Source organism: Bufo bufo, chromosome 4, assembly GCF_905171765.1.
Source record: "Bufo bufo chromosome 4, aBufBuf1.1, whole genome shotgun sequence".
Classification (NCBI taxonomy): Eukaryota; Metazoa; Chordata; class Amphibia; order Anura; family Bufonidae; genus Bufo; species Bufo bufo.
Window position 1 is genome coordinate 576,149,429 of NC_053392.1, and position 72,089 is coordinate 576,221,517.

A 72,089-nucleotide genomic window follows, 5' to 3' on the forward strand; every position below is an offset into this window, starting at 1 on the left:
CTTTGTTTTTTATCTTTACTTTTCTCAGTGATTTTAGATTTTTCCTACCTTAACAACTATGTAAATATGTACCGTATTTTTCGCTTTATAAGACGCACCTGATGATAAGACGCACCTTTTGAACCAAAAGGTGTGCTTTTGGTAGGTTTTGAACTAATGGTGGTCTGTGGATGACGCACTGTTATGGGGGATCTGTGGATGACGCACTGTTATGGGGGGGATCTGTGGATGATGCACTGTTATGGGTTATCTGTGGAGGACGCACTGTTATTAGGGGGATCTGTGGATGACGCACTGTTATGGGGGGATCTCTGTGGATGACGTACTGTTATGGGGGGGATCTGTGGATGACGTACTGTTATGGGGGGGATCTGTGGATGACACTGATGGGGGATCTGTGGATGACACTGATGGGGGATCTGTGGATGACACTGATGGGGGATCTGTGGATGACACTGATGGGGGATTTGTGGATGACACTGATGAGGGATCTGTGGATGACACTGATGAGGGATCTGTGGATGACACTGATGAGGGATCTGTGGATGACACTGATGGGGGATCTGTGAATGACACTGATGTGGGATCTGTGGATGACACTTATGTCATCCACAGATCCCCAAAAGTGTCATCTACAGATCCCCCATCAGATGCATCAGTGTGGAGGGAGGAGGCGGAGACACTCATGGCAACTGTTAAATACATTCAATCCGATTTATATCTAAATGTATACGCTCTGTTCGGTACTTACTGTAGTACCATAAGTATAGCATTAAGACGGCGCAGACCGGCAGCTCCCTCGGTCATGCGCCGCCTGCCCCAGCTCCCTCGGTCATGCGCCGCCTGCCCCAGCTCCCTCGGTCATGCGCCGCCTGCCCCAGCTCCCTCCTCATGCGCCGCCTGCCTGCTTTTCTCACTTTATGAATGAACAGGCAGGCGGCGCATGACAGAGGGAGCTGGGGCAGGCAGCGCATGACAGAAGGAACTGGGGCAGGCGGCGCATGAGGAGGGAGCTGGGGCAGGCGGCGCATGACCGAGGGAGATGCCGCTCTGCGCCGTCTTAATGCTATACTTACGGTACTACAGTAAGTACCGAACAGAGCGTATACATTTAGATATAGATCAGATTGAATGTATTTAACAGTTGCGGGGCCCGGTGTATTAGAGTAGAGTCACTGCCATGAGTGTCCCCGCCTCCTCCCTCCACACTGATACTTCGCTGGCCGCGCTGTGCAGCATAGCGGCCAGCGAAGTATCCGCTTTATAAGACGCACAGCCATTTCCCCCCCACTTTTGGGGGGAAAAAAGTGTGTCTTATAAAGCGAAAAATACGGTAATTATGTAATACTAATGGGCCAGTGTGAATGAAGACGAAGATCAAAGATAAATGGTAAAACTATCAATTATCATTAAAAGAGTTTTCCTAGACCTAGATATTGAGGATTTACCCTCAGGATAGGTCATGAGTATCAGATTAGAGGAGGTGTAACGAAAAGCACCCACACCGATCAGCTGTTTCAAGCAGCCACTGAAAGGAAGCCCTTGTCCACTGTGTAGATTCCGCTTCCAGAAGACTGCAACTCGGCTCCCAAATCTACAGTAGTACCTTGGCACGGTTTCCGATATTGCTGACTGCCTGAGACATCTGATCACTGTAGGTGCCTATTGTCAGATCCTCACCAATGTGATATTGATGACCTAACCTGAGGATAGGTCAGACATCAGTATTTAAGTACAGGGACACCCCTTTAATCTTTATCAATAGTGTCGTGTAATAATGACTGTTATTGGCGGCAGCTCATAGAGACAAATCTACTGCGCACTCAGCTCTCATGGGAACCGTCTGTAGGCAGCAAAAATGCTCCATGTGTATTTTCCGGGGGAAACAATTGAGGATTGTCTTGTTCATCAGATCCTTGCTCTGCAATTTTTTAAACCACTGATGACTTAAAAGGTTTTCATTTAAAAATGAGTTAAGGAGACAATTAATCAATAACAAAATTAATGGCACTATGTGAAAAATGTATGCCTTTTCCAATAGGGGGGAGCACCTTTTTATAATTGGCTTCTATTCTTATGCAATACAGTTATTGAAACATTTCTTCAGGACAAAACACAAATATCAAATCCAAATGACTCACCTTTGTATACAATTAATTTAGTCTAAATACCTCCTCTGGTGGCAAAAGAGACCACGGATTGTTTTGCACAAATGCTGTTAAACATTTATAATAATTCCTAATTGCAACTGGCAGATTCATTAACAAGACCATCTGTGTCCGTAAAATTTTTTTGATCCAAGCTCCAAGAAAGTACAAATCCAAAATGAAATGAACTAAATCATTTCCCATTGTTACAAAACAAACAAACTTGGACCAAATGCTCTCTGAATTTGTTAATTGTACATAATGTTATGTACTTGGCTGCTTTTTCAAATTGTAATCTATAACCAGTTATATAAAAAAATGCAAACATTGATCAAGTTAATTATAGGAACCAAAATGATAGATCTTAACCATTTGAAGCCAAGGTCATCCTTGGCTTTTCAAAAATATGGACCTGGTTTTCCTAAAATGTATTCTTCTGTTATATTTTTATAGTCAGTCATGTTTACTCTAAAAGCACTGGTTGTTCTATCAATTGGTCACCCAGAGTGTGTCACTATACAAAAGTGCTATGCCTGTAGAGGGTGGACCGTGTTTTTTCCGTGCTCATCAGCTATCTGTGATAAAGATAAAAGATAAAAATCCTTCACCCTATTTTCGAACTTTTTTATGACTGATAATAACATTGAGATGTTCACATCAATAAATGATCAGCAAAGGAGGACAAATCTCCTACTGTAACTTCTCTTTAGGGCTCATGCTCCGGAAAAATGCATCCGCCAAAAAAAACGGATGACGTCCATGTGCATTCCATATTTAGTGGAACGGGACAGCTGACCCATAATATAACAGTACTATCCTTGTCAGTAATGCGGACAATAATAGGACATGTTCTATGTTTTTGCGTAACGGACATACGGAAACTGAATGCTCATAGGGTAACTTCAATTTTTTTTGTGGACCCATTGAAATGAATGTTTCCGCATACGGAACAGACAAGGAAAAAAAATATGTTCGTGTGCATGAGCCCTTTTAGGTAGAATGTCTTTTAAAGGACCTAAGGGCTTATTTGGTATTCTTTTTTTTTTTTCCTGTCGATATAGTCTTGTTTTTTCTTTATCCAAGATAAGTTGTATTCTTTAATGTCACCAATTTAGGGCAATGACAATTTTAAAGTGGTCACACACTGTGCTGTCCCAGCATTTATTTCTTCCATTTAGATATATGGCTGTTTGTGTTATTATATCATTACCATGTTATGTAATGCTGCCACCCTGTGGTCACTCTTGTTATAGGTTTCCTGAAATGTATTACGTCAATTGCATTGCCTTTGCTCTCTGTTCTACTCCTCCCTTTCTGTGACATCACTCTGTTCCTGTGTCTTCCTTTCCTGCAGCAGACTCAGAGCTGTTGAGAGCCTTTCGTTTTGACCTCTAATATCCTCTAGTATACTCTAATTTCCTCTATGTGTTTTACTCAAGGTAAACTCAATAAATTACCAAAGCATCTCCATTGTATTCTCCTCACTAGATTTTCGCATACAAATAGTAGCACAAATTAGGATATTAGTGAGATATTAGTGAGTTCAGCTATCTACCATTGCTTGTACAGAGATTACCACAACCAGTCAGAGACTTCTCTAACGTACATCTGTGGCAGAATACACACCTCAGTTCCTCAAAAATGATGTGTTCATGAAACCAGTGGGTCTCCCCTTAGGCGGGTTCCGCGGCCGAGATACACTATACGAGTGTATTACTGTACAGCAGCGGCGGCATGAAGCGCACGGCGTCATAGCAACCAATGACGCCGTGCGCTCCTGCTGTCAGCAGGAATACCGGCCGGGTTACCACGGACCGCTCTCGGCCGCGGAACACGGCCGTGTGCATGAGGCCTTATACTGTAATACATGAACATACAGAGCTGCCCTTTGAAGGGTCTCTTTGCTGTGGGCTAGTACAGAGGGATCTCAAGCTGGCGGTCACCTTTTATTAAATTCATATTTACTAATACATTATTCACAGTTTGAACATAATCCTGTTCAGGGGAATAGATTGTAGAATGAGGTTGTATAACGACAAATTCACAGAACTACCACCATTCTAAAATATAACCTTTATTATCTATTATATAAAAGTAGTAACACCCTTTTTTATATATAGATACAAAATATTAAATAACAAATGAAAGAAGGAAATGGTAAAGACAAAAAGGTATAGGTCTGGTAGTAAGATCTTACTAAGATTATTTGATAGGGGTAGACGTAGATTAATAGGGGCCTAATGGGATATGTGTCCCTATATCTAGCCCTAATGTAAGATGCCCTACCTAAGTACGGAATAGCCGCCCCGATAGGGGCGATCCCGTTTCTCGTTCCTCCTGGTGACCCTGGAGGACCCTGTAGGGGAGGAGGAGCTGCCCTAATCGACGACCTATACTAAAGTACAAAAATAATAAATAAATAGCAATATAAGTACCCAACAATAGTGACGGTGAATATCCAAGTGAAAAATAACCAAAAAATAGAAAGAGATGCTCAAAACCCGTCCCTACGCGTTTCGCCTGGTTGTTATCAGGCTCATCAGGGGACAAAATTGATCATGGAAAACCCAACACCAGAGTACCTAATAAATTATTATAATATATACACTTTAATTCATTTATTTTTGATTTTCAATTAATTTTTGATAATTCATAAAATCATGATAAAGAGCCACTGATTTTAATAAACAAAGATGTGTATCAGCCTCATAATTAGTAGGCAAGTCCCAAAGAAATTTATATCATGCCTATTAAGGGTTTGAGAGATGGGGTCAAAAAGATGTATAGTCCAATCGGGACTGACTCTTCTATCTCACAATCCAAAATATGGCTAAATACCGATATATCAGTTGTTCAGATGCACACTTATATCCCATATAGACTATTAGTTTATAGTAAAACCAAAGAATTTAAGGCAATTATAAAACCTAAGTGGTATAGAGGTATAGCCATCTGCTGTGGCATGAAGATCACCAATATTAGGCCAGTTACACAGTATATAGGGGATCACACATCTAATATCAATGCATAATACAGCATTGACAATGGTCAGATAGCGCTATCATGATGAGCGATACTTGCGTTCCCCAGAGAGAGCTGATGGGCCAGTGGCGATAACCATGGATGAGGATGCCAGTGCCTGCTGATGGATTCGAGTGGCACTAAGATGTGCTGGCGTCCGGTCGATAGGATAGCAGCGAGGAGACGGCGGTATTCCTTTTTAAATAGTGCCACTAGATACCTGATAGGATTGAAGGCCCATGTGATCTGTGTAGCGCGTGACGTGTTACGTCAAGCGTCACAACGTAACTGGATAAGTGCCGTGGCCGCTCATGTGACCAGAGTGAGGTCACAATGTCGGGGGCGTGAGGTACAGGACCGCAACGTAGTAGCCACAGGATCCCCATGTGACCGGGAGTGCCGATCACATGACATGTGAGGTCACAGCACCGGACACATGACTGGGTGGAGCTACAGGTCCTCAATATGGTGACTAGATGGTATATGATAACCACCGCTCCCGCATAGTTATAAATGCCTATGACGCAACAATAATTCAGGGACAAAAATAGATAAATGTTATGCAGATAATACTTCAGTCATTAATTTATCAGGAAAAATTTTGTCTGAAGACGAGTTATCAGTATTAAGAAAGGGTCTTACATATGTTCCAACCACTAGATTTGATTGTTTTGAGTGGATTAAGGACATACAATTATTCACCAGAAAATTACGCTGGCATAAAATCTTTGTAACATCTGATCAAAAAAGATGCCAGGAACTAGGCCTAGATATGGGGGATCTAGAGGGTATGGATACCCTTATACACCTTTTAGAAGAAAATGAACGACCAAGGGGGCAGGGTCCCTTCACCACCTTGAAAAACAAAAGCGTAAAAATGCCGCCAAAAACTTTGAATGACGCCAATATTGATATCTTCCTCAAATCAGTAACACGGGACTTGGAAAAAATAAAATATACTACTCCCGAAAAAAACTACACTAGGGTAGAAATATTAGCATTACAAAATCTTAATGCTAATAAGGACATCGTAGTTAAACCCTCTGACAAAGGGGGGAACATCGTCGTTCTCTCGGTACAACAATATAGAGATATGTGTTACTCCCTAGTCTCTGATAAGAACAGTTACGCAGTTTTGAAGGGGGATCCGACTGAGAGATTCCTGGCCGAACTCTCTCAGATCCTTAAAGAGGGCCTAGAAAACAAATGCATAGATCGGAAGGAATATGAATACCTTTTAACCGCTACACCAAAAACAGCGACATTGTACGGACTCCCAAAAATACATAAAGGGACGTCTCCCCTAAAAGGATGTCCCATAGTATCGGGAATAGAGAGTTTGACACATCACTCTGGTGTCTATATTGATAAAGTTTTACGATCTTTTGTTTCAACACTCCCTTCATATTTGCGGGACACGACAGACTTATTACAAAGAGTGGAGGGTGTCACTATAGAGCCTGATAGTTGGTTTGCATCAATAGACGTAGAAGCTCTCTATACTTCTATCCCCCACAACAAGGGTTTATCAGCGGTCAAATATTATCTAGACTCAAGGTCGATGGATCTATATCAACATAATCAGTTCACCCTCCAACTACTTAATTTTGTGTTGACACATAATTATTTTATTTTTGAGGACCGCTTCTACCACCAGCTCAGGGGCACGGCGATGGGTAGCCCATGTGCGCCCACCTACGCCAATTTGCTCCTGGGCTGGTGGGAGGACACGGTCGTCTTTTCCGAAGCTATGTTATCTTGGACCAGATTTATCACCTTATGGTCCAGATACATAGATGATATTCTATTACTTTGGTCAGGTACAGCCAGTCAATTTCAACAGTTTATGCATGTCCTCAACTCGAATCATATTGGCCTTTTTTTCACCTCAGAAATACATCGCAACACCATTAATTTTCTGGATGTTTGCCTCATAAGGGATGAACATAACTATATCAAGACGACTTTGTTCAGGAAGAAAACTTCTACCAACAGTCTATTACGTTGGGACAGTTTTCACCCTATTCCCCTTAAGAGAGGCATCCCCAAAGGCCAATTTTTAAGAGTTCGGAGGAACTGCTCTGACGACCACAACTTCACACATGAAGCATCTAAACTGTTTGGACGTTTTAAACAGAGGGGCTACCCAGATCCATGCCTCTATAAGGCATGGGACTGGGCTATGTCTAAGGATCGTACTACTTTACTCCAACCGCAACCTAAGAAATCAAATTCCCAAGATCTAATTAGAATAGTCGGTACCTTCGACTCTGAGTCTGGACAGGTCCGAGATATTCTAAATCGGTATTGGTCCCTTCTCAAGACAGATCCCGACCTGATGCAAGTTTTGCCTGAAAACCCGGCGATCACCTATAGACGAGGACGCAATATAGGTGATACATTAGTCCACAGTCACTTTGAGCCCCCAGAAAAGAGCACATGGCTGTCTAACAGACAGGTGGGCACATTTAAGTGCGGGAAATGCAAGGCATGCGCATTTATAGCCCCAGGTAAAACGTTTATGAACAGCCAGGCAAGCCGGACTTTCTATCCTCGTAACTTTGCCAATTGTAACACTTCTGGGATTGTTTATCTGGCTGAATGTGACTGTGGACTCAAATATGTTGGTAAAACCAAAAGAATTTTTAAAAAACGCATTCTTGAACACATCGGGGACATTCGTAATAAACGAGACAAACCGATATCAAGACATGTGTGGATGAGTCATGCGGGGTCTAATAAATGTATCCATTTTTTCATGATCGAGGTTTTAAAAATGTCCAAGCGAGGTGGTGATCTAGATAAACTATTAAAACAGAAAGAATCTAGATGGATCTTTAGATTAAATACCGTCACACCAGCAGGATTAAACGAAAATATAGACTATGCATACTTTATTTGAGGCCGTATCTTTTTGGGATCAACTCATCACTTGTATAATACAACACATGTTGACTGGGTCATTAACCGCCCGGATTTTGATCCCTATATATAAATAAGTAGCTAATCACCCTTGTTAAATCTTATCATCCACTGATAATTTATTATATAAGAATATAGCCATGGATTTAATTAAACATCTGTACCTGGCGTATTCTTATACCCGTATATTGTCACACTATATCTCATTTTTACTACACTATAGTCCCCTTGGGGTTAACAACATTTTCCCTTGGCAATAATTACTGGCTATTTTTGCTCTATATCTCCCATTCCCTGTTTGTCCCTGAATTATTGTTGCGTCATAGGCATTTATAACTATGCGGGAGCGGTGGTTATCATATACCATCTAGTCACCATATTGAGGACCTGTAGCTCCACCCAGTCATGTGTCCGGTGCTGTGACCTCACATGTCATGTGATCGGCACTCCCGGTCACATGGGGATCCTGTGGCTACTACGTTGCGGTCCTGTACCTCACGCCCCCGACATTGTGACCTCACTCTGGTCACATGAGCGGCCACGGCACTTATCCAGTTACGTTGTGACGCTTGACGTAACACGTCACGCGCTACACAGATCACATGGGCCTTCAATCCTATCAGGTATCTAGTGGCACTATTTAAAAAGGAATACCGCCGTCTCCTCGCTGCTATCCTATCGACCGGACGCCAGCACATCTTAGTGCCACTCGAATCCATCAGCAGGCACTGGCATCCTCATCCATGGTTATCGCCACTGGCCCATCAGCTCTCTCTGGGGAACGCAAGTATCGCTCATCATGATAGCGCTATCTGACCATTGTCAATGCTGTATTATGCATTGATATTAGATGTGTGATCCCCTATATACTGTGTAACTGGCCTAATATTGGTGATCTTCATGCCACAGCAGATGGCTATACCTCTATACCACTTAGGTTTTATAATTGCCTTAAATTCTTTGGTTTTACTATAAACTAATAGTCTATATGGGATATAAGTGTGCATCTGAACAACTGATATATCGGTATTTAGCCATATTTTGGATTGTGAGATAGAAGAGTCAGTCCCGATTGGACTATACATCTTTTTGACCCCATCTCTCAAACCCTTAATAGGCATGATATAAATTTCTTTGGGACTTGCCTACTAATTATGAGGCTGATACACATCTTTGTTTATTAAAATCAGTGGCTCTTTATCATGATTTTATGAATTATCAAAAATTAATTGAAAATCAAAAATAAATGAATTAAAGTGTATATATTATAATAATTTATTAGGTACTCTGGTGTTGGGTTTTCCATGATCAATTTTGTCCCCTGATGAGCCTGATAACAACCAGGCGAAACGCGTAGGGACGGTTTTGAGCATCTCTTTCTATTTTTTGGTTATTTTTCACTTGGATATTCACCGTCACTATTGTTGGGTACTTATATTGCTATTTATTTATTATTTTTGTACTTTAGTATAGGTCGTCGATTAGGGCAGCTCCTCCTCCCCTACAGGGTCCTCCAGGGTCACCAGGAGGAACGAGAAACGGGATCGCCCCTATCGGGGCGGCTATTCCGTACTTAGGTAGGGCATCTTACATTAGGGCTAGATATAGGGACACATATCCCATTAGGCCCCTATTAATCTACGTCTACCCCTATCAAATAATCTTAGTAAGATCTTACTACCAGACCTATACCTTTTTGTCTTTACCATTTCCTTCTTTCTTTTGTTATTTAATATTTTGTATCTATATATAAAAAAGGGTGTTACTACTTTTATATAATAAATAATAAAGGTTATATTTTAGAATGGTGGTAGTACTGTGAATTTATTTACTAATACAGAAATGTTTGATTACCCATTTAAATATTAAAGGAATTGTCCAGAATTAGTAGACCATTGCTGCTTTCCACCAAAAACACCCCCACGCCTGTCTACAGGTTGCGCCTCCTCATTCACCTCAATGGAGCCAAACTGCAATACCCTTCGCAACATATTGATGCTGTTTTTGGAAGGAAGCCGTCATTGTTTTCTAATCCTGTACAACCCCTTTAACATTTTTTAATTAAATAAATTAGCTTTTATTTGCTCTTCTTATATCCTACAATCCTGTATTCATTACTCTATTTAAAGGCAGTCATATTTGGCAGAAAAGTGAATTGGAGCTGTATTCTGAGAAATTCATCAGAGTGATTGTGGCATCCTACTGCCGAAGCTGTTCCAAGCAAAGAAATTTACAATATATGTAGAAATAGCATTGTGAAGCATAGTAAGAAATTCAGAAAAACTGACAACAAAAATCAGTGGACCGTAATTCTGTAATATCATAGAAAGTTGGGTTAGGATGGACACTTTTACGCCTGTGGACATAATATAATCTTCACACTATAGAATATGCACAGCAATGCGAATACACAGCATACTGTCTCCTTCCATCGCATCATTTCAAATATGTTTAAATTAAGAAAAAAATCGGAAAAAAAAAAATCTTTTCGCACTTCACACTCAGAAAGTTTAGATCTGAAGTTTCTTAGTGAATGATTTCTCTGTTTTCCAAAAGTGTATAGCAGATACTAAGATTTACACACTGATCATGAATTATTTTTATAAATTTTTTATGGAATTTTTGCTATATTTACTATTAAGAGATAAGCAAATTGATTGCAGACTCATCGGATCTGACCCCAATAAAAAAAAAGGTAAATTGCATCTGAATCCAAATTTTTTTATGATTCAATTTGGGCAAAGTTTGGGAGAGAAAGAGAAAATATGAGTCCTAAGAGACCTCAGAGCGCCATACCTAAATTTTCAGGCTAGTTGGAGCACTTTCGACTCCAGAATCAATTCTGAGCTGAATCAAACTGGTCGACCATTTCACCCACATTACACCCAATTTGAATTTTGAATAATTCACTCATTTTAACGCACATTTGGTCAAATTTTGTAAGTCTTCTTTCACACTAGCGTTTTTTGCTAATCCGTCATGGATCTGCAAAAATGCTTCCGTTACAATCATACAACCGCATGCATCCGTCATGAACGGATCCGGTTGTATTTTGTCTTCTATAGCCATGACGGTTCCGTCTTGAACACCATTGAAAGTCAATGGGGGATGGATACGTTTTCTATTGTGCCAGATTGTGTCAGAGAAAACGGATCCGTCCCCATTGACTTACATTGTGTGTCAGGACGGATCCGTCTTGCTCCGCACCACATCGTGGACAGAAAAAAGCTGCAGGCAGCGTTTTGGTGTCTGCCTCCAGAGCAGAATGGAGACTGAACGGAGGCAAACTGATGAATTCTGAGCGGATCCTTTTCCATTCAGAATGCATTAGAATACAAACTGATCCGTTTTTGACAGCTTTTGAGAGCCCTGAACGGATCTCACAAACGGAAAGCCAAAACAGTAGTGTGAAAGTAGCCTAAGGCTACATTTACATCCATGTTTTCCTTTCTGGTTTTGAGATCTGGCAGAGGATCTCAAAACCAGAGGAAGACACTTCAGTTTTGTCCCCATTCATTGTCAAAGGGGACAAAACTGAACAAACCAGAACAGAATGCATTCTGTTCCGGGTTTGTTGTGTTCCCATGCTGGACACAAAACCTCTGCAAGCAGTGCTTTTGTGTGCAGCATGGGAAACTGAACAAGCCAGATCTGGAACCAAAAAACATGTAAGCCAATGGTGCCGAATCAGTTTTTTCGGCATGTTCATTTCCAATATAATATAACCGGATCCATTCTGAACGGATGCAGCCGGCTGTATTATTCAAACGGATGCATTTTGCTATGGTTTTGAGATCTGTGCTGGATCTCAAGACCGGACAGCAATAATGCAGATGTAAAAGTAGTCTAAGTCAACCTGTAACAACAAGAAGACCTCATACAGATGGGTCCTTGGACCTGTACAATAGGGAAATTGTGCCCAGGCCTTCAAAGTGGGAACTAGCTTCACTTTATGCTAATTCTGTATATATTGATCAAGATGTGCCACAAATTATAGAACATGTATTATACTTGTTCATTTGTGAACAAGAATAGGCATTCTAACAGTAGAGCCCATGAAAAATGGACCTCATCCGTATTTTGCAGATCCGTGATTTGTGGACTGCAAAACGGATATGATCGTGTGAATGTAGTCTGCTTTATATACAAGAAATTTCACCAACTCCACCAACACCAATAATGCAAGACACTATAAAGGAGATTTTTAAAAATTTCAGGTCAAAATAATTGTGAAATAACTGTTGCATTTTTCTAAGGTAATTTTGCAAGAATCAAAACGCATCTTCCCAACAAACAATTTTTCTTGGATGAAGAGCATAAAGCTTGATATATTCACCATCTGCAGAAAATAAAGAGTGATAGGGATATCTGCCAAGCCAAAGAGGGAATGATGAAGATAACATGCTGCAGAAACTGAGAATAAAGTAAGATGTCTTGTTGTGAGATATCAACCAGGATCGGAGACTGGCAGGTTGTTATGTTAATTACCAGCAAGAATTATGGAAAATTACCAGAAATTATTTCTAAACATCAACTTTACCTAAAATAGCAAGTACTAAATCAAAAACTACTAATATCAAAACTCGTATTTCTTATCATTAATATGTCTTAATGTGTCCTCCATTCAGCAGATTACTTTTAAAGGAACACTGTGGGCAAAAGTGATGCCATGTCAAAAGTAAATTAGGGGCTTCAGAAAAATATGGGCTAGAACCTGCTTGGTTGCAAAGAGCAATGGCTCCACGTTTTCTTTTCCCAAAAATTTCGCTAAATTTCTCCTATTGTGTATTTGCCTCTAAACACCATTTTACTGACCTCAGTCAGCACAGTGCCTCAGATTTACTAATGTGTCTGCTTCTTGAATTAGTCTAAAAAGAGGAGCAATTTGGCTCAGTTTTGGTGCAACTTTGCAGAACTGAGGTTTCTACACTTTTTCCCAACTTGCTCGTCAAGTCTTATACACCTAGGACAGTGATGGCTAACCTCCGACACTCGAGCTGTGGTAAAACTACAACTCCCAAGATGTACACTTGGCTGGTCTCAGAACTCCATAGAAATAAATGGAGCATGCTGAGAGTCTTAGTTTCACCACAGCTGGAGTGCCGGAGGTTATGGTATGCAATGTATAGAAGGATTTGTCACTTAAGAGTCCACAATAATTTATATTCAGTATTTATTGTATTGTTGCTTTGATCTGATGGCAGCACCATTACAATAAAATCTAAACGTACTGGGTGTCAAATCCTCATAAAATCCTGACGTAGAAAGAAAACTAGGTGGTTCATGCAGTTATCTTTAGAGACATAACTTGAACCTTTTGGGCTCCAAAAATCAAAATCTGGAACAGACTCTCAGGCTACCATGAGCCATTTATGATACCTTTGTCCTATTATGTTTCAGAAGGGCCTTGGGACCCCCTCAGGCCTAGATGTCACTGTTACTTTTGCATACCCTGTATTTTCCATCCTGGTTACTTTATATTTAAAGTTGAGTGAACCCGAACTGTAAAGTTCGGGTTCATACCGAACTTTAGGTTTTTCGACACCCGGACCCGAACATTTAAGTAAAAGTTCGGGTTCGGTGTTTGGTGCTTTCTTGGCGCTTTTTGGCATGGCATGGCTGTGATTGGCCAACTGCAGCATGTGACCCAGCCTCTATTTAAGCTGGAGTCACGTAGCACCGCCCGTCACTCTGCTCGGATTAGTGTAGGGAGAGGCTGCAGCTGCTGCGAGGGAGAGATCAGGGAGAAATCTTATCAAGAACAGTTTTTTGAAACTTTTTTTTCTTCAGTTAGTCAATATCAATACATGATTGGCAGCCATTTTATGCAACGATAGTGCACCAGCACAGGCTATCTGCATGTCTGCAAGTCCAGAAATACAGCTTTTTGCTTACTGGGGTTAAAAAAATACATCTGTTAAATATAGTGCACATCTGGGATTACACGTGCATAAGTGATTGTCACATGTAGGACAGAATTACAGCTTTTTGGTTACTGGGGTGAAAAAACCCTCTAATATACTGCACATCTGGGATTAGACGTGCATAAGTGACTGTCACATTTAGGCCAGAAATACATTTTTTTGGTTACTGGGGTGAAAAAACCCTCTAATATACTGCACATCTGGAATTAGACGTGCATAAGTGACTTTCACATTTAGGCCAGAATTAAGTTTTTTTGGTTACTGGGGTGAAAAAAGCCTCTCATATACTGCACATCTGGGATTAGACAAGCATAAGTGACTGTCAGATTTAGGCCAGAAATACGGCTTTTTGGTTACTGGGGTGAAAAAAAACTCTAATATACTGCAAATCTGGGATTAGACGTGCATAAGTGACTGTCACATTTAGGCCATAAATACGGCTTTGTGCTTATAGGGTACTGGGGTGAAAAAACCCTCTGATATACTGCGCATCTGGGATTACACGTGCATAAGTGACTGTCACATTTAGGCCAGAAATACGTTTTTTTGGTTACTGGGGTGAAAAAACCCTCTAATATACTGCACATCTGGAATTAGACGTGGATAAGTGACTGTCACATTTAGGCCAGAGTAACATTTTTTGGGTTACTGGGGTGAAAAAAGCCTCTCATATACTGCACATCTGGGATTAGACAAGCATAAGTGACTGTCACATTTAGGCCAGAAATACGGCTTTTTGGTTACTGGGGTGAAAAAACCCTCTAATATACTGCACATCTGGGATTAGACAAGCATAAGTGACTGTCACATTTAGGCCAGAAATACGGCTTTTTGGTTACTGGGGTGAAAAAAGCCTCTGATATACTGCACATCTGGGATTACACGTGCATAAGTGACTGTCACATTTAGGCCAGAAATACGGCTTTTTTGTTACTGGGGTGAAAAAACCCTCTAATATACTGCACATCTGGGATTAGACAAGCATAAGTGACTATCACATTTAGGCCAGAAATACAGCTTTTTGGTTACTGGGGTGAAAAAAGCCTCTGATATACTGCACATCTGGGATTACACGTGCATAAGTGAGTGTCACATTTAGGCCACAAATACGGCTGTCATATAAAGTTTAAAAAAAAATAATTGAGTGCAATACCCTACATCAGGGTTTTTATTGGCAGTTAATTATTTTTAACAGACTTAACCACTTTTTACTTTGCTTTGTAAACGCTAACTATGAGGCAAAAATCTAATAAGGGACGCGGTCATGTTCGTGGTGGTGGTGTTGGTGGAGCCTCTGGTGCAGGGAGAGGATGTGGCCGTTCTGCCACAGCTACACGTCCTACTGAACCTACTACCTCAGGTCCCAGTAGCCGCCAGAATCTACAGCGATATTTGGTCGGGCCTAGTCAATTGGGTGGCCGACAGTGGATCCAGCACGTTCACATTATCTCCCACCCAGTCTTCTGCAGAAAGCGCACAGGTGGCGCCTGAAACCCATGGCCATCAGTCTGTCACATCACCCCCGTGCATATCGGGGAACCTGTCTGAGCCTCAAGTCATGCAGCAGTCTCTTATGCTGTTTGAAGACTCTGCTGGCAGGGTTTCCCAAGGGCATCCACCTAGCCCTTCCCCAGGGGTGGAAGACATAGAATGCACTGACGCACAACCACTTATGTTTCCTGATGAGGACATGGGAAACCTACCTCAGAACGTCTCTGATGATGAAGAAACAAAGGTGCCAACTGCTGCATCTTTCTGCAGTGTGCAGACCAAAAAGGAGGTCAGGGAGGAAGACTGGGTGGAAGACGATGCAGGGGACGATGAGGTCCTAGACCCCACATGGAATGAAGGTCGTGCCACTGACTTTCAGAGTTCAGAGGAAGAGGCAATGGTGAGACCGAGCCAACAGCGTAGCAAAAGCGGGAGCAGGGTGCAAAAGCAGAGCAGCCGTCACCAAAACAGTTTGCCTGCTACTGGCCACCGTCACCAGGGACTGAGCACACCAAAGGCAGCTTCCCTGGCATGGCACTTCTTCACACAATGTGCTGACGACAAGACCTGAGTGGTTTGCACGCTGTGCCATCAGAGCCTGAAGCGAGGCATTAACGTTTTGAACCTTAGCACAACCTTCATGACCAGGCATATACATGCGAGACACGGGCTGCAGTGGAGTAAGCACATTCAAAACTAAGAAAGGGCTCAGGGTTCTCCTGCTCCCTCTTCTGCTGCTGCCTCGGCCTCTTCCTCCGCCTCTGGAGGAACGTTGGCACCTGCCGCCCAGCAAACAGAGGATGTGCCACCAACAACACCACCTCCGTCACTAAGCATCTCCACCATGTCACACGGAAGCGTTCAGCTCTCCATCTCACAAACCTTTGAGGGAAAGCGTAAATTCCCACCTAGCCACCCTCGATCCCTGGCCCTGAATGCCAGCATTTCTAAACTGCTGGCCTTTGAAATGCTGTCATTCAGGCTGGTGGAGATGGACAGCTTCAAACAGCTCATGTCACTTGCTGTCCCACAGAACGTCGTTCCCAGCCGCCACTACTTCTCCAGGAGAGCCGCGCCCTCCCTGCACAACCAAGTATCGGATAAAAACAAGTGTGCACTGCGCAACGCCATCTGTGGCAAGGTCCACCTAACCACAGATACGTGGACCAGTAAGCACGGCCAGAGACTCTATATCTCCCTAACTGAACACTGGGTAGCCAAGGATCGCAGGGCATCATTCTTTGCCTCCTGTTGCCTCCTTCCTACTCGGCTTCCTCCTCCTCTTCTACCACCTCCTCATCCGGTCAGCGACAGACCTTCACCACCAACTTCAGCACAGCCCGGGGTAAACGTCAGCAGGCCGTTCTGAAACTGATGTGTTTGGGGGACAGGCCCACACCGCGCAGGAGTTGTGGCGGGGTATAGAACAACAGACCGACGAGTGGTTTCTGCCAGTGGGCCTCAAGCCCGGCCTGGTGGTGTGCGATAATGGGAGAAATCTCGTTGCAGCTCTGGGACTAGCCGGTTTGATGCACATCCCTTGCCTGGCGCATGTGCTGAATTTGGTGGTGCAGAAATTCATTCACAACTACCCCGACATGTCAGAGCTGCTGCATAAAGTTCGGGCCTTCTGTGCGCGCTTCCGGCGTTCTCATCCTGCCGCCGCTCGGCTGTCTGCTCTACAGCGTAACTTCGGCCTTCCCGCTCACCGCCTCATATGCGACGTGCCCACCAGGTGGAACACCACCTTGCACATGCTGGAGAGACTGTGTGAGCAGCAGCAGGCCATAGTGGAGTTTCAGTTGCAGCACGCACGGGGTGAGTCGCACTGCGAAACAGCACCACTTCACCACCAATGACTGGGCCTCCATGCGAGACCTGTGTGCCCTGTTGCGCTGTTTTGACTACTCCACCAACACCTGCCATGACGCCGTTATCAGCGTTACAATACCACTTCTATGTCTCCTTGAGAAAACACTTAGGGCGATGATGGAAGAGGATGTGGCCCAGGACGAGGAGGAGGAAGAGGGGTCATCTCTAACACTTTCAGGCCAGTCTTTTAGAAGTGGGTCAGAAAGAGGATTTTTGCAACAGCAGAGGCCAGGTACAAATTTGGCCAGCCAGGGCCCACTACTGGAGGACGAGGAGGATGAGGATGGGGATGAAGCATGTTCACAACGGGGTGGCATCCAACGCAGCTCGGGCCCATCACTGGTACATGGCTGGGGTGCAGTGCCTGCGCAACGACTGCAGAGTTGCCCACATTTTAACTTGTGATGACTACTGGGTCACTCCACTAAACTCTTTTTTTTTTTTGTCTCCTTAAAATCCTTATGCTGCGATTTCTCAATATATAGGGCTATTACTCAGTTTGGTTCAGTAGTTATATAAAAAAACTGACTTTTATAATATGCAAATTACCTCTCTAGCAGCAGGTAGGGCGGCTACCTGCTGCTAGCAGCCACATCCTCCATTCATAATGACGCCCCCTCCTCATGTTGATTGACAGGGCCAGCGAATGCGCTCCTCCTCTGACTGGCCCTGTCTGCGTTTTAAATCTCTCCGCCGGTCTTCAGTTGGCGCAGGCGCACTGAGTGGAGGACGCTCGCTCGGCCGCTCGATCCTCAGTGCGCCTGCGCCGATGACGTCACATGTACACCCGGCGCAGGCGCACTGAGGGTGGAGCGGCCGAGCGAGCGTCCGCCACTCAGTGCGCCTGCGCCAACTGAAGAACGGCGCGACATTTAAAACGCAGACAGGGCCAGTCAGAGGAGGAGCCCTTTAATTCCCTCCCTGGAGCGTGATCGGAAGATACGCGACTACAGGCGCACGCTGATAGACGCGCTCCTGAGAGCATTCCCGACTGACGCCGGGGGACAACTGGAAGCACAAGGCGAAGGCAGGGGAGGAGGAAGAGGTCGCCAACGCAGCTGTGTCAGCGCCAGCACCTCAGAACGCAGGGTTAGCATGGCCAACATGTGGAAAAGCTTTGTCACCTCGCCACAACAACCGTGTATAGATATGGAGCGTGTTAGCAGGAGGCAGCATTTGAACAACATGGTGGAACAGTACCTGTGCACACGCCTACACGTACTGACTGATGGTTCTGCCCCATTCAACTTCTGGGTCTCCAAATTGTCTACATGGCCAGAGTTTGCCCTGTATGCCTTGGAGGTGCTGGCCTGCCCTGCAGCCAGTGTACTCTCTGAACGTGTATTTAGCACGGCAGGAGGCGTCATTACAGACAGACGCAGCCGCCTGTCCACAGCCAACGTGGACAAGCTCACGTTCATTAAAATGAACCAGGCTTGGATCCCACAAGACTTGTCTGTACCTTGTGCAGAATAGACATTTATACCACCATCAAACATACATTCTTGTACTCAAGTCAAGTGCAATGATTCTTTGTTTTATTTTTGTTTTATTTGTCCCAATATTTTGGGGGCTACCTACCCCAATAAAAAAAAATAAAAAAAACATTGTTGGCTACCTCATCCTCCTCCATTGCTGTTTCCACCTACAACACCACATTCACCGGCTCCTCAACCTCCGACTCCATATCCACCTCCTTCTCTGAGTTGCAGGTTAATAATTTGTAATTTTTAGTTATTTTATTTAATTTTAAGTTATTTCCCTATTTACATTTGTTTGCAGAGCAGTTGCCATGCTCTTAAGCACATTTTACGGCCTTTTACATCCCTCTAGCCTTTTCAAGGACTATTTTAGAGCCATTTTAATTAAAAAAAAATCTTATTTCCAATTGTCGGTGACATTTTACCTGTTTTGGCGTTCACAAACCCCTGCTGTGCCTGGGTGACAGGGGCCTAAATCTCTCAAAATCCTCTGTTCTATTGCTGGGTGACATGAACCCCCCTTTGCCGTGAATTAACCCCTGCTGTGCCTGGGTGACAGGGGCCTAAATCTCTCAAAATCCTCTGTTCTATTGCTGGGTGACAAGAACCCCCTTTTGCCGTGAATGGACCCCTGCTGTGCCTGGGTGACAGGGGCCTAAATCTCTCAAAATCCTCTGTTCTATTGCTGGGTGACATGAACCCCCTTTTGCCGTGAGTGAACCCCTGCTCTGCATTGCTGACAGGGAACTAAATTTAGTGAAAACATCTGTTACTGATCGGAAGATGCGCGACTACAAGCGCACGTTGCTGATGGCGGGGGCACAGTAGAAGCACAAGGCAAAGGCAGAGGAGGAGGAAGAGGTCGCCATCGCAGCTGGGGCACCACCAGCACCTGAGAAGGCAGGGTTAGCATGGCCCAAATGTGGAAAAGCTTTGTCAGCCTTGGAGGTGCTGACTTGCCCTGCAGCCAGTGTATAGTGTGAACGTGTGTTTAGCACGGCAGAGAGCATTATCACAGGCTGCAGTCAATGTGGACAAGCTTACGTTTATTAAAATGAACCAGGCATGGATCCCACAGGACTTGTAAGTACCTTGTGCAGAATAGACATTTATACCAGCCTCAACCATCCATTCTTGTACTCAAGTGCACTTATTCTTTGTTTTATTTTGTTATATGTCCCAATATTTTGGAGATACCCCAATTTAAAAATAAAAAATAACACAAATCAGTGTTGGCTACCTATTCCTCCTTAACCGCCGCTTCCACCTTTACCGCCACGTCAACCTACTCCGCCACATCCTCCCATCCACCGCCTCCTCAACCTCCTACTCCTAGATCCAGATTGTTATTTTAAATTTTTCTGTATTTTATGTTATTTTAAGTCATTTCCCCATCCACATTTGTTTGCAGGACAGTTGTCATGCTCTTAAGCACATTTTGATGCCTTTTGCAGCCCTCTAGCCCTTTCCAGGACTATTTTAGAGCCATTTTAGTGCCCAAAAGTTCGGGTCCCCATTGACTTCAATGGGGTTGGGGTTCGGGGTCAAGTTCGGGTCAAGTTCGGGTCCCGAACCCGAACTTTTTTTTCAAGTTCGGCCGAACCCGAACTTTTTTTTCAAGTTCGGCCGAACCCGAACATGCAGGTGTCCGCTCAACTCTATTTATGTTAAATAATTCAGCACTGGAAAACTATAGGACAACAATGCTTCTAGTATTCATAGTATATGGTATTACAGGGTGTAGGACATGTTTGGATATACAGTATGTGTGGCTTATCATGCAAAATTTCTGCTGTATATACATTTCATACAAATACTCCTATTACTGTATGGCAGTTCTGTCTTAAAGAGCTTTTCTAGGATTTTGATATTGATGGCCTTTTTTCAGGATAGGTCATCAATTTGAGACCAGCGTGAGTCTAACTCCTGGAAGCTGTTTGAGGAAGCCACGGCAGCTTACCAAACACAGTGCTGTCTATTTGCTAGCTGCTGTGCTTGGTATCACGACTTGACTCCATTACTTTGAATGGGACTGAGCTGCACCAAGGTCATGTGACCTATGAACGTGATGTCAAGTAGCCTTAGAAGAGGTCTAAGCACTTAGGAAGCACGGCAACCTCTTTAAACAGCTAAACGGCTGCCGGGAGTCAGACCCCAACCTCCAGTATCTCATTTTAGTGACTTATCCTGAGGATAGGCCATCAATACGAAAATCCTAGAAAGCCCTTTTAAGGGTGAAATTAACACCGGTATGTTCCTTACTATTAAAGACCAGATACTGATACATATTCATTTTTACAACTTGTTTTTATAATCTGTGGACTTTATTTTTCTATTTTGTGGACATAATTATCGCATCTGGTATCTTGCCTGAGCTGTCTTCAGAGATTTTCTTTACAGCAGTCGCATGAACTATAGGCACTAGTAGTCAGAAGTTCATTGACTTCTATGGGAGAATGTTGTGGGCATGCTCTGTGACCTATGTAGGTCATTGTACAGGAAGGAGGAGTAGATAAATTGATATCTATCTATCTATTTATCTATCTATCTAGTAGAAAGTGACAATTTCACCGAAATTCTTAAAAATATTTTTACGTAGAGACTTAATTTAAAGGGGTTCTGTCACTACAGGAAATGGCATTTATCGTGTAGACAAAGTTATTTTAAGGCACTTTCTAATGTACTGTGATTCTCCATATTTGATCCTTTGCTGGCTATATTCATTTTTACATCATATTATACCATGCTTGTTTCCATGATTACGACCTCCCTGCAATCTAGCAGTGGTCTCTGTGCTTCCACAGTATGGGAAAAGGTACCAGCCTTTCTGAAGTGAGATAACACCTTTGAGCAGGTCATATTTTGATGAACTATTTCCTTTAAATGATGAAATAAATAAATTCCTCATTTTGTTCTTGACTTATTTTCAGAGAAAAAAATAAATAAAAAATAACAGCTTGTTACAATTTTCTATGTGATTGGGCAGCATGGTGGCTCATTAGTTAAAGGGGCTATTAGTTGACATTAGGGCTGAAACAATTACTCGATTGAATCGAGTAATTTGACACCAAAAAATCTTGCAATTTTTTGCATCGAGGATTCGTTTCTGTCGTGGTCACCCGCCAGCCTGCATCGCGTTGCACTGTACTGTATCCTGCCACATCGCTAGGTTATAGTGCACAGAAGCACGCACTATGACCCGATGCTGTGTGACGTCAGGACTAGAGATGAGCGAATCGAAGTTGACGAAGTGGAATTCGATCCAAATTTCAGGAAAAATTCAATTCGCACTGAATCTGAATTTCCTCAGGCTTCGTGGTAACAAATCACATTTTTTCTTAAAATGGCTGCTGCACATGTTAGGACATGAAGCAAGGAACTCTGGGAACGATTGATCACCCACAATGCCATGCATGCAGCCAATCAGCAGCCAGACAGCCCTGTGATTTCACAGCCCTATAAATAGCCTCAGCCATCTTGGATTCAGCCATTTTCCAGTGTACTTAGTGCAGGGAGAGATGTCAGCAGGCGCTAGGGACAGTGGTAGAAAAGACTTTAACACTTTTATTTTGCTGTAAAGAAGTTCAGGGAAAGGATAGGGAGGAATCATTCCACACTATTGAAGCAGAACAGGGTTCAGTAGGGGAGTTTACAGCCTCGGTTTTAGGAACAACTATTACACCTTGCTGCACTGACTGCAGTTCCAAATTGCCATTATACAGCTCTGTAATTCCAGCAAACCGTTCTTGTTATTGGGGTGCAAGTGCTGTTTGATACAGCCATTAACAGGGTTTATTACAAGGAAATATTTCTAGGTCTTATTTGCCCTTGTGCAGTGCAGTTATATGTTCTAAAGATTATTTTTGGTTTGTATTAGTGGGAAAAAGGGCTTATTAGCCGTTGTGTGGTGAAGTGAGAAAATTAAAGCCCTTTTTGGCGTGTGTTAGTGGCGCAAAAATATATATTATTTGCCGTTCAGAGGTGCAGTTATATGTTCTAAAGCCTTTTGTGAAGTGTATAAGTGGAAAAAAAGTAAGGGCCTTTTTGTCGTTCAGCGGTGCAGTTATATGTTCTAAAGCCCTTTTTGGCGTGTATTAGCGGCACAAAAAAAAGTATTTGCCGTTGAGTGGTGAAGTGAGAAAATTACAGCCCTTTTTGGCATGTATTGGTGGCAAAAAAATATATATTTGCTGTTCAGCGATGCAGTTATATGTTCTAAAGCCCTTTTTGGCATGCACTAATTGCAAAAAAATATATATTATTTTCCGTTCAGCTGTGCAGTTATATGTTCTAAAGCCTTTTGTTGCGTGTATAAGTGGAAAAAAATAAGGGCCTATTTGCCGTTCAGCGGTGCAGTTAAGGGGGAGTGGCAGCAGGAGTCGCAGTAAAAGGCCTGAGCTCCCAGTGTCATCTAGAGGTCGTGTCTTGACCAGCAACCCAGCGGTTCTTGAATGGTTGACTCGGTCATCCACTTCGTCCCAAGTGTCGGTGGGTTCGTCAGACACAACCCTTAGTTGGCATGGCCCGGGAGCAGGCCCTTTGCCCTCACCTGTCCTCAACCTGCTTCTGTCCCTTTCTGTTCCCTCAGCCAGACAAGTATTATATGCTGTGGGCTCAGCTACACTATACAGCGAGGATGAGCTACTAGAGGACAGTCAGCAGCTACTGGCCAGCCAAGATGTTGTTGAGACATCCTCCGCTTCCTCCAGTAGGCAGGGAAGTAGTGATGAGAGTGACGTGGGAGCTGGTATTGCGAGTGATCAGGCTTCTGACCCAGAGACCTTTGAGGAGGACATCAGTATTGTGCCAACAGTACTCGATGATTATGATGTAGCTGATTGCACTTAGGAGCTGGGTGAATTAGGGGCTTCATCCATCATCATCAGGAGAAGAGGGTGGCAGCTTGCCCGTGAGGCAATGGCTGAGACAGCAAGTCACTAGCATGGCCGGGAGTCAGGAAGGTGGCAACAGTGGGAGGTCGGAAGCCAAATGTGCCCAGGGTAGACCACCCACTTCCCAGGAGCCTACCTGTCCAGAAAGTAGTGGTGCAGGGGTTCACGGAAGCAGCGGCAGTAGCAGTCATTCAATGCGGAGTGTTCAGGGCAAAAATCACCTCCTCGATGGTGTGGCAGTTTTTTGTTAAGCTGCCAGAGGAGGTGAACATGGGCATTTGTAGAATCTGTGGGCAGAAGGTGAAGCTTCGTAAGGGTGCCAATGTTAGCACCATGGCCCTGCGTCAACATATGCAGCGTCACCATAAAGTGGCCTGGGAGAACTGTGCCTCCGATGTGGTGGTCCAACCTGCCGCAGCAACCTCTCCATCACCCAGTGGCAAACACCTGATTTCAGGCAGTCAAGGCTCCACCACCTCAGCCGAAGGGAGATGTCTGTCCTTCCCATCATCTGCTGGTCCTGATGCTCCTGCTCCTCCTCCTACTCCTCGTCAGTCATTCCGTCAGCAATCGATCACCGAAGTGATTGCGAAGAGACAACAGTATGCATGCACTCATCCAACAGCGCAGAAGCTGAATGTGCTCCTGGTGAATTTGCTGGTGCTGCAGTTTCTCCCTTTCCAAGTGGTGGACTCTGCATCTTTCAGAGAACTGATGGCTTGTGCCGAGCCGAGGTGGAGAGTCCCAACCCGTCATTTCTTTGCCAAAAAGGCAGTACCAGCCCTGCACACATATGTAGAACCAGGGCTTTTTTTCTCAGAGAAAAGGTGGTGGAACTCACCCCCCCTCCCCTGGCCACGCCCCTACCCAACCCTAGGTCCGCCCCTACCCGCCCCTAAGACCGCCCCCTACCCACCCCCTAGGACCGCCCCCTCTACCCAACCCTAGGACCGCAAGTAAAATTTGGGGGGGGGCGGTATAAAAGTCCAGCCCAGCAAAGAAACCCCCCAGATGGGGATGGCACTGTTAATGGAGGATCTGGGGATGGCACTGTTAATCTGTTAATGGGGGGATCTGAGGATGGCACTGTTATGGGGTGGAGGATCTGGGGATGGCATCCACAGATCCCCCATCCTATAACAGTGCCATCCACAAACCCCCCGACCCCATAACAGTGCCATCCACAGACCCCCGCCACCCCATAACAGTGCCATCCACAAACCCCCCCACCCCATAACAGTGCCATCCACAGACCCCCCCACCCCATAACAGTGCCATCCACAGACCCCCCCACCCCATAACAGTGCCACCCACAGACCCCCCCACCCCATAACAGTGCCATCCACAAACCCCCCCAACCCATAACAGTGCCATCCATAGACCCCCCCACCCCATAACAGTGCCATCCACAGATCCCCCCACCCCATAACAGTGCCATCCACAGACCCCCCCCACCCCATAACAGTGCCATCCACAGACCCCCCCACCCCATAACAGTGCCATCCACAAACCCCCCCACCCCATAACAGTGCCATCCATAGACCCCCCACCCCATAACAGTGCCATCCACAGACACCCACCCCATAACAGTGCCATCCACAGACCCCCCACCCCATAACAGTGCCATCCACAGACCCCCCACCCCATAACAGTGCCATCCAGAGACCCCCCTCCTTAACAGTGCCATCCACAAACCCCCCCACCCCATAACAGTGCCATCCACAAACCCCCCCACCCCATAACAGTGCCATCCACAGACCCCCCCACCCCATAACAGTGCCATCCACAGACACCCACCCACCCCATAACAGTGCCATCAACAGACCCCCCACCCCATAACAGTGCCATCCACAGACCCCCCCTCCTTAACAGTGCCATCCACAGACCCCCCCACCCCATAACAGTGCCATCCACAGACCCCCCCACCCCATAACAGTGCCACCCACAGACCCCCCACCCCATAACAGTGCCATCCACAGACCCCCCTTAACAGTGCCATCCACAGACCCCCCCACCCCATAACAGTGCCATCCACAGACCCCCCCACCCCATAACAGTGCCATCCACAAACCCCCCACCCCATAACAGTGCCATCCATAGACCCCCCACCCCATAACAGTGCCATCCACAGACCCCCCACCTCATAACAGTGCCATCCACAGACCCCCCTTAACAGTGCCATCCACAGACCCCCCCACCCCATAACAGTGCCATCTACAGACCCCCCCACCCCATAACAGTGCCATCCACAGACCCCCCACCCCATAACAGTGCCATCCACAGACCCCCCCACCCCATAACAGTGTCATCCACAGACCCCCCCATTGCCGCTCCAGTAGAGACTTATAAAATGTGTAATTAAATGAATAATGATTCCTGCTGCCCCTCGGTAAGATAACTTTCAATATATTGTACTCACAGCCCGCTACTGTTATCGTAATGCAGGCGGCCGGGCAGACGAGCGGCAGCGTCACTGACTGACGTCACCTGCCTGGGCCGCCTGCTTCATTCATAAAGTAGGTGGCGCACGCACGTGACGTCAGTCAGTGACGCTGCCGCTCGTCTGCCCGGCCGCCTGCATTACGATAACAGTAGCCGGCTGTGAGTACAATATATTGAAAGTTATCTTACTGAGGGGCAGCAGGAATCATTATTCATTTAATTACACATTTTATAAGTCTCTACTGGAGCTGGGGGCCGGGGCACAGTGAACGCACCGGCCCCGAGCTCCTCCTCCCAGTCCCTCCCCGCTGATACAAGCAGGCTGCGATGTCAAAAGGTGGCGGAACGCCGTTCCGGTGCGTTCCGCCAGAAAAAAAGCCCTGTGTAGAACAGAAGGTGGGCCAGTCATTGAGCCTGTCAGTGTCTGCCAAAGGGCAGCGCCGACGTGTGGAGCTGTAACTACAGTCAGGGACAATACATGTTCTTTACAGCCCACTGGGTGAATGTGGTTCCTGCACAGCCACACCAGCAACTTGGCCAGGTGACACCACTTCTGCCTCCATGTTCTCACACCATTGGTTCTGCGACAATGTCCGCCTCTGCCTCCTCATCCTCCACAGTGTCCTCAGCCTCCACTGCAGGGACAATTCACAGTGCCCCTCCAGCATACCACATGTGCAAGGCACGGCAGAGTCATGTTGTTTTGCAACTCAATTGCCTTGGGCGAACCGAGTCACACAGGGGAGGAACTGCTCCGTGTCTTTAATCAAGAAATCGGTTCCTGGCTTTCTCAGTGACAACTCAAAATCGGAACCATGGTGACCGACAATGGGAAGAACATGGTGTCGGACCTGTGTCAATGAGGGCTGAGCTATGCACCCTGCATGACACACGTGTTCAATATGGTTGTCAAGCGGTTCCTGAATTCTTCCACCCATATGCAAGACATCCTAAAAATGGCCAGGAAACTTTGCATGCACTTCAGCCACTCGTACACCGCAAAGCACACCCTCCTTGAGCTGCAGCGGCAGAATGACATCCCCCAACATAGGCTAAAATGCTTTGTTTCCACCCATTGGAATTCCACCCTCCATATGTTGGACCGACTATACGAACAGAGAAAGGCCATAAACGATTTCTTGATGATCCAAGCCGACAGGAGTACTCCCCTGTGTAACTTCGATGTCAGCAAGTGGCAGCTCATGCATGACACCTGCCGTTTGCTCAGGCCCTTTGAAGAGGCCACATTATCTGTCAGTCGCCAGGACTACGGGATGAAACGTCATTCCATGCAGAGGGATGACTTCTGGCTCTCCACCTTGTTGGACCCTCGCTACTGGTCCAAAATGGGGGCCTTTTTTACACCCGCTGAGAGGGAGGACAAACTGAACTACTATAGAGACATCCTATGTAGTCAGTTGGCCTCTCGCATGTCTGACCAGGGGGGTCCTCTGCACTCACGTTCCTCTGCCATGGCTGCTGTGGCAGGGTGGAGGGTAGGAGCAGTTCCAGCTCCATCAGCAGCAACTTGAGTCTAGAGTCGCTGATGAACAGATTTCTTCACCCACCTAGTGAAGAAACTACTCACCAGCAGCAGCTAGACCTTGAGCAGGACCTGAACCAGCAGGTGGTGGCATACTTGCATCCCATATTGAAGATCTGCTGGACTACTGGGTAGCCAAACTGGATTTGTGGCCGCAACTGGCAGAGTTTTCCCTGGAAAGGCTGTCCTGCCCGGCCAGTATTGTGGCATCAGAGTGGGTGTTTAGTGCGGTGGGGGCTATAGTTACCCCAAGAAGAACTCGCCTGTCCACCCAAAATGTGGAGAGACTGAACTTTGTCAAGATGAATCAGGGGTGGATCAGCCAGGATTTCCACCCACCAATGTCTGATGCATCAGACTAGATCATCCATGGTGCCACACCAACACTTTGACAAAAAAAAAAAGGTTTATTCTGGCTTCCTGTCTCAGCTGCTATTCCGATGCTACCACCCGCCTGATGCCACACATCTGATGCCAAGTGCTCCTTCATTCACCTACCATCTTCAGCTGGTACTGGTATTGCCACCCACCTCCCTACTCTGTCAACGGATCACACTGTGGTCTCCTGATGCTGCTGCCACCTCACCACTCAGGTCTCCTGATGCTTCTGCTGCCACCTCCACATTGTCATTGTGCCACCCTTAGGCCTCCTCCTGATGCTGCTGCTGACTCCACCTCCACACTCTGTCATTGTGCCACTATGTGGCCTCCTGATGCTGCTGCTGCCACCTCCACACTGTCATTGTGCCACCCAGATGCCTCTTCCTCATGTTTCTGCTGCTGCCACTGCTACACTCTCTCATTGTGCCACTCTGTGGCCTCCTGATGCTGCTGCAACCTCCACACTGTCATTGTGCCACCCTGTGGCCTCCTCCTGATGCTGCTGCTGCCACCACCTCCAGACTCTGTCATTGGGCCACTCTGTGGTTTCCTCATGCTGCTTTCAACTCCCCACTATGTCATAGGGCCACTCTGTGGAATTCTCATGCTTTTCTCACCCTCCCCACTTCATGACTGGACCACTATTTTGCCATTCGGCCTGGCTGACATCATCATTTATTTGACCCTTCTTCTGATCTGTCAGAAGGAAGGAAAAATGAGACGCACAACGGATCCTGTCTATGTAACAGCTGTATGGTCCCTATTTTGCTTCAGAACTGGCTTATGATTTGGTAGACAAAAGCAGGAGTGGGTACAAAACACAGAAGACATGCAAATATTCCATTCACGTGTCCTCTCTGTTTTGCATCCACTCCTGTTTTTTGGGGCTTTAGCAATACTGATGGATTACTGACCAAATGCTGGCTGAGTGAAGGCGGTTGCTCCACAGACAGGATCCTTTTTTGGGGGTTATTGTTCTGACGGATCAGAGGAAGGGCAAAATAATCAGTGACGTCAACACAAACTTGCTGCTGACATCCACTCAACTCTGTCGCGGGGGCTCTACTTGTATAAGTGTTTAATAGAACAGGTTTTGTAGAAATCTATGTGGAATCAGTGAATTGGTGTAAAAGGAGTGCGCTCTTTCATGCTATAGTAGGATCTTGGGCCTCTGCATGTTTTTTTATACCTGGCGCTAACATTGACCTGTAAGGCTGAGTTCACACTTAAGTTATTTAGTCAGTTTTGGCCCCGTAATGGCCCAAATAAGTGAAGTGTGCAGTGATTCTAATAGCGATGTCTACATGTCATACTTACTCACAGTATTGTTTCACTACCACAGCAGACTCCCTATGCGTGTTACTGCAAGACAAAGTGTTCTACACTACTATAAAGGCTCTCTGCAGCCAGAAAATAGCAGTTTTTTTACGCGATTCGCCACAAATAAATTCGGATTGAACCAAATTTTGGGGGAAAATTCGGCGAATTGAACAAATCGAATTTTTGAGAAATTCGCTCATCTCTAGTCAGGACGCGTAAAAGTAGATGGAGAAGCTGTGGAGCTGCGCCCCGACAGGAAAGTTAAGTATTGGCGCTGGGGACATGGTTAGCAGGGGGAGATGGTGGCACTGGGGGGCAAGTTGGTGGCACTAGGGGGCAGTTAATGGCACTGAAGGGAAAGCTGGTCCACTGGAAGGCACCTGATGGCACTGGGGGGCCCCTGGTGGCACTGGGGGGCAAGCTGGTGGCACTGCGGGGCAAGCTGGTGGCACTGGGGTGCAGCTGGTGGCAATAGCTGGTGGCACTGGGGAGAAAGCTGGTGGCACTGGTGTTCAAGCTGGTGGCACTGGGGGCAGCTGGTGGCACTAGGGGGCAAGCTGGTGGCAATAGTTGGTGGCACTGGGGGGCAACTGGTGGCACTGAGGGGGCAGCTGATGGCACTGGGATGGCAGCTGATGGCACTGGGGTGGAAGCTGGTGGCACTGGAGGAGGCAGCTGGTGGCACTAGGGGGAAAGCTGGTGCCACTGGGGGGCAATATGGTGGCACTGGGAGCAAACAGGTGGCACTGGGGGTCAATCTGGCGGTACTGGTGGGCAGCTGATGGCACTGGGAGAAGCCTGATGGCACTGGGGGGCAGCTGGTGGCACTGGGAGACAGCTGATGGCACTGAGGGGCCAGCTGATGGCACTTAGGGGGCATCTGGTGGCAATGAGGGGGTAGCTTATGGCACTGGTGGATAGATGATGGCACTGGGGGGGTAGCTGATAGCACTGGGGGGAAGCCTATGACACTGAGGGGGCAGCTTATGGCTCTAGGGGGAAGCTGATGGCACTGGTGAGCAGCTGGTGACACTGGTGGGCAAGCTGGTGGCACTGAGGGGTCAGCTGATGGCACTGGGGGACAGTGGATGGCACCAGGGGGGAAGCGGATGGCACTCGGGGGCAGCTGATTGCTCTGTGGTGGCAGTTTATGGCACTGGGGAACAGCTGGAGGCAATGGGGGCAGCTAATGGCACTGAGGGAACAGCTGATGGCACTGGGGAGCAGCTGGTGGCACTAGGGGGCAGCTTATGGCACTGGGGTGGCAGTTGATGGAACTGTGGTGACAACTGATGGCACTGGGGTGGAAGGTGATGGCACTGGGTGGGCAGCTGGTGGTACTGGGGGGAAGCTCGTGGCACTGGGAGGCAAGCTGGTGGCACTGGGGGGAAGCTGGTGGTAATGGGGGCAAGCTGGTGGCACTGGGAAGCAGCTGATGGCACTGCGGGGCAGCTGGTGGCACTAGAGGGCAGCTGGTGGCACTGGGGAGAAAGCTGATGGCACTGGAGGGAAGCTTATGGCACTGAGGGGGCAGATTATGGCACTGGGGGAGCCTGATGGCACTGGGGGGCAGCTGGTGGCACTGGGGAGGAAGCTGATGGCACTGGGGGGAAGCTGATGGCACTGGGAGGAAGCTGGTGGCACTGGGGGGATATGGTGGCACTGGGGCCCGCTGATGGCACTGGGGAGCAGCTGGTGGCACTGGGAGGCAAGCTAGTGGCACTGAGTGGGCAGCTGATGGCACTGAGGGGGTAGCTGATGGCACTGAGGGGGTAGCTGATGGCACTGGGGACAGCTGGTGGCACTGGGGGGATCTGATAGCACTGGGGGGGATCTGATAGCACTGAGGGGCAGTTGATGACACTGGGGGGTGGAGCTGATGGCACTGGGGGGCAGCTGATGGCACTGGGGAGCAGCTGATGGCACTGAGGGACAGCTGATCGCACTGGGGGGAACTGATGGAACTGGGGGCAGCTGGAAGAACTGGGGCAGCTGGAGGCACTGGGGGATATGGTGGCACTGGGGCCCACTGATGGCACTGGGGAGCAGCTGGTGGCACTGGGGGGCAAGCTGGTGGCACTGAGGGGCAGCTGATGGCACTGAGGGGTACAGCTGATGGCACTGGGGGGGATCTGATAGCACTGGGGGGCAGTTGATGACACTGGGGGGAGGAGCTGATGTCACTGGGGGCAGCTGATGGCATTGGGGAGCAGGTAATGGCACTGAGGGACAGCTGATGGCACTGGGGGCAGCTGGAGGCACTGGGGGGAGATGGTGGCACTGGGGGGCAGCTGATGGCACTGAGGGGGCAGCTGATGACACTGAGGGGGCAGTGGCAATTAGGGTTAGGTGATAGCACTTGAGGACCGGTGATGGCACTGGGGGGAGCTTATAGCACTGGGGGGAAGCTGATAACATTGGGGGGCAGCTGATGGCACTGGGAGCAGCTGGTGGCACTGGGGGCAAGCTGGTGGCACTGAGGGGGCAGCTGGTGGCATTGGGGGCAGCTGATGGAACTGGGGAGCAGCTGGTGGCACTGGGGGGGGGGCAAGCTGGTGACACTGAGGGGGCAGCTGGTGGCATTAGGGGGAAGCTGATGGCTCTGGGGAGCAGCTGGTGGCACTAGAAGGCAAGCTGGTGGCACTTTGGGGAGCCTGATGGCACTGGGGGGGCAGCTGGTGGCACTGGGGGGCAACCTGGTGACACTGATGGCAAGCTGATGGCACTGGGGGGAGCCTGATGGCACTGGGGTGCAGCTGGTTGCACTGGGGGGCAGCTTGTGGCACTGGGGGACAGCTGAGGGCACTGAGGGGGCAGTTGATGGCACTGATGGGGCAGCTGGTGGCACTAGGGGGCAGCTGATGGCACTGAGGAGTAGCTGGTGGCACTGGGGGGCAAGCTGTTGCCACAGATGGCACTGGGGGACAGCTGATGGCATTGGGGGGAAGCTGATGGCAGTAGGGGTGCAGATGATGGCACTGTGGTGGCAGATGATGGCACTAGGGGGAAGCTGGTAGCACTGGGGAGCAGCTGGTGGCACTGGGGGCAGCTGATTGCACTGGGGAGCAGCTGGGGGCACTGGGGGGCAGCTGATGGCACTGAGGGGACAGTTGATAGCACCGAGGTGCAGCTGATTGCACTAGGGGGCAGCTGGTGGCACTGTGGGACAAGCTGGTGGCACTGAGGGGGCAGCTGATTGCACTGGGGGGGAGCCTAATGGCACTGGGGTGGCAGCTGATGGCACTGGGGTGGCAGCTTGTGGCACTGGTGGAGAGGTTGGTGGCACTAGGGGGCAAGCTGGTGGCACTGTGTGGCAGCTGATGGCACTAGGGGGCAAGCTGGTGGCACTGTGACAGCTGATGGCCCTAGGGGGCAAGCTGATGGCACTGGGGGGGCAGCTGCTGGCACTAGGGGGCAGCTGATTGCATTGGGGAGCATCTGGTGGCACTGGGGGGCAAGCTGGTGGCACTGAGGGGGCAGTTGATGGCACTGGGGGACAGCCGATGGCACTGGAGGGAGCTGATAGCACTGGGGGCAGCTGATGGCACTGAGGGGGAAGTTGATGGCACTGGGGGACAGCTGATGGCACTGGTGTGGAAGCTGATGACACTGGTGGGCAGCTGATAGCACTGGGGGACAGCTGATGGCACTGGAGGGGGGAAGCTGATGGCACTGGGGAGAAGCTGATGGCACTGCAACATAATATCCGTCTCCAAATATAGCGAATTCTTTGGTGTTGTTCTTGTGTTAGTTTTGTCTAAGGCTACTTTCACACTGGCGTTTTGGTTTCCATTTGTGAGAGCCATTCAAGGATCTCACAAGCGGTCCAAAACTGATCAGTTTTGCCCTTATTGCATTCTGAATGGATAAGGATCCTCTCAGAATGCATCAGTTTGGCTCCGTTCCGCCTCCATTCTTGCTTGCAGCGTTTTGGTGTCCGTCTGACAAAACTGAGCCAAACGGATCCGTCCTGACACAGAATGTAGGTCAATGGGGACGGATCTGTTCTCACTGACACAATCTGGCACAATAGAAAACGGATCGATCCTCCATTGACTTTCAATAGTGTTCAAGACAGATCCGTTTTGGCTATCTTAAAGATAATACAAACGGATCGTTTCTTAACAGATGCATGTGGTTGTATTATCTGAGTGGATGCGTTTCTGCAGATCCATGACGGATCCGCACCAAACGTGAGTGTGAAAGTAGCCTAAGTCTTTTGGTTTTAGCTCATCATGAGGTTAAAATTTTTAATGAACTAGTAATGACTGATTAGAGTCCAGCATTATTCATCTTCAAAGCCGCATCTGAAATACGGTTATGCAGTTTGTCTAATTAGATTCTGTAACAGGTGGGATTTCTTTTAATCATAACGGCACTATTTTAATTCCCTGCCGATATGAATGCATATTAGCATTAATTTTAATTACTAGGTGTTTTCTTTATTGCCTTATCTCTGAGGGCTTGCCACTGTCTGTCTGTTGTTCTGGCTGTGACAGGTCGTTAGCAACGTCATAACAAGGGGACAAACAGAAGATAGGCTTAATAGCTTAAGTTCTCTAAAATTCGATTCAGTCACGAAGTGCATTTATTTGTAAGTAGTGGGTGCAATGACAGGGAACGACAATTGTGCCTCCCTCCGTCATTGAACCCGTCAGATGCCGCGTTCATCACTGATCGCAGCATCTGAGATCTATATTAAACCATTTTACTGTTTGCAAATAAAAAAATAAAATAAATCTTACTTACCTCATTCATTTGATCGCGAAGAGGCCACCACGGCCATCTTGGTTGAAGATCTGGCACGAAATCTCGCTCGGCACATGGTGACGTCATTACGTCAACCAGCGTGGTGATATCATACGTCTACGGGCACGAGATCTTCAAGCAAGATGGCTGCGGTGGCCTCTGCACGCTCAAATGGAGGTAAGAATTTTTTTTTTTAAATGTTACCGCCATTTCTGGGAAAATCCCATGAAGCACAAGGAATTTCGCCTTTGCAGCGAATCAAATTTTTCCTGAAATTCAGATCAAAGTCCACTTCGTTAACTTCGATTTGCTCTACAGTGTTCATTTTAGGACATGGTCAGATATCATAGTCAAGTATCAAAATAATGCCAATGTGACACCTGACCCTGACACCTGACTCTGACACCTGATTCTGACACCTGACCCTGACACTTGATTCTGACACTTGACCCTGACACCTGACCCTGACACCTGACCCTAACACCTGACCCTGACACCTGACCCTAACACCTGACCCTGACACCTGACCCTGACACTTGACTCTGAAGCCTGACCCTGACGCCTGACCCTGACGCCTGACTCTGACACCGGACCCTGACACCTGACCCTGACACCTGACTCTCACATCTGACTCTGACATCTGAGTTTGAATTATGCTCTTCATAGGTCAGGGTCAAAGTTAGAATGAGTTATAAATATACTATGTACAGTACAGACCAAAAGTTTGGACACACCTTCTCATTCAAAGAGTTTTCTTTATTTTCATGACTATGAAGGCATCAAAACTATGAATTAACACATGTGGAATTATATACATAACAAACAAGTGTGAAACAACTGAAAATATGTCATATTCTAGGTTCTTCAAAGTAGCCACCTTTTGCTTGGATTACTGCTTTGCACACTCTTGGCATTCTCTTGATGAGCTTCAAGAGGTAGTCCCCTGAGAATGCCAAGAGTGTGCAAAGCAGTAATCCAAGCAAAAGGTGGCTACTTTGAAGAACCTAGAATATGACATATTTTCAGTTGTTTCACATTCGTTTGTTATGTATATAATTCCACATGTGTTAATTCATAGTTTTGATGCCTTCAGTGTGAATCTACAATTTTCATAGTCATGAAAATAAAGAAAACTCTTTGAATGAGAAGGTGTGTCCAAACTTTTGGTCTGTACTGTATTTGTATGCTAAATCACACAACCAAAGTACATCTATTGCTCAGCTTATAGCTCTGTGCCTAAAATGCTGTAAGCTAACACATTACAGTGTTATATGAGCGCATAGCTGATAGCTCAGTGGTAAAGTAATTCCCTCATACCCAGTGTTTCTGTGTTCAAATCTCCTTTAAGCCGCTAAAAAATGTTTACATTTTATTAAGCTCTAGATAAGAGGCAAATTTAAATGATGTGTGACTTGTCAGTGTCACAAACTATTTTAGGTTTACTGTGGTTTTATATGCTACATCACATAGATGAACAAAACTCCCAAGCTACTACAAGGCAAGCTGGTAGCTCAGTGGTAATGTTGTTGCCCCATGTCCAGGCTTTCTGAGTTCAAAACCCCTTTAAGCCTCTAAAAAATATATACATTTTATTAAGCCCTAGATAAGAGGCAAATTTAAATGATGTGTGACGCTGATATCTGACTTCTTTCACTTGTCAGTGTCACAAAAGATTTTAGGTTTACTGTGGTTTTGTATGCTACATCACATAGATGAACAAAAATCCCCAGCTCATACAAGGTTGGTAGCTCAGGCTACTTTCACACTTGCGGCAGGACGGATCCGACAGGCTGTTCACCCTGTCGGATCCGTCCTTCCGCTATTTCGCCTTGCCGCCAGACCGCCGCTCGGTGCCCATTGACTATAATGGGGACGGGGGCGGAGCTCCGGCACAGCACGACGGTGCGTGGCGAGAGCCGCCGGACTAAAAAGTCAGACATGCAGGACTTTTAGTCCGGCGGCCTTTCGCCGCTCACCGCCTTGCTGCGCCGGAGCTCAGCCCCTGTGCCGATTATAGTCAATGGGGATGGAGCGGCGGTCCGGCGGCATGGCAAAATAGCGGAAGGACGGATCCAACAGGGTGAACAGCCTATCGGATCCGTCCTGCCGCAAGTGTGAAAGTACCCTTAGTTGTAATGCCATTGCCCTATATCTAGATTTTTGGTGTTCAAAACCCCTTTCAGCCTCTAAAATTTTGGATTATACATATCTACTGTATAAATGTGTATTATACATACTGTGTGTTATAGCTTCACCACACTGAGATCTGCTCATAAAGCTGATATACATATTATTGCTTTATCCACAGACACAATATATGATCATACAGATCGCAGTACTATGTGATAGATTCTAAGTATAGAAAAATGTGGTAATGTCCCTATCTGGTAATGTTATAGCTTGGAGGTTACATTAATGGCTTTGCATGTAGATATCCCAGGTTGAAGTCCCCAGAAAGACATATGGTTTTTTCTTTAATAGCATATACTATAATAAATAATATGTCATTAACCCGTAGGATACCAGCGCTGTACATATATGTCGCTGGAAACACGGTCACAGATACGGCGCTATGATCGGGCAGCCACAGGAGCTACTCCCTCCCGATCAGCTGCAGGGGTCCGGCAGTCACTGATAGTTGGACCCCTGCTGTATGCACCGGCATTGGTGAAAACCCTTGCGCTGACCGCTGTACGTGTGGTATCCTGCCGGGTTCCCCATGGTGCTGTGACATCAGCCTGCTGTCTAGCCCTGTCAGTCAATGGCGGGGGGGAGGGGGGGGGATGCAGAGCACAGAGGGTGTTAAAGAGCATTGCTCAGAATATTCAGCCCCGCCTCTGAGTGCTCGAATTGTTGATTTGCATATGAATAAAAACTGAGTTATCTCTGCAGCTATTTATCATACATAATCAGCATAATGAGCCCTACCAGGCAGTATGTATGGTCTAATAGGGTTGATTCTGGTGACAGAGCCTCTTTAACCTCTGATCAGCGAGTTTTTGGGGTGTGAGCAATTTTTCGGGGATTCTGTTAGATTAGTGTGGGGTATATTTAAAAACACACCGTCCCCCGTCCCCCCCACACACACTAAATAAAGTTTTACACACACACGCACTCCCCTTTAGCATTCTAAGATGGCCCGACGGATGTTCTCGGCCGAGGAGGCATACGCCCAGCTGCTCTCCGACTCCGAGAGCCCCAGTGAGGACGAGGATGACCCCACTTTCCTGTTGTCATCCTCGTTCTCCTCATCATCTAGTGAAGATGATGAGCCCCCAAGGCGGCAGAGACGCCGCCAGGCGGAGCCCCCCATGCCATGTACCCTGTGGCCCACACTAGTATGAGCAGCCCTGGGGCTCGTACTAGTCTTCTGGCCCACCAGGCAAGTTCACCTGAGCCCCCTACCGGTGAACTTGGCTGGAGTACCCCAGAGGATTTTGAGCCCTTGATTCTTGACTTTGTTGGCCAACCAGGAATCCAGATTCGCACAGTGGGCTTCACTAAATAGGACTTTTTTAGTTTTCTTTTCAGTGACCACTTTGTGAATCTGATGGTGGAGCAAACAAACTTGTTCGCCCAACAATGTTTTGCTCAACACCCGGACTCCTTTTTGTCTACGTCCAGTGGCTGGATTCCGGTCAGTGCAGCTGAGATGAGGACGTTTTGGGGCCTCGTGCTGCACATGGGCCTAGTCAGAAATCTCAGTGTCAGGCAGTACTGGAGTGGAACGTCCTCTACCAGACCCCACTTTACAGTATGGCCATGACACGTTGCCGTTTTGAGGCTATTCGGAAATGCCTGCATTATGCAGATAATTCAGCATGTCCCCCCCCCCCCGAGGTGATCCTGCCTATGACCGCCTGTACGGTCATCGATCATTTCTGGGCCCAATTTTTGGAGGCCTATGTACCTGGAAGGGAGGTCGCTGTTGACGAGTCTCTCATTGCTTTCAATGGGAGACTCAGTTTCCGCCAGTACATTATCACTAAGCGGGCGAGGTATGGCTTGAAGCTGTACAAACTATGTGAGAGAGGGGCGAGATTCCCGTATCGAACCCCCAGAATGTCCCCCCACTCTGGGTGTTATCGGGGAAACTTGTGTGGGACCTTATGCACCCACTGCTAGATAAGGGTTACCACCTGTACGTGGATAACTTTTTACTAGTATCCCCTTGTTCCAGTCCCTTGCCGCCATATCCACTTCCGCTTGTGGGACCGTGTGGAAAAGTCAACGAGGCCTCCCTACCCACCCCCTCCAGGTATGTCCTTGTACTGTCCACAATTCACGGTAACGGCATCACCCCTGTCCCTGTGCGAGGTACCGTGGCTCCAGTCCTCAAGCCCAATTGTATCGTGGACTACAATCGGTATATGGGAGGAATTGATCTTTCTGATCAAGTACTCAAGACATATAACGCCATGTGCAAAACCTGTGTATGGTACAAAGAAGTTGTGGTCTACTTGGTGCAGGTTGCCTTGTACAACTCTTTTGCGCTGTCCCGGAGAGCTGGCAACACAGGGAAATTCCTGCAGTTCTATGAGGCAGTCCTCAAGACCCAGATCTTTTCTGACTGGGAAAGAGCAGGCCGGAGTACCTCAGGAACTGGAGGCGCCCGGATCTGTTACCCCATACTGGAAAGAAGGGACGGTCCCAAAAAAAGTGCAGAGTGTGTAACAGGAAGGGGAAACGGAAGGACACCACCACTCAGTGTGACACGTGCCCCGATCATCCGGGACTCTGCATTGATGGTTGCTTCAGGGAGTACCACACTTCCATGGAGCTCTTAATTTTATAATCCCCTTCACCCATTTTAATTTATTTGTCCACAGTCTTCACAGGAATAGCTGCAAAGTGGAGGAGAAAATTTAAAATCTCCTTTTTTTACACTAACATGTTCTTGTAGCCCTTTTTATTTCATATTTACAAGGAATAATACGAGAAAAAGTGCCCCAAAATTCTCAGTAGTCAGAAAATACCTCATATGTAGATGTAGAGTGATCTGCGGGTGAACTACACGGCTCAGAAGAGAAGGAGCGCCATTGGGATTTTTGACAACCAAATTCACCATCTAGCAGGAAACATGCCACAAGAAACTAAGGCCGTGAACAAGGTCCTGTGTTAGGACCGAAACGTTGGCCAGTTTATACATAATTTATTCCTGGATGGATTGATGATTAAAAAATACAATTGATTCAAACTTACAATAACGAGTACCGTGGTTTATCTTTACCATAGATCTCATGGTCACATGGGCCCTGTGGGGACTGAACTGGAGGAGGATATTGGAGCACAAGCAATGTGTAGTGAAATGGGTGGTTTTTCTACACAGGTGACAGGAGAGGAGGAGCAGGAGCAGCCAGAGGAGCTACAGGGCGATGAGGAAGACAAGGCAGACACACCGTGGCAGTATGCAGTGAAGATGGAGGCAGTCCCTCCGAGTCACTTGCACAAACGGTCCAATGCATGCTCACTTGCTTGCGTAGTGACAGCTCGGCAGAGTAATGACTTCTGGCTCTCCACCTTGTTGGACCCTCGCTACTGGTCCAAAATGGGGGCTTTTTTTTACACCCGCTGTGAGGGAGAACCAACTGAACTACTACAGAGACATCCTATGTAGTCAGTTGGCCGCTGCCTATCTGCGCCATCGTCCATCCTCTCGCAGGTCTGACTGGTCGGCCCTCTGCGCTCACGTTCCTCTGCCATGGCTGCTGTGGCAGGGTAGGGGGGTAGGAGCAGTTCCAGCTCTGTCAGCAGCAACTTGAGTCTTGAGTCGCTGATGAGCAGCTTTCTTCACCCGCCTAGTGAATAAACTGTTCACCAGCAGCAGCAGCAGCAGCTAGACCTGGAGCACGACCTGAATCAGCAGTGGACTACTGGGCAGCCAAACTAGATTTGTGGCTGCAACTGGCAGAGTTTGCACTGGAAAAGCTGTCCTGCCCGGCCAGTAGTGTGGCATCAGAGCAGGTGTTTAGTGAAGCGGGGGCTATAGTTACCCCAAGAAGAACTCGCCTGGCCACCCAAAATATGGAGAGACTGACCTTTGTCAAGATGAATCAGGCGTGGATCAGCCAGGATTTCCACCCACCATTGCCTGATGCATCAGGATAGATCATCCATGGTGCCACACCAACACTTTGACAAAAGAGAGCAGTTTCTTCTGGCACCTGCCTCAGCTACTATTCTAATGCTGCCACCCGCTTGATGCCAAGTCGTTTTGGTGTCCGCCTGGCCGTGGAGAGCCAAACGGATCCGTCCTGACTTACAATGCAAGTCAATGGGGACGGATCTGTTTGACGTTGACACAATATGGTGCAATTGCAAACTGATCCGTCCCCCATTGACTTTCAATGTAAAGTCAGGAGTCCCTATTAAACCATCGGACCTGAGTTTTCTCCAATCCGATGGTATATTTTAACTTGAAGCGTCCCCATCACCATGGGAACGCCTCTATGTTAGAATATACCATCGGATTTGAGTTAGATCGTGAAAACTCATATCCGACAGTATATTCTAACACAGAGGCGTTCCCATAGTGATGGGGACGCTTCAAGTTAGAATATACTAAGAACTTTGTACATGACTGCCCCCTGCTGCCTGGCAGCACCCGATCTCTTACAGGGGGCTGTGATCCGCACAATTAACCCCTCAGGTGCCGCACCTGAGGGGTTAATTGTGCGTATCATAGCCTCCTGTAAGAGATCAGGTGCTGCCAGGCAGGAAGGGGCACCCCCCCTCCCTCCCAGTTTTAAATTCATTGGTGGCCAGTGTGCCCCCCCTCCCTCCCTCCCTCCCCTGTATTACATTCATTGGTGGCCAGTGCGGCCCCCCTCCCTCCCCTGTATTACTGTACATTCATTGGGGGCCAGTGGGCCCACCCTCCCTCCCCTGTATTACTGTACATTAATTGGTGGCCAGTGGGCCCCCCTCCCTCCCCTGTATTACTGTACATTCATTGGTGGCCAGTGGGCCCACCCTCCCTCCTCTGTATTACTGTACATTCATTGGTGACCAGTGGGCCCCCCCTCCCTCCCCCTCCTAATTAAAATTCCCCCCCCATCTGTCACTACCAGAGCTTTGGGACGTTCTCACAGCTCTGTTTCTACACCCCTGTGATGATGTCACTACTAGAGCTGGGAGGAGTTCTCACTGCTCTGTTTACTTTTGGTTTCCTTCCTCCCAGCTGTTCCTCATGCGTTTGATTTCCCTCTCTTTATATCACCCCTCCTCCTATTGTAGGGCGTGGATTATAGTTCTCATTTCAGTTGTAGCTCTTGCTTTGGTATCTTCACTTGTAGCTATCAGTTCACTGGACCTGTGTTCTACTGCAGCAAGCACTCCGGATATTGCCAGCTGTCCTTGGATCCGTCTTCTCTGCGGCTGCAACACCTTCAGCTAAGTGTACAGACATTGTTGTGTACCTGATTATTTTCTGACTGGATCTGAGGTGGCCACGGTTCCCTCCATATACTAAGTAGGGCACCGGTGGCCGTGCCCCTTCCACTATTGTAGGGGTTACAGTGGTCATCAGTCTTAGGCACGTGGGCATGCCTCGTTCCGCCATTTGGATCCGGGCATGTGCTTTAGCAGCATAGGGAGAGCTTTGAGGGTCTGACAGGGGTCACCCTTTATCCTCCCTAGTTTGGGTCCGGTCAGTAGCTCTTTTACTGTGTATACTATTGTTGCTCACAAACAGCCGTGACACCATCATTGGTGGCAGCGGAGAGTTCCGATCGGAGTCCCAGTTTAATTGCTGGGACTCCGATCGGTAACCATGGCAACCAGGACGCTACTGCAGTCCTGGTTGCCATGGTTACTTAGCAATTTTAGAAGCATTATACTTACCTTCGCTGTCTGTGACCGGCCGAGCGCTCCTCCTACTGGTAAGTGAAAGGTCTGTGCGGCGCATTGCTTATAGCACAGACCTGTCACTTACCAGTAGGAGGAGCGCCCGGCCGGTCACAGACATCGCAGGCAAGTATAATGCTTCTAAAAATTGCTAAGTAACCATGGCAACCAGGACTGCAGTAGTGTCCTGGTTGCCATGGTTACCGATCATAGCCCCAGTGATTAAACTGGGACTCCGATCGGAACTCTCCGCTGCCACCAATGATAGGGGGGGGATTTTAATTAGAAGGGGGAGGGAGGGGAGGCCGCACTGGCCACCAATGAATGTACAGTAATACAGGGGAGGGAGGGGGGGCCGCACTGGCCACCAATGAATGTACAGTACTACAGGGGAGGGAGGGGGGCCCACTGGCCACCAATGAATGTACAGTAATACAGGGGAGGGAGGGGGGGCCGCACTGGCCACCAATGAATGTAATACAGGGGAGGGAGGGAGGGGGGGCACACTGGCCACCAATGAATTTAAAACTGGGGAGGGAGGGGGGTGTGCCCCCGCCTGCCTGGCAGCACCTGATCTCTTACAGGGGGCTATGATACGCACAATTGACCCCTTAGGTGCGGCACCTGAGGGGTTAATTGTGCGGATCACAGCCCCCTGTAAGAGATCGGGTGCTGCCAAGCAGCAGGGGGCAGTCATGTACACAGTTCTTAGTATATTCTAACTTGAAGCGTCCCCATCACTATGTGAACGCCTCTGTGTTAGAATATACTGTCGGATCTGAGTTTTCACGAAGTGAAAACTAAGCTCTGAAAAAGCTTTTATGCAGACAGATCAGTTTTTTCACGGACCCATTGACTTGAATGGGTCCGTGAACCGTTGTCCGTCAAGAAAATAGGACAGGTCATATTTTTTGGACGGACAGGAAACACGGATCACGGCCGCGGATGAACAACGGTGCATTTTCCGAGTTTTCAACGGACCCATTGAAAGTCAATGGGTCCGCAGAAAATCACGGAAAACGGAACAACTGCCACGGATGCACACAACGGTCGTGTGCATGAGGCCTAAGGGTCATGTAGTCTTAATATATCCTATATGAAATATTCATCTAGTAGCCAGGTTCTCAATGTACTCTGTATGAAGCATATATATGTTCATTTAGTAACCAAGGCCTCTAGACTGGAACTTTAATCATTCTCCCCAGAAAGTTCACAGTGTTAAGCGCAATCAAAAAATATCAAACAAATTTCACTTAGATACTAATGAACGGCATCGAGCTTCACTCACACACTCATAATCCAATAAAGCTTGGCGGTCGGAGGAGAGACGAGGCATATGTGGTCTTAATAGTTCAAGCACTAGAAGATTTATGAATAATTCGGCGCCTAATTAAAATTCATCACAACCTGTCCGGATTCACTGTGACAGTGTGTCTACACTTGTACAAATGCCTTATAAAATGCCACAAGCCAGATACGGATAGATAATGAGAGCAAAGAACAAAAAAAAAACAGCTCAAGTTCATGATGGTGATATGGCAAGTGGCAAAACGTCTTTTAAGTCTTGTTAGAACTGTAATGAGGCAGAAGTGAAATAATGCTGGTCCAACTGCAGACGAAAACAACATGTAACGATCAGGAATAAAGATGAATACATTTTTATTTGCAGAAATGAAATCGTTAAATTATGCAAATCACAGTTGGAAGTCCAGAAGAAAATATCAATGGGATTGAATCAACATTGCTGCAGCAAGTCCATAATGAACAGTAAAGTGTAATACACAAGAGAGCCTAAAGTGGCCCTGGAAGAAACTAAAAGAGGCCCTATTTTGTAGTGTGGCCCAAATTGAGAGAAGGCAGGATCAACACAAGTAGGTGGGGCCAGAAATACCCTATTGCAGTACAGTGATCCCTCAAGATACAATGGCCTCAGGATACAATATTTTCAACATACATGGTCTTTTCTGACCCATCATAAGTTGAAACTAGACTCAACATACAATGTCTCAGACCAATCTAGGTCACTTTTTAAAATAGTTGTATTAGTTGATAGTTAGCCACTATTCCTGACTGTTATATGTAAGGACTTGTTTTAACTGTCTAAGGCCTCTTTCACACTTGCGTTGTCCGGATCCGGCGTGTACTCCACTTGCCGGAATTACACGCCGGATCCGGAAAAACGCGAGTGTACTGAAAGCATTTGAAGACGGAGCTGTCTTCAAAATGCTTTCAGTGTTACTATGGCACCCAGGACGCTATTAAAGTCCTGGTTGCCATAGTAGGAGCGGGGAGCGGGGGAGCGGTATACTTACAGTCCGTGCGGCTCCCGGGGGCGCTCCAGAATGACGTCAGAGCGCCCCATGCGCATGGATGACGTGATCCATGTGATCACATGATGCATGCGCTTGGGGCGCCCTGACGTCATTCTGGAGCGCCCGGGGAGCTGCACGGACGGTAAGTATACTGCTCCCCCGCTCCCCACTACACTTTACCATGGCTGCCAGGACTTTAGCGTCCCGGCAGCCATGGTAACCACTCTGAAAAAGCTAAATGTCGGGTCCGGCAATGCGCCGAAACGACGTTTAGCTTAAGGCCGGATCCGGATCAATGCCTTTCAATGGACATTAATTCCGGATCCGGCCTTGCGGCAAGTCTTCAGGATTTTTGGCCGGAGCAAAAAGCGCAGCATGCTGCGGTATTTTCTCCGGCCAAAAAACGTTCCGTTCCGGAACTGAAGACATCCTGATGCATCCTGAACGGATTTCTCTCCATTCAGAATGCATTAGGATAAAACTGATCAGGATTCTTCCGGCATAGAGCCCCGACGACGGAACTCTATGCCGGAAGAAAAGAACGCAGGTGTGAAAGAGCCCTTAGCGTATTTTCACACTAGTGTTTTTCTTTTCCGGCATAGAGTTCCGTCACAGGGGCTCTATACCGGAAAAGAACTGATCAGGCATATCCCCATGCATTCTGAATGGAGAGTAATCCGTTCAGGATGCATCAGGATGTCTTCAGTTCAGTCGTTTTGACTGATCAGGCAAAAGAGAAAACCGTAGCAAGCTACGGTTTTATCTCCGGCAAAAAAAACTGAAGACTTGCCTGAATGCCGGATCCGGCATTTTTTCCCATAGGAATGTATTAGTGAAAAGAGGTGAAAAAAATAAATGCCGTATACGTTTTGCCGGATGACACTGGAAAGACGGATCTGGCATTTTAATGCATTTTTTCGACTGATCAGGCATTTTTAAGTCTTACTAATTCCATCAGTTGACATACGTTTTGCCTGATCCGGCAGGCAGTTCAGGCGACGGAACTGCTTGCCGGATCTCTCTGCCGCAAGTGTGAAAATACCCTTAGTTATCTGGTTATTTTTCCTAAATCTTCATGTTATATTATCTTGGATGACATTTTGGGGCTTTGGAACCGATTACTCAAGTTACAATGGTTTCAACGTACAATTAATATTGTAACTTGAGGGACCACTGTACATTATACCATCCCAGCAGAGCCAAAGACCACAGTTCGTCATAAAATACTGCCCCGGCAGAACAAAATACTTTCCCACAAAAACTGCCCCTCTATGGTGGATAGCACCAGCTGTCACGTTCTGTTATCCTACTCCTATATATAGACCACCTGGCCAAGTCAAAGAATTAGATGATCTACTAGTTGAGGAAATAGCTAAAATGACATTGAAAGGGGAAGTTATCATTATGGGAGACTTGAATCTTCCTGATGTAAACTAGAAAACCAAAATAGCTAGTTCTGCCAGGAGTACAGATATTCTAAATTCCCTACTGGGATTATCTCTACAACAAGTAGTTAAGGAGCCAACCCGGATGGAGGCCATTTTAGATTTAGTATTCACAAATGGGAATTTGGTATCTGATATTACTGTAGGGGAATGCTTGGGATCTAGTGATCACCAGTCAGCGAGGTTTACAATAAGTATAGTGACTGAGTCACACCACACAAAAACACTAGTTTTAGATTTTAGAAAATCTGACTTTTCTAAAATTAGATTAGTGGTATACGAGTCCCTATCAGACTGGAACAGTTTCAATGGAGTCCAGGAGAAATGGGACTACTTAAAAGTGGCACTATTGAAGGCAACAGATAATTGCATTAGAAAAAAACACTGTGGTACTCGGCAGAAGTGGCCAACATCATTAAAAACAAAAAGATAACATTTAGTAATTATTTAAAAAAACGAGGATCACAGGGAAATTTATAAGATTAGGCAGAGAGAGGCCATGGAAGTTATAAGAGCTTCTAAAGCACAGGCAGAAGAGAAATTAGCTCAGTCAGTGAAAAAAGGTGATAAGACATTCTTCAGATACATAAATGAAAAAAGGAAATTAAAACAAGGAATTACCAAATTAAAAACAAAAGAAGGAAGGTATATGGAAGAAGATAAAGAACTAGCTGACTGCCTCAATGAATACTTCTGTTCAGTTTTTACAAAGGAAAATAAAGGAAAAGGACCTCGGTTAGGGAGGAAGACTGATGAATCTTTTGATGCATGTGTCTTTAAAGAGGAAGAGGTTCTAAGTGAGCTGTCTAAAATTATTACAAATAAGTCACAGGGGCCTGATGGGATACACCCAAAGATATTAAAAGAGCTTAGCAGTGTACTAGCAAAACCATTAACAGATTTATTTAACCAATCACTGGTAACAGGAATCGTCCCAGAAGATTGGAAATTAGCAAGTGTTGTGCCCATTCACAAGAAAGGTAGTAGAGAGGAATCTTGCAACTATAGGCCAGTAAGCCTGACATCAATAGTGGGGAAATTAATGGAAACAATACTTAAGGAGAGGATTGTGGAACATCTAAAATCCCATGTATTGAAAGATATAAAACAGCATGGGTTTACTTCAGGGAGATCATGTCAAACTAATCTTATTGATTTTTTTGATTGGGTGACTAAAATAATAGATGGAGGAGGTGCAGTAGACATCGCTTATCTAGACTTTAGTAAGGCTTTTGATACTGTCCCACATAGAAGGCTTATCAATAAACTGCAGTCATTGAGCTTGGATCCCCATATTGTTGAATGGATTAGGCAGTGGCTGAGGGACAGACAACAGAGGGTTGCAGTCAATGGAGTATATTCAGACCATGGTCTTGTGAACCAGTGGGGTACCACAGGGATCTGTTCTGGTACCCATATTGTTTAATATCTTTATCAGCAAAATTGCAGAAGGCCTCGATGGAAAGGTGTGTCTTTTTGCTGATGACACAAAGATTTGTAACAGGATTGATGTTCCTGGAGGGATATACCAAATGGAAAAGGATTTAGGAAAACTAGAGTAATGGTCAAAAATCTGGCAAATAAAATTTAATGTTGCAAGATAATGCACCTGGGGTGTAAAAACCCAAGAGCAGAATATAAAATCAGTGATACAGTCCTAACCTCAGTATCTGAGGAAAGGGATTTAGGGGTCATTATTTCAGAAGACTTAAAGGTAGGCAGACAATGTCATAGAGCAGCAGGAAATGCTAGCAGAATGCTTGGGTGTATAGGGAGAGGCATTAACAGTAGAAAGAGAGAGGTGCTCATGCCGCTCTACAGAGCACTAGTGAGACCTCATTTGGAGTATTGTGCGCAGTACTGGAGACCATATCTCCAGAAGGATATTGATACTTTGGAGAGAGTTCAGAGAAGAGCTACTAAACTAGTACATGGATTGCAGGATAAAACTTACTAGGAAAGGTTAAAGGACCTTAACATGTATAGCTTGGAAGAAAGACGAGACTGAGGGGATATGATAGAAACTTTTAAATACATAAAGGGAATCAACACGGTAAAAGAGGAGAGAATATTTAAAAGAAGAAAAACTGCTACAAGAGGACATCATTTTAAATTAGAGGGGCAAAGGTTTAAAAGCAATATCAGGAAGTATTACTTTACTGAGAGAGTAGTGGATGCATGGAATAACGTTTCTGCAGAAGTGGTAGCTGCAAATACAGTGAAGGAGTTTAAGCATGCATGGGATAGGCATAAGGCCATCCTTCATATAAGATAGGGCCAGGGGCTATTCATAGTATTCAGTATATTGGGCAGACTAGATGGGCCAAATGGTTCTAATCTGCCGACACATTCTATGTTTCTATGTTTCTACTCCAGTTGCATCAGGATGACAGTACAGTTGAATTCAGGAGTCAGGAGGGGAGCATCAGATCATTACTTACCATGGCTAGTGGACACAAGGAGGGTTCAGGGACCACCCCTGGGCATCACCCTACCAGGAAGTTTCCCTGTAGGGTCTAGGGCCAGTCCGCTCCTGATCTTACATAATCAGACTTGGAACTTTATTCCAAAATAAAATAATTATAAAAAAGTAAAAAATCACTTAAAAACATCTTACAGTGCTTGTGATTGAGTGAATTATAGTCACATTCACACAGATCGTGAAATCCGAAAGTTCAGGGATCAGTGAAAAAAGTTTTTAGTTCCAACAAGCTTCCAGATACTATTTACAGTGTCCTCTCCACAACACTCACTCTCCTCATGATTGTGGCTATGACTCAAAACTGTTCTTCGATGGCACAGTAACACTGGCTGGACTTTCCTGCATGCGAGGAACCACAAAAAAAATAGAAACACTGCACCAGATCCAATTTAAAATGGTATCTCTTCTTACTTTATTATTCTAGTTCAGAAGGACATCAAGCAAAATAATATGGATTTGCCATGCCCATGACTAGTTTTGTCATTCTGGCATTGTCATTGACCTACAGTGTAACAAAGACAGAATGTCTAAGCTGTTCGGACAACATCTGTAATTGTTTTGCTTGAGGTCCTTGTGAACAAGATTTTAGGAACAAGGATGCAGAGGTACTTAGACCAGGGTGCCAACGACACAAACCAAAGTTTGGGCGCATGCGCATTGTGATCTGATCCTGTGATGCAGATCTACTATGATGCTAAGCACCAGGCAAGAGGATACTGATGCATGGTCCTGTCAGCTAAAGGGGTTGGTGGTGCTCCCATTCCCAAATCCTTCCTCGGCCAACTTCTGACGGTCCCTGGGTATTTAAGACACACTTTCCAGACAGAGGGTGCCTGAGCTTTGCGTTCCCTGGTGACCAGCAAAGGTGTTTTGATAGTCTAGTGTTTTTTCGACTTACCTGCTTTCATCCTGATTATTTTCCTGCCGATGTTCCTGTCATGCTCCAAGATCTGTTTCCATCCTGCCTATGTGCTCCCATACTTTCAAGTCCAAGTTCAGTTCAGTTCATGTTTAAGTTAACCCAGTCTATCTTCTCTGTCTGTGCTCAAGTCAAATTTCCAGCCTGCCTGCCTTGTGTGCGTCTAACCACTACCCTGCCTGCAAGGCACTGCCTGAATCTCTAAAACCAGCATTCAAGCCTTCATATCTGTTTAGACTTTACCTGGGGTTTCCCTGTGTTTTTGGTGCATTTTCTATATCCAGAGCTCCCAGTGCTTGCACTAGAATCCCTGACCTCAGTGGATCAGCTGCCAACTACATCGGGGCTATCCCAAGAGGTAGCACCCTAGTTGCTAAACCACAGTGACATTCAGATACCTCTATATGGAAGGGTTAAAGGGTGAATACCGGGGGAGAGCCAGAATAACATCCTAAAGGTTTGCCCTATGCCAAACTAGTTAGTTGGCACAATGGGTTCCCCCTAGGAAATTATTCTGAGGGCCTATAAAACATGTAGATGTCCATTTGTAGACATAGTAAATTATGCTGTTATCATTGTATACATACAGTAGGACATTTCAGTAAAAATAAATTATGAAATTGTTTAAAATTATTATTAGCAACAAGTAATTGGCTCCAAATTATCATCAAATGGGGTTATCTTCTACTGTACCCTTGGGGTCCATTATTTTATGAACACCTAGGCCCATCGGAGGATCCTCTTCTACTTCGCTGGGCCAACCCAACTCTATTTTCCTACATATCTATAACTACAAATGATACAAATGAAGTACAAATTATAATGAATTGAAGAGTAAACGTTATGGAGTATGAAAAGGGGAGATGCTCTTCTAATTTCCTCTTCTACTACACTTTACTCCTCTCTAAACCACTTATTTTGCATCTAGCTGCCTATGAAGGATTCCGAGAGACTGTACGGTCCATTACCATTTATACCTACGGACAATATTCTCATTAATTCATTCATTTCTTCAAACATTCCCATTTAGATGGAAATTTATGTATTAAATTATTGACAGAAATAAAATGAATGCTAGCTGTGGAGAATGTCACCGGGCATAAAATAATTATATTTTACAAGTGCAACTATAATATATCTAGTCGTTTTGTATATTGTAACAATATGCATAATTATGATAATGGAGAAGCTTAGAGTCACTATGGAATTGGAAACAACTTTTTGTATCTTGAGAAATCAATCCATCAATCCAGTTGTTGATCTTTAAAGTTGTGCCACTGATACCTTCCTAAGGACTTATTCACATGACCATTTTTCACTTTAGTTTTAAAAATGGACAGCACATGGACCCATATACACTGTAAGTCAGTGGAGCTAGTCACACATCAATTTAATTTATTATTTTTTTTCAGTTTCGTGTGCCCAATCCAATAAAGTTGGTGCATCTCCTGTTGCGGTCTGGATCATATTCATCCATTCAGGTCTATGAGACATGAGAAGTTAGAAAAAAAATTATGCAAACAGAAGCCATCTGTAGGCTTCTGTTTTTCACCATTTTTTAAAATTTACGGATGGAAAATCGGACACAGTTGTATAAAGAAGACCATCTGCCTTAATGTTCTTCCAGTCGAAAAAAAGAAATCTTGACTGCACTCAGGAATCCTTGTGTGCCATCTTATTGAAAGTCCAGATTATCCCATGAGTAGAAGCTGTTTCCTGTCAGCCATATTGGTTGTCTTTGGGGGTAATTCTTCCTTTTCAGGAGGCCTACAAGTCTACCTTTCAACCATTCCAGATCATTTTGGGATTTCTGGTGTCTGTTGCATGTCCCAAAAATGGCACCGCAACCGCTTAATATCAACATCAGCCATGCATGCACCACATCATTTGACAATGGTATAATGCTTCATGCTTTACCTTTGTTACACTGCAAATATGATGAAAAATTCTAAACCGCCACCAGAACTACAGCTGAAGCTCAGTATAAGACACTTCCAGGTTCACACTAGAACCAGTGACTGAGGGAAGCATGTGATATCTGCTCTATTGACCATGTAGCCGGTGACAGAGGTTGATTCACCTCCTTATCCCGATATGACACCCCTCTGATCTTCCCATGCCTCTCAATGTGCAGAATTATTCTTGATCAAATCCATTTCCTTAACTACAGAGATTCAAGCATTGAATCCTCTACAGAGGGAAGATAGTGGACATTTACAGGTGAAAAAAAATTAGACAAAGGGGTTATCCCATGACTAACTCAAAAAATGAAAATCAGACAATCTCTTTCTAACCAGGTCTGTACTTCACATGGATCCATAGATCTTCACATTAATTGCTCTGCTATATTTATATCAAGCTGGCAGCTCAGGGGGAGAGTCTGTTCTGCTGCAGCTAAGGGGGCGTGTCCATACTCTCTCTATCACAGCTCAGGAGGCAGTTGAAGGTTGAAACTGAGCATGTGCGACCTTCTCAGTGAGCAAGTCAAAGAAGTAAGAACAAAATACAAAAAACAGGTGGCACTATACAGATACATTGTATTGAAAAACTCAGTGGCTGTACTACATTTTTAATTACATGCAATTACAAAAGTATTTAGATCCAGGCGCTGGTTTGAAAACTGTAGAATATTTTTCGTGGGACAACCCCTTTAACAAAAAAACTATGGCCAGTTTATTACATTAATAAATCCTCCCTTTAATATATTATAAAACTGGTTTCCTGCAGCCACCACTAGGGGGAGCTCAGTGCATTTACTTCAACAGAAGCTGTAAAAAAATCCAATTTGCACTGAGCTCCCCCTAATGTTGGGAACTGGAGTAGCAGTTCATGTTGGTCCCCCCACCACCTCACTCTAGTCCCCATAGCAGTCTTGTGGTCTACCTCTATGGTAGTTATGCTACTGTCAATAGACCACATGTAATACAGAAATTAGCTAGTGATGTCAGGAACTATCTATCTAACTATCTATTGTGACAAAGTGGTGGGGGGGGGGGGTGTATTTCACCCGGTGGTTCAGTTTAGCTGGGTGAGTTAACTGAAATCCAGAAATAGTGCTGCTTCAGCAAAGCATTACTTACTGGAGATTGTTTTGTTTAAAGTTGTATCGGCTGGATTTCTTTTGACTCGGAGACAGGTTGGTAGTGGGAGTCTCTCAGTCCACACTTCTAGTCCACTACAGGTATTCCCTTTAGCTGATGAGATCACAGGTGAGGTCAGCTGGGCTGCAATCAAGGAGGGATAAAACAACCCTCTGTGTATGACTGGGAGAGGAAGTGACCCTACAGAAAGGCTTGGAGCCTGAGATGCTGTGGATAACCTAAGACTAGAGGTGAATCAGGGAAAACTACTGTGTACTAGTTAGAGCCCAGACGGGCAGGTGTTTATTTTGGTTTATGTTTCGTGGTACTGGAACTTCACCGTACCTAGTGAATGATAACTGGGCTTGCCTGTAAATAGCCAAAGTGCCACAATAAAGCACCAGTTTGGACATTAAATATGGTTGTCTGCGAAGAAGCCTGTGACTGCGACCCCCTGAGAGAGAGCGGTCCTTTACACCATCTAATGTAGCCAAGATAAAATTGATTCTGATAACACATCACAGTGTTATCTTGGTTATCTCGTGACAAAAGCCATTAAAATGCCATTCTTTACTTAACGAGTTAACCATCAAGTTTAGCTCGGCTGCATCTTTATCTATCATAGAAAATGTTCTCATGTTTTTTATAGTCCTACAGGACACGTGACTGGTTTATGATACAGTGACGGAAATAAATGACTATACTGATGGTAATGGGGATAATTATGATGGTAATGATGATGACTATGGTGATCATTACATTGATGATGATGATAATTTGGCTTATGAATATGATGTTGATAAAAATTTGGATGATGATGTGACTATTCATGAGAGAGACGCTGACCATTAGTATTACTATTATTATCATCTCTATTATATTGCAGAATTTCATGCTCAAAGCAAAGTGATCTGAATCCACAAAGCTGTTCTGTACCGAATATACACGTATGTCCGGGAACCCTACATGCACTGTGTACAATCAGCATTCCACTACACTGCAAATAAGTCCTCCAAATAAGTCCTCCCTTTTCTTGTCTTCACTTTTTCCTCTCCGCCTTCCAGGAGCTGTTAGTTTTTAACTTTTTCATTCACATAGCCATCTGAGGGCTTGCTTTTTGCAGAACAAGTTGTATTGAGAAATGGGGAAAAAAAAATCTTTGTGGCGTGAAACTGAAAAAAAAAGCAATTCCGGCACAGTTTTTTAGGGATCGTTTTTAAGGCGTTCACTGTCCCCTAAAAATGACATGATAATCTTATTCTGCAGGTCTGTATAATTACTGTGATACCAAACTTATATATTTTTAATTATGTTTTATTAACTTTTGAAAAAAAAAAATTTTCCTTTGCAATATTCTGACACCCATAGCTTTTTTATATTTCCAACCAACTTTTTGACAGCGTTTTAATTTTTACGTTTTTTTTGCTTTGTTTTTTTTTGGGGGGGGGGGGGGGTCGAGGTGACCAAAAATGGCAAACCAGCCATTCTTTACAGCGTACATACAATTATTATTTTTATATTTTACTAGTTTACTAGTTTACATTTTTTCAGAACCGGTGATTATGTTCATTGTTTATATATTTTATATGAAAAAATTGGTAAAGGGGAGTGATTACATTTTTTTAAATGTTTGTGTTTTTCTATAAAAATATTTTTAAATATTTTTTACTGTCATTTTTAGTCCCCTTTGGGAACTTTAATATGCTGTTCTTTGACCACTTATTCCATAGACTGCAACTAGTATACTATTGCAGGTTATGGGATTTTTTCTGGCTTCCTGTTAAAGGGGTTTTCGAACTGTTTTATACTCGTGACCTATCCTCGGAATAACATAGAAACATAGTTTCTAAGGCTTAAAAAAGACATCTGACCATCCAGTTCAGCCTATTATTCTGCAAGTTGATACAGAAGAAGGCAAAAACCCCTGTGGGGTAGAAGCCAATTTTCCTCACTTTAGGGGAAAAAATTCCTTCTCGACTCTAATCAGGCAATCAGAATATCTCCCTGGATCAACGACCCCTCTCTAGTATCTATAGCCTGTAATATTATTACACTCCAGAAATACATCCAGGCCCCTCTTGAATTCCTTTATTGTACTCACCATCACCACCTCCTCAGGCAGAGAGTTCCATAGTCTCACTGCTCTTACCGTAAAGAATCCTCTTCTATGTTTGTGTACAAACCTTCTTTCCTCCAGACGCAGAGGACGTCCCCTTGTCACAGTCACAGTCCTGGGGATAAATAGATGATGGGAGAGATCTCTGTACTGACCCCTGATATATTTATACATAGTTATTAGATCTCCCCTCAGTCGTCTTTTTTCTAACGTGAATAACCCTAATTTTGGTAGTCTTTCAGGGTACTGTGGTCCACCCATTCCAGTTATTACTTTAGTTGCCCTCCTCTGAACTCTCTCCAGCTCTGCTATGTCTGCTTTGTTTTAACAGGAGCCCAGAACTGTAGACAGTGCTCCATGTGTGGTCTAACTAGTGATTTGGGAAGTGACAGGACTATGTTCTCATCATGTGCATCTATGCCCCTTTTGATGGAACCCATTATCATATTGGCCTTTGGCAGCAGCTGCCTGACACTGGTTTCTACAGCTTAGTTTGTGGGTCGCCAAAATTTGTAGATCCTTTTCCATGTCAGTGTTACCCAATGTTTTGCCATTTAGTATGTACTGGTGACCTGCATTATTCCTTCCCATGTGCATAACCTTACTGAATATGTTATCAGTATCTGATCCTACACTCGTGGACCCAGCAGATCATTTGTTTTAGGAGGCTGCGGCAAACCAATGTGGGCTGCAGCCTTCTCGCAGCTTACCCTCGGCCTGTGATGTCATGTTCATCAGTCACATGGCCTAGGCGCAGATCTGTCCCATTCAAGAGAATGGGGCTGAGCTGTGACACCAATCACCACCAATCATATAGGTCATCAGTAGAGATGAGCGAAGTTTTGAAAAATTTGATTCGGCAGCTTTGCCAAAGTTCCACAAGAAGTTTGATTAGTTACATATTAATTCATCAAGAGTCGCTATAAGGCCTCTTTCACATGAGCATGACGGATTGGCTCCGGATGCGTTCAGGGTGCGTTCAGTGAAACTCGCACCATTTTGCAAGCAAGTTCAGTCATTTTTGCGCTTGTGTTCAGTTGTTCAGTTTTTTCTGGGTGAAATGCTTTTTGATAAACTGAAGGTTTACAAACATCTTTTAGCAAACATTAGTGAAAAACGCATTGCATCCGCACTTGCTTCCGGAAGCAATGCTTTTTTCACTGAAGCCCAATTCACTTCTATGGGGCCAGTGCTGCATGAAAAACGCTGAATATAGAACATGCTGCATTTTTAACTAAGGACACAGCCCTATTTCACCTTAAGAACCAGGCCATTTTTTGCAAAACTGACCAGTGTCATTTTAAGTGCTGATAACTTTAAAATGCTTTTACTTACCCAGGCCGTTCTGAGATTGTTTTTTCGTCACATATTGTACTTCATGACACTGCTAAAATTGGGTCAAAAAAGTTAATTTTTTTGCATAAACTTTCAAAGTTTCAGTTTCTCTACTTCTGTAATACATAGTAATACCCCCAAAAATTGTGATGACTTTACATTCCCCATATGTCTACTTCATGTTTGTATCATTTTGGGAATGATATTTAATTTTTTAGGGAGGTTACATAGCTTAGAAGTTTAGAAGCAAATTTCAAAATTTTTCTGTAATTTTCCAAATCCCACTTTTTATGGACTTTTTATGGACCAGTTCAGGTCTGAAGTCACTTTGTGAGGCTTACGTAATAGAAACCATCCAAAAATGACCCCATTCTAGAAACTACACCCCTCAAGGTATTCAAAACTGATTTTACAAACTTTGTATGTCTTCCACAAAACCTCATGGCAAATGGACATAAAATTTAAGAATTTCGATTTTTTGGAAAATTTTCCAATATAATAAATTTTTCCAGGAAAAAAGCAAGGGTTAACTGCCAAACAAAACTCAATATGTGTTGCCCTGATTCTGTAGTTGGCAGAAACACCCCATATGTGGTCGTAAACTACTGTTTGGCTAAACGGGAGGACATAGAAGGAGGGGAACGCCATATGGTTTTTGCAAGGCAGATTTTGCAGGACTGGTTTTGTTTATACCATGTCCCATTTCAAGCCCCCCGTTGCACCCCTAGAATAGAAATTCCAAAAAAGTGACTCCATCTAAGAAAGTACACCCCTCAAGGTATTCAAAACTGGGTTTACAAACTTTGTTAATCCTTTAGGTGTTCCACAAGAGTTAGAGGCAGATGGAGAAACAATTTAGAAATTTCAATTTTTTGGAAAATTTTCCATTTTAACCCATTTTTTTCAGTAATAAAGTAAGGGTTAACTGTCAAACAAAACTCAATATGGGTTTCCCTGATTCTGTAGTTTGCAAAAACACCCCATATGTTGTCCTAAACTACTGTTTGGCCAAACGGGAGGACATAGAAGGAGGGGAACGCCATATGGGTTTTGGAAGGCAGATTTTGCAGGACTGGTTTTGTTTATACCATGTCCCATTTTAAGCCCCCCGTTGCACCCCTAGAATAGAAATTGCAAAAAAGTGACTCCATCTAAGAAAGTACACCCCTCAAGGTATTCAAAACTGGGTTTACAATCTTTGTTAACCCTTTAGGTGTTCCACGAGAGTTAATGGAAGATGGAGAAACAATTTCGAAATTTCTATTTTTTGGAAAATTTTCCATTTTAACCCATTTTTTCCAGTAATAAAGTAAGGGTTAACTGCCAAACAAAACACCATATGGGTTTCCCTGATTCTGTAGTTTGCAAAAACACCCTGTATGTGGTCCTAAACTACTGTTTGGCCAAACGGGAGGATATAGAAAGAGGGGAACGCCATATGGGTTTTGGAAGGCAGATTTTGCAGGACTGGTTTTGTTTATACCATGTCCCATTTCAAGCCCCCCGTTGCACCCCTAGAATAGAAATTCCAAAAAAGTGACTCCATCTAAGAAAGTACACCCCTCAAGGTATTCAAAACTGGGTTTACAAACTTTGTTAACCCTTTAGGTGTTCCACAAGAGTTAATGGAAGATGGAGAAACAATTTCGAAATTTCTATTTTTTGGAAAATTTTCCATTTTAACCCATTTTTTCCAGTAATAAAGTAAGGGTTAACTGCCAAACAAAACACAATATGGGTTTCCCTGATTCTGTAGCTTGCAAAAACACCCTGTATGTGGTCCTAAACTACTGTTTGGCCAAACGGGAGGATATAGAAAAAGGGGAACGCCATATGGGTTTTGGAAGGCAGATTTTGCAGGACTGGTTTTGTTTATACCATGTCCCATTTCAAGCCCCCCGTTGCACCCCTAGAATAGAAATTCCAAAAAAGTGACTCCATCTAAGAAAGTACACCCCTCAAGGTATTCAAAACTGGGTTTACAAACTTTGTTAACCCTTTAGGTGTTCCACAAGAGTTAATGGCAGATGGAGAAACAATTGTGGAATTTCTATTTTTTGGAACATTTTCCATTTTAACCCATTTTTTCCAGTAATAAAGTAAGGGTTAACTGCCAAAAAAACCTCAATATCTGTTGCCCTGATTCTGTAGTTTTCAAAAACACCCCATATGTGGTCCTAAACTACTGTTTGGCTAAACGGGAGGACATAGAAAGAGCGGAACGCCATATGGGTTTTTGAAGGCAGATTTTGCAGGACTGGTTTTGTTTATACCATGTCCCATTTCAAGCCCCCCCTTGCACCCCTAGAATAGAAATGCCCAAAAAGTGACTCCATCTAAGAAAGTACACCCCTCAAGGTATTCAAAACTGGGTTTACAAACTTTGTTAACCCTTTATGTGTTCCACAAGAGTTAATGGCAGATGGAGAAACAATTTTGGAATTTCTATTTTTTTGAAAATTTTCCATTTTAACCTTTACTTTATTACTGGAAAAAATGGGTTAACAGCCAAACAAAACTCAATATGGATTGCCCTGATTCTGTAGTTTGCAGAAACACCCCATATGTGGTCGTAAACTACTATTTGGCTAAACGGCAGGACATAGAAGAAGGGGAACGCCATATGGTTTTTGGAAGGCAGATTTTGCTGGACTGGTTTATTTACACCATGTACCCTTTCAAGCCCCCTGATGCACCCCTAGAGTAGAAACTCCATAAAAGTGACCCCATCTAGGAAACTACGGGATAAGGTGGTTGTTGTTTTGGGACTATTTTAGGGGTAAATATGATTTTTGGTTGCTCTATATTACACTTTTTTGAGGCAAGGTAACAAAAAATTTAAATTCTAAAATTGTTTCTACATTCGCTATTTAGTTTTGTGGAACACCTAAAGGGTTAACAAAGTTTGTAAAGTAACTTTTGAATACCTTGAGGGGTGTAGTTTCTTAGATGGAGTCACTTTTTTGGAGTTTCTAGTCTAGGCTACATCAGGGAGGGCTTCAAATGGTACATGGTGTAAAAAAAAACTGTCCATCAAAATCTGCCTTCCAGAAACCATATGACGTTCCCTTTGTTCTATGCCCTGCCGTGTGGCTAGATAGCCATTTACGACCACATATGGGGTGTTTCTGCACACCACAGAATTAGGGCAATAAATATTTAGTTTTGTTTGGCTGTTCACCCTTGCTTTATTATTGGAAAAAAAGGATTCAAATGGAAATTTTGACAAAAAATGGGTGTTTTGGCACCGTTTTTATTTTATATTTTTAACGCTGTTCATCCGAGGGGTTTGGTCAAATGTTATTTTTATAGGGCAGGTTCTTACAGACGCGGCGATACCTAATATGTCTACATTTTAAAATTTATTTAGATTTTACACTATATTATCATTTTAGGAGCCCCAAAAATTTATTTTTGTATCTCCATAGCCTGGGAGCTCCATTTTTTTTTTTTTAGTTGGGCGACTATCTATTGTAGGGGCTAATTTTTTGCGTGATGAGATGGCGGTTTTATTGCCACTAATTGGGGGTGCATATAACATTTTGATCGCTCGCTATTCCACTTTTTGTGATGTTAGGTGACAAAAAATGGCTTTTTTTTACACATTTTTTTATTTTTTTTTAACGCTGTTCATCCGGGGGGTTGGGTTAAATGTTATTTTTATAGAGAAGATTTTTACGGACGCAGCGATGCCCAATATGTATGGCTCTCAGACTTTGGAGACACTAAACAGGCATCCTCAAACTGCGGTCCTCCAGATGTTGTAGTAAAACTACAATTCCCACCATGCCCTGCTGATGGCTGTAGGTTGTCTGGGCATGCTGGGAGTTATAGTTTTACAACATCTGAAGGGCTGCAGTTTGAGGATGCCTGCACTAAAACTAATATTTTTTGGGAAATTTTTTTTTTTTCCATGTCTCCAAAGTCTGAGAGCCATAGTTTTTTATGTTCTCTAGTCTAGGGGACTGTTGGGGATTATAAAAATGTAGTACTCCATGGAAGTGTGATACTCCCTGAAGCAATCAATAACGCAGAGGCCCGGATGATCGGGGCAAGTGTCACATTGAGTGGTGGTGTCCTTCCGTATCCCCCTCTTGTGACACACTCTGCATCTTTTTTGGGTTCGTCCGTTCTTTCCAGTATGGGGGACCACACCTGGAAAATGTTGGCCAGGGATGATCCGGGCGCCTCCAATTCCCAAGGTACTCCGGCATGCTCTTTCCCGGTCCGAAAAGATCAGGTCCTTGAGGACTGCCTCATAGAATTGGAGGAATGTCCCTGTGCTGTCAGCGCTTCAGAATACTACAAAAGAGTTGTACAAGGCAACCTGTACCAAGTAGACCGCAACTTTTTTGTACCATGCCTGGGTTTTGCGCATGGCATTATATGGCTTGAGGACTTGATCAGAGATATCAACTCCTCCCATATACCGATTGTAGTCGACGATACAATCGGGCTTGAGGACCGTTGCCGCGGTACCTCGCATAGGGACAGGGGTGATGCCGTTACCGTGGATTGTGGACAGTACAAGGACATCCCTCTTGTCCTTATACCTGACCAGAAACAGGTTTCCACTGGTAAGGGCACGGGTCTCACCCCTGGGGATAGGTACCTGGAGGGGGTGGGCAGAGAGCCGTGCTGATTTTTCCGCACGGTCCCACGGTCCCACAAGTGAACGTGGATCTGGCGGCAAGGGACCTGAACAAGGGAATGCTAGTATAAAAGTTATCCACGTACAAGTGGTAACCCTTATCTAGCAGTGGGTACATAAGGTCCCACACGAGTTTCCCGCTAACACCCAGAGTGGGGGGACATTCTGGGGGTTGAATACGGAAATCTCGCCCCTCATACACACAAAATTTGTAAGTGTACCCTGAGGCACTCTCGCAAATTTTGGACAGCTTCACGCCATACCTCGCCCGCTTAGTGGGAATGTATTAGCAGAAACTGAAGGTCTCAAAGCTAAAAAAACAATAAGTTTAGATAAAGGTTTTTTTTTTTTCCTAACTAACTTTTCCCTGCTATCCCTGCCTAACGGTGCCTCTCCCTCACTGACCATAACCTACCTGGAGGGTGATGGGTGCAAGAGGGTGATGGGTGCGGATGGGGGGATCGCAGGAGCCTGGTGAGGACGGTGCTGCAGGGTGCAGGTGCTGAACAGGAACAGGAGGGGAGAGAGGAGCGCTGGAAGTTTGAATCTTGCGCCTCTCTCCCTGCACCAATCAGCACTCTGGACAGCAGCATTCAGCACCACTGCCAGCACCGCCTCTCCCAAATGTTCGTACTGTGATTGGTGGTGTGTAATCACACCACCGATCACAGTCTTTTTCCGGTTCATCGGGTCACCGGAGACCCGAATGGACCGGAAACGCAGCAAACCGCAGGTTTGAATTGACCTGCGGTTTTCTGTGATCGCCGATACGGGGGGGGTCACATGACCCCCCCTGGCGTTGTGACAGGATGCCCGCTGAATGATTTCAGCCGGCATCCTGTTCCGATTAACCCCCGCGGCGCCGCAATCGCGTTTTAAAGCCATGACGTACCGGTACGTCATGTGTCCGTAAGGGGTTAATGCAACGCAGAACTGATGCATGAAAAAAAACACTTATGTACACAGACACATTGAAATGAATGGGTCAGGATTCAGTGCGGGTGCTATGCGTTCATGTTACGCATTGCACCCGTGAAGAAAACTCGCTCGTGTGAAAGTGGCCTAAATCAGGTATGCCCAGGCCACTCTGCCTTAGGGTACAGCCACATGGAGCGGCTGTGCTGCAAGCTTGTTGCAGCCATACTCTGGTAAAGGACTGCACTGCCAATTAGCCTGCAGCTACCGTTCATTTACTAATGAAGACCACACTGTATAGTCAGTCTTCATTGTTAATGATCACGTGGCACCTTTAAACAGGGGCTCTACCCACTTCTCCAACCTAGTGCTTTCCTGCCCTACAGGTGGAAGCCCTTCTTCTGCCATCTGCTATTCCTCCTTTTCCACATCATCTAATATTGATGAGAATATGTAATCAGGAATCCAGTTCCTCCTGTCTCTGCATCTTGCTGACTTTTCTAGGACATGGAGACCAAGAAGGATGATTTGGAAGAAGTAAAGCCAGCAAAAGATGAGGATGGTCATCATTAAGACCTGGCCCTCCTAAGGAGGGGGGACCTGGATGGTATTGGTTGGCACGCTGGCAGTGGCATAATAAAGGCTTACATTTTATTGGTGTTCAATTAGATATCTTATTTTATGGCTAATGTAGAAATAAATAAATGTAGGAAAAAATAAATAAAACTGATGCAGCATAAGTCTCCTTGCACTCTCCCTCTCCGATATTCTTTTATTAATCATTTTAAGCAACTCTGTCTCTGGTGTATGAGCACTTGCCACGTCTCTCCCTTTGCTCAGCTCACAGGACAACGCTCAGGATGAGGGTTCTATAGGGCTGTGACATCACAGGGAATGGCTATCTGCGGATTTGCTGGCTGCACGACATTATGGGTGATCTTGCATTCCCGGGCATGTCTTCTCTACACTTAGTTTTGCTTTGTAACACGTGCAGATGCCATTTTAGGAAAACCTGATTCGTTACCATGAAGTGCGAGAAAATTCAGATAAATTGCAAATCAACGTTTTTCTAAACTTCGGACCGAATTCCACGTCAAATGCTTCGCTTCACTCAACAGTAGTCATCAGTATAAAAAAAGTCAGAAAACCCCTTTAAGGGCTCAACATGCAGTTTGCTATGGCAGCCTGGGAGATGTCATAGCAAATGATTAGAGATGAGCAAAATTCTATTTGGCCGCTTCGCTGAATTTTCTGAAAAAATTAGGTTCGATCCAAATTTATTTGCAGTAAATCGCGTTAAAAACAGCTATTTTCCGTACGCCTCCTCAACGGCACTAAGCAGGAGGTATCCCGCCTCCCAGTGACAGGAAACAAAGTGGAGAACAAAGATTTAAAAGCCTCCTCCTCTTTACCTTCTCCAGTTGTTTCCTGTCTCTCGGGATGTAGTGGATAACAAGCAGGGTTCTCTCCTGCTTAGACCTTAGCGCTCAGCCTTGGGTAAGTTGTCCCTGAATAGTCAGGAGGGCTGTAGCAGAGCAGCGGAATCCGGGACAAGATACTGCACCTGCCGCTAGCTTGGGCATAAGTCCTGTGCTGCGGGCAGCCCCGGGCAAGGATGGCTCATATCGGAGCCAAAAGGGGACAGAAGACATGACGGCAGCGCGACTCTCCATCAGGGCCGGAGTCTCGCGAGAGCAGGTCACGTCGATGGAACATGTGAGGCCACGTACCACATGACCAGGAAGTAACTCATTGAAAACTCCGGCATGGAGATCCGGACAGCGTGCAATGCCATTCAAGTCCCGGATTGAGCGAGAAGCATGTCGCTCCCAGCAGAGAAACCTTCCAACACCCCTAAGGCCCTCAGCCAGGTAAGCCTCCTCTCGGGAGAAACACGTTTCTTGTATATGCACATGGATGTTGCCTTTTTTTACTGGTGGAGGTTCCCCACTCAAATTTTACTTCTTAGTGAGGGGTTGTTTTTATACTTTTCAGGGCAGAGATGCCAGGAAAAGTGGGGAATCTGCACTAAAGAAGAAGTGCGCAAAATATAAAAGGCAGTTAGCAGGTCACAGTAAAAGGCCACTCTGTCAAAAGTGCATGGATAAGATTATGTCAGAAGAGGCCCCTTCTTTGGTGGATTACCTTAAAACCCTTATTGAGGAGGAGGTCAGCTCCGCCATTGAAGTTAAAATAGCCACCATACCACAAAAAGCCTCTACATCCAAATCAAATCAGGAATCTCATGGATTTGGATTTCGATTTTGGTGAAGACAATGATTCTTCAGATTCTGATTCCACCTCTTCTGAAGACGAAGCGGGTAGACCCCTATTTTCCATAGAAGAAACGGAATCGGTCCTGAAAGCTACCATGAACCTCGAAGAGTCAAAAGAAGCCCAAACAATTCAAGATCAAATGTTTAAAGGGCTAGGAATAGGAAAAAGAGAGTATTCCCAGTCCATTAATTCCCATTAAAAAACTAATCTCAGAAGAATGGAAAGACCCTGAAAAAAGATCAGGAACCTCTAAGGTATTCAAAAGAAAATATCCCTTTAGTGAAGGTGACTCAGCCCACTGGGACAAAACTACCAGAGTAGATGCGCCTATAGCCAGGATATCCAAAAAGGCATCCCTGCCGTTCGAGGATGTAGGATTATTAAGAGATACAATGGACAAAAATGTGAGTCTGTTCTTAAAAGATCTTGGGAGACAAATAAGGCTATGTTGAGACCCAGTATTGCAGCAGGGCTGGTGCAAGGATTTTTGCCACCCTAGGCAAAAGCTAATTTTGCTGCCCCCCTTGACCAGACTATTTGGGTCCGTATTGTATGACATTTTGGAAAAGGCATCCGATAGGAAAAAGGGGTTCCCTTCTGAAACCAAGTTCTTTCAACAGCGACGTTCCTTTCGGACTCAAAAAAGGCGAGGCCGGATCAGAAGAAAAAAGACAACCTGGGATCCTGGCAACCCTCTAGAGGTAGAGGTAGGGGGTTCCTCTTTAACCAGGATAAATCCTCAAAACAGTCAAATTTGTGATGCCAGAGATCCAGTGGGGGGAAGATTAAAAAGGTTCATCTCAGCCTGGGAAAAGATCAGTGTCTCCTTGGATCCTGGATATAATTCGTCAAGGATATAGGCTGGAGTTCTCTTCTCTTCCCCCAGAAAGATTTATAATAAACAGAAAACAAAAAAAAATGAGGATCATCATTTACTAGAGTCTCAAATTCTACTTTTATTAGAGAAGGAAGCGGTTATCCCAGTGCCAGAAGATCAGACAGGGAAAGGATAGACTCTCCCCCCCCCCCCCATATTCCTGGTGAAAAAAACGATCGGCTCCTTCCGAGCTATTATCAACCTAAAATATCTCAACAAATTCATCCAATCCAAAAAAATTCAAGATGGAGACAGTGAAGTCAACCATCAACTTGTTGACCCAGGATTGCTACATGGTAACTCTCGACTTGGCAGATGCATACTATCATGTGCCAATTTGCCCCAATCACCAGAAGTATCTCAGGTTCACAATCTTCCTGAGAAACCAACTTGTCCATCTGCAGTTCCAGGTCCTACCCTTCGGCCTCGCATCAGCCCGGAGGATCTTTACCAAGTTAGTGGCAGAAATCTCAAGCGTCTTCCATCAAAAAGAAATAATATTTATTCCATACCTAGACAATTTTCTCATCTCAGCATCATCACAGATTCTGCTTCAAAGTCATTTACAGATAGTACTGAGCACTCTCCAGTTACTGGGCTGGAAGCTGAATCTGGACAAATCAGATCTATCTCCCAGCAGGTTGAAAATATTCTGGGAATTCAGTGGATTCCCATCAGATGACATCCTTTCTTCCGCAACAAAAGAAGAAAGATATTATAACAAAAGTTTCAGCGTTTTGTCTGCTCAGGAAAGTATCCTTTCGGAGTATCATGAAGATTCTAGGTCTAATCACTTCAACAATACCGGCAGTCAAATTGGCTCAGTTCCACAGAAGAGTTCTTCAGAACTTCCTTCTGAAATATTGGAACCGAAGTGTGCTTTCACTGGACAGGACAGTGACTCTTTCCTCCTGGGTAAAGAACTCTCTAGGCTGGTGGTTGAACCTGCAGAATCTGAACCAGGGAGTACTATGGTGGACACCAAATCAAGTCGTCATCACAACGGACGCAAGCGGGTCCAGTTGGGGAGCCCACTGCGGGAATTAGCTGGTACAAGGAGACAGGGATCCAGATCTCCTCTCTATGTCCTTAAATTCAATGGAACTGCTGGCAGTATTTCTGGCGCTAAAAGCCTTTTCCACAACCATCCACTCACAAAATGTCAAAGTTCTGTCAGACAACAGGACCGCGGTAGTGTACCTAAACAAGCAAGGGGGCACAAAGAGCAAAATTCTCTTGCAGATTGCGTCCCAAATCTTCTCCATTTCCATTTCTTCACTGTCAATCAGCAGGTCAGAGGCCGCACCAGGTGGAACAATCAGTCTGGGATAAGAGCCCAGTCCAGACTGTTAGGAGGAGGAAGAGTCTGTGTGCAGCAGAGGCCTGGGAAGGCTCTGTACAAGTGTGCTCAGCCGAGCTGGCTGAGGGGCCACAGGGCTAGGTGTTAGCCTGAACTTTGGGGGACTCCGCGAGGTCTTGGAATCGACGGTAGCTATGCCAGAGCCTGAGGACTTCTGGGCCACAATCCCCCAAAAGGTACTGGACTTTGTTACAGCCTGGAAGTGCTGTATTGTTAGGCTGGGAAAAGCTGCATGTTCTTCCCGTGTGTGAACGGGGCTTTCAGTGAGGTAGGGAGTCCTCATGTTTAGTTAGAGCCCAGCCGGGCAGGTGTTTTTTTTTTATTGTTTGTTTTGGTTTTGCTGAGGTGCCAAATAAAGGCAATGTTTGGCCCCTAACCCTGTGGTCGATGAAGATCATTGTGAGAATGACCCCCGAATTAGAGACGATCCCTTACATATGGTGGAGGATGCGCACATGTTAATGACCCGTGCCCTGGTACCTCAGAAGCCGCGAACTGGGGTGTTAGCCGGCGGCAGTTGCTACCTGCCGAGCCAGGAGGTGTTGAGACACCGGGAATAGTGACTGCTAAACAAATGTGTGACATTATGGTAAAGTGCAGTCCAGTCCAAGTGTTGGTGGACACCGAAAGCCAGGTGAACCTGGTACATGCCAGCTTGGTAGCTGGGGACTATGCGAGGAAGCTGGACAATGGTTTAAGTGATATGACCATTGAAAACAATGGTGCCAAGTTTGCGGATACTAGTGAAAAATATCAAGATAGTGGTGATAATGATGATCCTTTTCCTTTGCAGGCTGTGATTGGGGAAGGAGCTCCCCCTCTTGGTAAAAATGTATGCGGTATAAAAATGCTGATTGATGTTGAGAGCTCACAGCTGAGTAAACCCACTGTAGTGAATAAGCAGGAAACTGTGGCAATGCTGAGGGGTGTACCACACGTACCAGAGGTGGATGTGAAGTCTCCACAGGTTTCTATGATTAATAAAATGTCCCAGGTGGGGATTTACTCATGGGTGCCCCTAGAGGTCAGGGTTAATAATGACACGAGCAGTATAATTGGCGTATGTGCCGTGACAGTTAGCAACTTCGAGAGTGAGGCTACCATGTCAAGACCCAGCAAAACTAAAGTGGTTACTAGTAGCGACCAGATGACAGTTATATCTGACGAGACGAGAGTTCAGTCGGGTGACAGCCTAGTGTCTGAAGCTCATATGCAGACAGTTGTAGATGACCTGACAGGACAGTACAGCTACAAACTTGAAGATGTTTTCGCTCGCTCTGCACAGTCCTTAGATACACTAGAGATGGGGCTAGCGGTTCTCGCAGAGCAACTGCAGGAATCTCCAGAGGAGTCACAGAAAGAGATGAATGAACTGAAGGAATTAGAGTCACTAATAGAAGCAGAAATTCTCCAACTTCAAGAGGAACTTGCGCTTCTGAGCAATCCAGACTTCATGCAGAGCAGGAAAGAGATGTGTTGGCTGATGAGGTTCTAAACAGTGCCTCAGAAAAATCTGCTCTCTTGGAGGAGAAAAGACATTTGGAATCCAGGATGGCTCAACTTGATCAAGAGTTGCGTGATCGGGTGGTAGACCTGGACCACCAGAAACAAAGTGTCTAAATTGGAGAAGAAACAGAAGATGTTGGACAAGCTCCTGGCTGAAGAGAAAACCACCTTGGCCAGATATGCCGAAGAACGTGCCCAAGCGGAGACTGATGCTTGAGAGAAGGCGACCAAGGCCCTCTCCTTGGCCAGAGCTCTTGAAGAAGTACTTGAGGAGCGAGATGAATTTGAGAGGCTGAACAGGCAACTCAGAGCAGAGATGGAAGATCTCATGAGCTCAAAAGATGACGTCGGGAAGAATGTCTATGAGTTGGAGAAGTCTAAGCGTGCTCTCGAGCAGCAGGTGGAAAATGAGAAACCTGAAGAGGAGAGTCCTCTGAAGGATGTCAAGAGGTCTAAGCCAGAGCCTGTTAGGAGGTGGTCTGGAGATGGTGGCGCTGTAGTACCGCCCGAGGCAGAGAAGATGGAAGGTCTTTCTGCTGAACCCGTTGATGGGGCTGATGTGGATGCAGAGGCCAAGAGTCTCATGACAGTGTGTAACCAGGACCAGGTCGCAGAAGACGTCCCCTCCGCCTACAAGGCCTTCCAAGTAGCCAGCAGCCTGCTGGGGAAGAAATATGAGGAGATGGACGACCAGTATGCAGATCCTGTCTACTACTGTGGGCTGGCTCTCCCGAATTCCTCCCAAAAGGAGAACAGTGTCCTGGGTGAGCCTCTGGAGAAAGAGGAGAAGGACTTAAAAGGGCAAGTATATGATGCCGGGTCCAAGGAAACAAAGGCTGAAGAAGTTAAGGCCGAGGTGTTGGGGGACGTGAAGTCCTCAGGTGCTGCAGAGACCGAAGGAGTGGCTACTGATGTGGAAAAAGCCACTAAAGGAGCAGAGGTCTCTGAAACTGCTGCCAAAGTGGGGGAAACCACAGCTGGGAAGATGGAAGATGTGCACCGGAGGCACTTTAAAAAAGCGTGCGGGGACAAGCCTGCTCTGCTGAAGGAGAAAGGGTCGAGACACAACCATGAACTAGAACTGTTCAGTCATGAGGAGCATGTACAGAAGCCCGAGAATAAAAAAAGAGAGCTTGCCGATCATATAAAAACATCTTCTGAGAGAAGTTCCAGAGGCCGAAGGCCAAATGTGGAGAGAAAAAGAAAGAAAAGAGAGAGGCCACGGGTGCGAAGGTGTAACATCCTCGCTCGTGAAAGAGAGTACCTGCTCATGAGATCGGGAAGAAAGTCCCATAGATATGATCTACTCCATAATAAACTCGTGTTCGTGAGAAACCAAGCGCTGTTGTCCTGGGTCTGGCAGAATAAAGGGAAGACTGTAGGCCAGGTAGATGCCCTCTCACAAGTATCTGGGTTTGGTTCTAGTGTTCACCCCTACGGGCTTGAACAAAGGTGGGGGGGATATGTGAGGCAGTGACAGGCCTCACGGCTGCTAGGGGAGAGATATGGCAGGAGTTTCCATTTCTTCGATGTCAATCAGCAGGTCAGAGGCCGCACCAGGTGGAACAATCAGTCTGGGATAAGAGCTTAGTCCAGACTGTTAGGAGGAGGAAGAGTCTATGTGCAGCAGAGGCCTGGGAAGGCTCTTTACAAGTGGGCTCAGCCGAGCTGGCTGAGGGGCCACGGGGCTAGGTGTTAGCCTGAACTTTGGGGGACTCTGCGAGGTCTTGGAATCTACGGTCACTAGGCCAGAGTCAGGAGGACTTCTGGGCCACAATCCCCCAAAGTTCAGGCTAACACCTAGCCCTGTGGCCCCTCAGCCAGCTCGGCTGAGCCCACTTGTACAGAGCCTTCCCAGGCCTCTGCTGCACACAGACTCTTCCTCCTCCTAACAGTCCTGACTGGGCTCTTATCCCATACTGATTGTTCCACCTGGTGTGGCCTCTGACCTGCTGATTGACAGTGAAGAAATGGAAACTCCTGCCATATCTCTCCCCTAGCAGCAGTGAGGCCTGTCACTGCCTCAAAATCCTTAGTCCATATAAGAGGAGAAGAAAATACTCTAGCGGACATTTTGAGCAGAAGGAAATTGAGTCCGGGAGAGTGGAGTCTCAGTAGGTCAATATTTCTAAAAATTTGCAGGAGATGGGGTCATCCAAGTCTAGATCTCTTTACTTCCCAGAAAAACAAGCATACAGATCATTTTTATTCCCTCTTGTTTAAGGACAGTCTAACAAGAGTGGATGCATTTTTGGCCCTATGGCCTGCAGGGCTTCTATACGTTTTCCCTCCAATACAACTGATCCCAAGGGTCCTGACGAAGATAGCAGAAGAATACTCTCAGGTAATCCTAATAGCCCCATATTGGCCAAGGAGATTGTGGTTTCCCCTACTTCTAAAGTCTCTCCAGGGGGGAATACTGAATCCTTCCTCATATCCCAGACCTTCTCCTACAGGGTCCAGCTCGGCACCCAACGACCAACCATTTGAAACTTACTGCCTGGAATTTGAACAGTCCATCCTGAAAGAAAAAGGGTTATCATATGCCATCGTAAACACTCTTTTATCCAGCAGAAAACCAGTCACGTGTAAGATTTATCTTAGCACATGGAAGGCTTTCCTCCAGTTTGCCGGAGACTCTTGGAATCCCACCTTACCACCTGACATTAAGGCGAAATCGGCTGCTGAGATGAAGTTTCACCGCTTGGATGTTCGGAGGTGTGTACTGGCTTACCTGGAGGCCATTAAAAATCTGAGAAGGTCTGACCATCTTTTAGTTCAGTATACAGGACAGAATAAGGGTCAGGGGCCTCAAAAACTACCATCTCTCACTGGATAAAAATGACAATTGCTATGGCATATGAAGAAAAAAAGACTCTCTCCACCCTCGAGTTTGAAAGCACATTCAACTACAGCAATGTCAACTTCGTTGGCAGAAAGTGCCTCAGCATCTTTATCCAAGATCTGCCAGGCAGCGACCTGGTCCAGCCCATCTACGTTCTTTAATCACTATAGACTGGATGTTTTAGCCAACAGGGACTTGTCCTTCAGAAGAAAAGTCTTGTCGGCAGCAGTCCCTCCCTAGTCTGGTTCCTTTGCTAATCCTCCTGCTTAGTGTCGTTGGGAAGACATATGGATCATTTATCTCGTTTTGATTTTTCTCGCTTTTTCTTACAGAACCCAGAAGCAGATTCAGTGGGCACCCCGGTACCAGACTGGCGGCTGCTGGTCTTGGATTAGACTCTCTGATGGTGGTCGCCAGTTCACTCATTACCAAGTCTTTGTCGGCCAGTACGTTGCGGTCGTACCGCCGAGCGTGGGTGGTTTTTTCGAACTTTAAGTTGGCATATCCTAGAGGTGACACAGGTCAGGTCAAGTATATGGTGGCTTTCGTGTCTTATTGTCATTCGGTATTGGCTTTATCCTACAACACCATTAGGCTATATTTGGCTGGGGTGCAGCATTTTTTGGCACTTCAAGAGCCAGACAGACCCTCTATATTTTCAGCTCACCAGATCAAGGCCATCCTCAGAGGCATTCAAAAAAGCCAGGTCACGGTCAAGTCGGTCCGTCGACCTATTAAGGGGGACACGTTTCGTAGCCTGTCGGAAGTTCTCACATTGTCACCATTCGGAGTCCTTCCCAGCCTGGTGATCAAGGCGGCGATGTACTTGGCGTTTTACGGGTTTTTAAGACCAGGTGAAGTGACACAGGCCAGACAAGGGGCGGTGGCTCTCCGCAAGGGAGATTTAGTCAGGATGGGCAGTAACTCATTTGCAGTTGCCTCACAACAAAACAAGGCAGGTAGGTCCCGGCCATGTAGTTAAGTTCTTCCAGACCACAAACGCATGGTGTCCAGTGACAGTCTTGGACAACCTCTTGCTGGCCCTTAGTCTTCACAGCCCCACCGACCCATTACTTCCATTCCCTGTTGGTCCACTGACGTCCAGCCAGTTCATCAAACATATTCGCATCCTGTTGACCAGTGTAGGATTGAATCCGGCTCAATTCTCGGGGCATTCTTTCCGCATCGGTGCGGCATCCGCAGCGTCCAAGCATGGAGTCCCTGTGCATATCATTAAACACTTGGGGCGCTGGCGCTCGGGGTGCTTTGTACGGTATATCCCGGAGCCACAAGCGGAGCTGGTCCAAGCATTCAGTACATTGGCAGAGTAGCACCTCAGGCCAATCCTTCCCTCACTGGTGGGTTTTGCCCCCTTTTTCAGGCATACCGACCTAGTGAGGCCAAGGCACACCTCAGGCCAATTAGGTAGGGGGGTGGTGGTTGGGCATCTTCCACTCGTTTAGGTCCTGACCACAAGTGTTAAGGCTGGCCTTTGTGGAAGGGGCCGGTACCTGTCTTAAGCAGTCTGGCTCTCCCAGGCAGCACGTCGGCATTCGGACGTCCCCTGCCCACCCATTCCCATTCTTCATTCAGTCATTCAACCATCACATTCAGGGTACGCCCCCTTTTTCAGGCATACCGACCTAGTGAGGCCAAGGCACACCTCAGGCCAATTAGGTAGGGGGGTGGTGGTTGGGCATCTTCCACTCGTTTAGGTCCTGACCACAAATGGAAAAGATGATAATTACTCTTACCGGTAATTGGATTTTCTGTATAGCCTCCACAACGACACTGGGATCCCCCCCCCCCCCTTAAGTATCTTGACTCTATTGTTTGAATTAAAATTGTATTATTTTTTCCCAAATTAAAATTCTTTCAGCATCATCCTGAGTTCTTAGGTATTTACTGGAGAAGGTAAAGGGGAGGAGGCTTTCAAATC